This window comes from Carlito syrichta, unplaced genomic scaffold, assembly GCF_000164805.1.
Source record: "Carlito syrichta isolate Samal-C Ts95f unplaced genomic scaffold, Tarsius_syrichta-2.0.1 Scaffold304432, whole genome shotgun sequence".
Lineage (NCBI taxonomy): Eukaryota > Metazoa > Chordata > Mammalia > Primates > Tarsiidae > Carlito > Carlito syrichta.
Window position 1 is genome coordinate 491,018 of NW_007248528.1, and position 51,398 is coordinate 542,415.

Consider the following 51,398-nt stretch of genomic DNA (forward strand, 5'->3'; position numbering starts at 1 on the left):
GGCCTCCTGCCCCGCCCCTCCCCTCACCAAGAGCCAAGGCCTCGTGGCCACCCTGGCTAAGATTCGGACCCAGCTGCGCCCCCCGAGCTGAGGGGCATCTGGACCCTTCCCTCGGAGCCTTGGTCTCCTCAGTCTGCTTGAGTATTCAGTGAGTACTACGAGTATTAAGTGGGAGGTTCCCACATCACATTTAGGACACAGCCTAGCAGGCCATCAGCAATCACTGCCACGACGGCTCACTGCCACACGATCAACTCTGTGGGTCTCTGTCCTAGGTTTTTCCTTCCTGTTGTGCTCACCGTCGGTTCCCAACCTCCAACTGAAAGCTAGTGAAGCCCAAACAGAAGTACCAACACTAGGCCATGCATGGGATGTCCACGGAGGCCATGGTGAGGCTGGCCAGGTGGTGGGAAGAGACTGAGCTACAGCCGAGGCTGAGATGGCAGCAGAGGCTAATGTCGCACTGGGCTCCGTTCCCAACAGTTTCATCAGTGGAGAGCAGAGGCGAGAGGCCCTTTCTAGCCCTTCTCAAGCCCCACCTGGAAAACGGCACGAAATTCCGGGCACTTCAATGCCATAAAGACGAGGAGGGCTGACAGGAGTTCAGAGAAGAGTCATAAAAGTGACGAGGAGGCTGGGAGACGTGATTTACTAGCAAAGATTAAAATAACTAGCTATGCGCAGCACGCCTGGGTGGTGATGCGGAGGAGCGGCCGGGAAAGCTCACAGCCTATAAATAACGGGCGCGTAAACACCCGGGAAGAGCCACAGGATGCACGGAGGCCAGCCTCGCCAGGGAAGCCGAGGGAGGACAATTCATGAAGGACACTGGGAAAGTTGTGTCATTGGGTTCTGGTTGGTTTTGTTGTTGTTATTGCTGTTATCTTGTTTGTTTTTTCAGCCAGTGAGAGAGACAGAAATTAAAGATACCGAGGAGTTTGGATCCAACTCAGCAGGAGGAAATCCTGCTTTTCTAAGTCACAGGGGTTCCCAGTGGCAGCCACCCCAGCTAATGGAGTGCTCGGTAGCCCCCAGATCCTCCCAGACAGTAGACCCAGGAAGATCACCTGCCTGGCTGGCCGCTGACCCCTCAAACCTTAGCGGGGCTGGGCCCTCAGCCATCATTCCATCAATGTAGGCCAAGAGAAAAACAGAATGAATGACTGCCTTTCAAAGAAACAGAATGAAATAATTGATTACTAAACATGGTATGCCAGGCCATTGCGGCCATTGCCTTGCTAAGCTATGGTGTGGCCATGTGCTCTTTGAGCTATGGCTGGGCCATATTTCCCGGCTTTGGTCCCCTCCCCTACCTTGGGGAGGCGAATCTCCTCTTTCTCTCTCTCTCTCTCTCTAATTTACTTCCTAAATAAACTATATTTTTTAATCTAAAAATAAATAAATAAATAAGGAAGTTCTGCCATTTTGGACACCATGGATGTTATGTGAAACAAAGCAGACACAGAAAGACCAGCAGAGCATGACATCGCTCGTACATGGAATCTAACAGAGTCAAACTCATGGAAGCAGAGAGTAGAATGGTGACTGCCAGGGGTTGGGGGAGGGAAATCAAGAGATGCTGGTCAAAGGGTGCAAAATTTCCATTTTGCAAGATGAATGAGCTCTGGAGATTTCCGAGAGCACGGTGACCCCAGCTAGCAATCAGGTAGGGTAGCATGGTGACTGCAGCTAGCAACACTGTATCATCGCATGGTGACTGCGGTTAGTAGTACTGTATGATCGTGCGGTGACTAGTCGTCGCCTGGTGAGCAAGACAGAGGAGGCTGGCCCTCCAGGCGCTGGGTACAAAAGCCATACATTTCAACACAGCAGGCTGCAGGCCAGTAAGGGAGGTTGGTCTTGTAGGAAACCAGCAGGAGCAAGGGGGAGCAAGCAGCTTTGTATATGGCCAGGCTGCCATGGGACAGGCAGAAGGGTCAAAGAACCGACAAGTCTGGGACCTTCTCCCTGCCTTCGGCACCTGTCCACAGCAGACCTTCCTTAGGGCGTTGCTGGGGGCCCAACTGGGGCTCTCTCCCATCTCTTCCAGCTAGGTGGAAAAGATTCGGAATTGCCAGGCAGCTCCAGGCTCATGGGCAAAGGCACAAAATCAGGAAGCAGTGACATATGTTGGTGTCACCATAAGCACTTCAGGGGTGCTGGAGCAGGGAGAGGAGGAGGAACGAGTGATAGCCGTGAAGAAGTGCAAGCGGCAGGGAGAATCCTGAGAATGAGAGGGGGCCCAGGCACAGCGAGCTCTAATTCAGGGTGCACAGCATGGACCCAACAAGCTCAGAGCACCCAACTTTGATTCCTAATACACCGGGTGCAAAACCAGACCCAACCCAGACTTGGGGCACGCAAAACCCCACCCTCCCTGGTCTGAAGCTGTGGATGGACTTTCTTTACCCACTTAACCTGATGGTTTTTCCAAGCAGAAATGTTAATGTGTTGGGTCGTGAGGTGCCCTCCCCACCCCAGGGCCCTGCTGGGTGGTACATAATATATGGCGAACACCTTGCTGGAATCTGGAACATGAGTTATGAGGTCAGGACCTTGTACCATTCTGGCAGCTCTTTGAAGGATGGACAGAGGACCAGGAGGCTAGGGCCATGAGACGATGGGGCACAGCTCAACAGTGGCCTCACCGAAGGGATGGAGAGAGGATAATGGTTTTGGAAATACCTTGGAGATAAATCAGCAAGTCCTGGCGACTATGATGCTCAGGGTTGGGTGCAGGGGACAAGGACTCCAAAGTTTCCTCCTGACTGCCCCAGGAGGACGGGAGTACATAGCTGAGATGAGACTCGCAGGACATGGAGCATGTCCAGGGAGGCACCTCAGAGGCTCCATTTTGAACATACTGAGGCAGAAGCACCAAGGAGACATCCAGACAGAGTCATCCAACAAGGAGCTGAAGAACATGCCATAAGTTAGCCCAGGGAGAGGGCTGGCAATGAATAGTGGCAAATCACAATGTCACAGAGTGTCTGAGCAAAAGAAGAGGGAAGAGACGAGAAGCCATTCAGAATTCTTTTCCACCTAGCCATGGAGCAACAGACGGAACTGGAGACCTCCAAGGGCCAAGGCTAGGATGAAATAAAGAAAGCCAAGAGAGGGCAGGGGGCCCCGGCTGAGCACCCAGCAGCACCCTGAGGAAGGTCTGCCATGGACAAGTGAGGAGGCTCTTGGAATGCCCTGACCCTCCTGCCTGCCCTGTTCTGGCCTGGTCACACACGAAGCTGCTTGCTCCCACCAGCCCTGGTCAGCACCCAGCACCTCTCCCTGGACAACCCCTGCTGTTCCCACGGGGATACCACCCATGATATCCCAAAGAGACAAGTCATGGGGGGCTGCGATCCAAGCACCATCGTATGTACATTCATACAACAAGATGATAAAAACATACTGTTGGTGTTCATCTTGGTGGTTGGTTGGCTTGAGTTATAAAGGTGTAAGGGTGTGGATTTGGGCATCTTGTAAAGTCAGTGTGACAAGGAGTTATCCGACTTCTGCACTGGCTCCTTCCTGAGACCAGTCCAACATCCGTCTCCTTCGACCTGTCCCTCCGCCACACTTGACTGTCTGCATCCAGATTGTCTTCTGCTCTTGATACCTCTGAAGGGGCTTCCTAAGTCACTGACAACACGTAGCCACGGTCCTTAGAACAAGCCCCCAGATTCCAAACAGGAGGTAATGGCAACATACCCAGCAAGGGTTCACTACTGAGGGCTGGGGCCAAAAATTTTGTTCAGTCGCAAAAACTAAACAGAGGTCTCAGAGTCGTTTTCCACGAAACAAATTGTCACTCAATGAACCCAGATGGGCAGCTCCGCTTAGGGGCTATTTTTTATTTTTGCTTTGGAATTTGTTACTCATTTAAAGTGGGCCAAACTTCGCTGTGAGAGACCCACAAAATGTTAGAATGAAATAAAGAGAAGCAACAATATAGTCTCAGAAACATGACCCTGTGGGGGGTTTTGGCTTCATTTATTTCTTTGAACTGACAAATAAAAGTTGTTTATATTTATAGTGTAAAACATGGTGTTCTGGAAAATGTATATGCTAGTGAGACTTCACCTCTACAAAAAAAATCAAAAAATTAACTGGGTGCGATGGTGCATGCCTGTAATCCCAGCTACCTGGGAGGCTGAGGTGGAAGGACTACCTGAGCCCAGGAGGTCGAGGTTGTGGTGAGCTGTGATCGTGTCACTGCACTCCAGCTTGGGTGACAGAGCGAGACTCCTACTCAAAAAAAAAAAGTGTATACTGTGAAACAGTTACATCAAGCTACCTCACATATCTTTTTGAGGTGAGAACTCAGTCTATGCTCTCAGCAATTTTTTTTTTTTTTTTTGAGTTGGAGTCTCACTCCTTCACCCAGGCTGGAGTGCAGTGGCACACACACTCATGGCCACCCCAGCGTCAACGTGCTGGGCTCCAATGATCCTTCCGCCTCAGCCTTCCAAGTAACCGGAACTACAGACGTGTGCTACCACACCCAGCTATTTTTTTATTTTATTGTAGAGACAAGGTGTCGCCAAGTTGCCTAGGCTAGTCTCGAACCCATGGGCTCAGGTAATCCACTCACCTCGGCCTCCCAAAGTGCTGGGATTACAGGCTGAGCCACCAAGCCCAGCCAGTAATTTTTAAATGTAAGATACGTTGTTGACAACGCTAGTCACCATGCTGTACAGTGGGTCTCTGGAATTTCTTCCTCCTGTCTAACTGAAATTCTGGGTCCTCCATCAGCTTCTCCCAACCCCACCCCAGCCCTATCCACCCTCTGCTGCTGTGAGTTTGAATATGTCTTGTTTATTTGTCTCTTCGTGTAACAGCTCAGCGCAGGTGGGCTGGGAGCTCTGCTCCACAAGAATACGGGGACACTCAAAAGAACTGAGTTTTCTTCCCCTCACAGCCGCAATACCCACCAGCCACTAGGCTTTTCTGTGCAGTCAAAGCTGAGTCTCAAGGCCCTACGTGTGTCATGGACCTGGCTGCCTGCCCGTTGGAAGAAAAGACTAGGCCTTCACGGCCAGCCTGGGTCTTCCCCCATCAAGCCCAGGGACAAGCTTGGCCAGGCCTGGCCTGTCCCAGGATTCACTGACCACCTGCCCGGCCAGACCTCCTCTGCAGGGGGTAAAGGGATTTAGGACACAGCAGAAGGGAGAGGCCAGGTGATCCGGACACGTGATGGGAAAACTGGACAGTTCGTGCTCCAGGGTGGACCGTCTCTCACTCCCCAGTCACCTGAGCCATATCGACCCACATCACTTTTCGGCCTCCCATTTGTTTCAATTTGGGAATAAAGGAGGGTCTTCCTGGGCTATTGTGTGTCTCCTGCCTGGAATGCACCTGTCCCCCACGTGGCCTTCCAAGAGGCATCACAGCGTGCAAATGGCATGACAGACTCCGTATTTGGCTGTCAGAGGAGGAGCACACAGAAGTCATTGGTGATTTAAGAAAAAGACAAGGTTGGATTGTCCCTGAGGTGGACACCTTGGTGGGCATCTTTGTCTCTAACACAGGATAGAGACAAAAGCTAAGACCAAGTCCGAGGGCCTGGTCCCAGCACAGATACAGCATGAACTGGCAGCTTGTTTATCTATAAAACAGTGACCATCACAGCTTCTCTTACGTTGTTTCAAGGACGCAAGCGGCAGGTATGGAAGGATGGCCAAGATCTGACGAGCACCGGGCACTGCTCGAAATGCTTCCCCAAGCTTCACTTGCTTAATCCTAACAACGACTCCTACAGAAGCAGGGAGAGAGGACCACACCAAGGTACAGAGGGGCGAGTGATCTTGTCCCAGGCCTCAAAGTCAGAAGATACGGTGAGAGCAGGATTCAAACCCAGGCGACCTGATGATAACGTCCATGCTTTTGAACACTGCGCCGAACCACCTGGTGGTGAATGGCTGCTTCATAAATGGTGGAGAAGGGCCCCAGCATGCAGCCTCCACTCTTCTGAAAACATGGACGCCCCGTTGATATCCATCCATCCGCATCCCATGAGAAAACACCAGGAGATGTTCCTTATAAACCAATCCCAGAATGCAGAGTAGACCCAGTACAGATGATTCGCATTTTAATGGGCCCAATTATGCTTTTTAGATAGGAACGAAGATGTGATTTTTAAGCAGACCCCCATTTAGTGTCGGGCACGACACCACATACTGCAAGGCACAACATGGCCCCATTTCTAGTGATTTCAAAGTTGATTTGCATACTTCCCCCCCAAAGAAAAAGTCTTCATGTCCAGTTGTAAAAAGCTAAAATGAGGCTTTGGCTGGACCTCCCTTTCGCACACATAACTTGCCTTCAGACCATTAAACCCATAATCCTGCAGCCATGTCCTTTCTTTGTGTCCCATCTAAATATAAGGTCCCACAGTCCATGTCCCTTCTTTGTGTCCCATCTAAATATAAGGCCCTGCAGTCCTCAGGACGGGTGTCGCCATCCATGCGCCATGTGTTGTGTTAATTCTCTCCTCTCAGCTCTCACAAACCCCTTGGTCTGTGCTGAATTCTGGCACGTGTTGCTTCAAATGCCCTAATAGAGGAGAAACTGATCCGATGGGTTTGCCATTGGCTCCTGCATCTGTCACGTGGTCCTTAATATAGTTCTTACAGTGTGCACAGAGCCAGTGGGTGTGGTTCCCAGCTCAGCCTCCTGACAGTCCCGTGTTTCTGAGATAAAAACAGCTAAAGAGGAATTTTGCAACTTAACTGCCATTCTGAACTAAAAATACAGGGCTAACAATGATCATCCACACCAGAAAGGCATCCTACGTGACACTGCATCCGGGAGTTGATGTCCTCATCATCTCGTTTGCCGCCACGTCTCCCTTACTGTGTACCAGAAGTCAAGCACTCTCTCCCAGAAAGTTGAGGTTTCTCACATGCAAGATTGTTCAGAATCTGGTAAAGGACTCTCCTAACCTTCAGCGTTAAGGAACAGTCACCCTCAGCGCCCCAGTCATTCTCTGGAAGATCACGCCTGTCCTTGGCACGGAATTTTAGAAAATGGCAGTCAACGAACATCCTAACACTCTGTCCCTCCCTCTGAACTCTCCCTCTCTCTGCCATTCAGCAAATTTGAGGAACACGTCCTTGATGAAAAAGCATGAGGCTATAGATGTTTAAAAACTAAATAAACAGGAGAAGGGACAGATTTCTATTCGGACTCCCTGACATGCCAGGATCACCTCAGCATATGTTATCTCATTTTACTTGCAAGACAGTTCTGGAATGTCATGCCTGTTTGTAATCATTTTGCATTGTATTTTTTAATTTTTCTTGTGGTACAATTGACACACAATAAACTATACACAAGTATATAACTGGATATGTTTGACATATGTTTATACAGCCAATAAATCGAGATCTTCAAAATGCTCATGGTCCCCAAAAGTCTCCTGACAACGTGGATGGTCCCTCCTCCTCTCGCCCCTGCCTGTCCCAGGCCACCAGGGAGCTTTCTAAAACTTGACATTGACTTTAATGTTTTATTTAAATGGAAACATACAGTGTGTACTCTTTTTTTTTTTTGGTCTGGCTTCATTCAATACAGTTATTTGAGATTCACCACTGCAGTGGTGTGACTCAGCCATTCACGCCTCATTATTGCTGGGTAGTATTCCGTGGTCTAGAAAAACCACACTTTATTGACACATTCACCTATAGAGTTTTTTTTCTTTGGGTTTTGGTGAGTACAAATAAAGTTGCATGTTTTCGTATGAGCGTATGTTTCTATTTCTATCAGATACATACATAGGAGTGGAATGGCTGGATCATGTGGTTGGCTTAACTTTTAAAGAAAGTGGCAACATCTTTTTCAGAAAGTGGCAAAATCTTTTTCAGAAAGGTTGTGCAATTTACATTCCCACCTGTTGTATACAAGAGTTCAATTCCTCCAACTTCTCATTAGCACTTAATGTAGTCAATGTTTTTAATGTAGTCTTTTATTTAATTTTTATTTATTTATCTATTTTTGTTTGCTTTAGAGAGAGAAACAGGGTCTCACCCTGTCACCTGAGCTGGTCGAAGTGGCACGCTCACAGCTCGCTACACCATCAAACTCCTGGGCTCAAGCAATCCTCCCTCTTCGTCCTCCCAAAGTGCTAGGATTACAGGCATGAGCCATCGCACCAGGCAAAATTTTAGCCCTTTTGATTAGTGCATAATGCTGTCTGGTTGTGGTTTTATTTTGCCTTTCCCTAATGAACCATCAGAGCAAGCGTCTTCTCATGTGTTTATTTACTATTCAAAAACATAGCAAGTGAAGGAGTAACGTATGGCATATCTATACTGTGATACCAAATCAAATACAATTTTTGGTGAAATGTCTGTTCAAATCTTTGATCCCTTTTTAAAAAAAACAAACAAACAAACAAACCTGGGTGATTTTCCTGAGTTTTGAGAGTTCTTCATACATCCTGGATATAAGTTTTTATGAGATATGTAATTTACAAATACCACATTTTCCAGAGTTGTGTTGGCTATTCTAGATTCTCAGTACTTCTATATGAATTGTAAAATCAGTTTGCCAGTTTCTTTTTTTATTTTATTTTTTTATTTATTTATTTATTTATTTATTTGTTTAATTTTTTTTTTTTTTTTTGAGTTGGAGTCTCACTCGGTCACCCAGACTGGAGTGCAGTGGCCGCTCCCGGCCACCGCAGCCTCAACCTGCTGGGCTCCGGCGATCCTTCCGCCTCAGCCTTCCAAGTAGCCGGAACTACAGGCGCGCGCTACCACGCCTGGCTGATTTTTGATTTATTGTAGAGACGAGGTCTCGCCAAGTTGCCCAGGTGGGTCTCGAACCCGCGGGCTCAGGCAATCCACTCACTTCAGCCTCCCAAGGCGCGGGATTACAGGCTGAGCCACCGAGCCCGGCTTCTTTTTTTATATTTTAAAGATGTGGGATACAATTCAGGGTTAATTATACAAATGGTCACTGTACAAGTAAAGTTTGGGCCTGACCTTGGCCCCTACTCCATCTGGTTTGAGATCAGGTACCCTTATTGATCAAGTGTGCTCCTTCCTCCCCTGGCAGTTTCTCACTACAGCAAATCCCTTTCTTACAGTATTATGATAATTGTTCAGGGTCTGCTTATGAATGAGAAAATTTGGTACTCAGTTCTTTGTTTCTGTGATAGATCACTGAGTATTACAGACTCTAAGTCCATCCAAGTTACTGCGAAGTTCATAATTTTGTCCTTCTTTATGGCTGCATAATTAAATGGCTTAAAATTTTAAAAAAGCACAACTGTGAGATTTTGAATGGGATTACCATGAATCTGGAAATCAATCTGCATGACATTGACATTATAACAACCTATGAACATGGTTTATCTCTCCATTTATTTAGACCTTCTTTAATTTATCTCGGCCACGTTATACAGTTTGCAGTGCATTGGTTTTGAATATCATTTGTCATTTCTAATCCCTACACATTTCATTTTTACTGTATTAAGTACTATTTTTATTTCAATATCCAATTGTTTATTCATGATGTAGAAATAGAGTTAATTAATACGTATTGCTCTTGCAATCTCACCTTTTAATTCTGATAGCTTTTCTGTAGATTTCACCAAATTTTCTACATAGAGGATCATGTCACCTGCAAAAAACAAGACATTTTTCTTCTTACTTTCTAACCTGAAGTTCTTTTATCTCTTTCTCTCGCCTTGTCACAGCAGCGAGGATCCCAGAACAATGCTGACTAGAAGTCATAGAGTGAACATCCTTGTCTGGCTCCTGAGTTTTGGAGTAAAGCACATCACCTTTCCTAAGTATGATGTTCTCTGTAGGTTTCCCATAAACACCATTTATTCGGTTGAGGAAGTTTCTTTCTACTCCTAATTTGCTAAGGATTTTATTGGGTTTAGATTTTGTCAAATGATTTCCTGTGTTTATTGAGATAATGGTATGGGGCTTTTGTTTGTTTGTTTGTTTTAGTTTGACAGTAAGGTTAATTCTACTGATTGATTTTCAAATGTTATATTAACCTTGTATTCTTGGGATGAACCACATTGGTACATGATATATTACCCTTTTTATATATTGTTCCCTCCCTAGTCAGTTTGGCTAAAGGTTTATCACTTTTCTCTATTGTGTTGATTGTGTCAAAATTTCTTATTGCATTTTTTAATTGTTTTTGTTTTCTATTTCCTTGACTTCTGCTCAGATCTTTACATTTTCTTTACTCTGTCTACTTTGAGTTTAATGCTCTTCTTTTTCTAGTTTCTTAGGATGAAAGTTGAGATTTTGATTTGAGAACTTTCTTCTTTTCTAATATAAGAATATAATGCTATAAAATTTCCCCTAAGTATTAATTTAGCAGTGGTCTACAATTTTTGATATGTTGAATTTTTATTTTTATTTGGTTAAAACTGCTGTATAATTTCCCTTTGATTTCTTCATTGAGCCATGGGTTAAAATATGTTATTTAGTTTCTATTACTTGGGGATTATCTCCAGGCCCTTCTACCAATTGAATTTCATTGTCAGACAACATACATCTGTGACCTGAATCCTTTAAAACATACTAAGACTTAGTTTATGGCTCAGAATATCTTGGCAAATGTTTCTTTTGCACTTGAAAAGACTGTGTATTCCACTATTGTTGGGTGGAGTGCTCTATACAAGGTGGGGGACCCAAAAACACAAAAAACAGAGGGCGGGCACTTTGTAGTACAGGCTTCTCCTGCTAGGTAAGTGTTCTAGGAACCCATGGGCATCTGTGTGCCCGCTAACATTGTTGGGAGAAGATGCATTCAGCTTCAGTGGTTTTTCTTATTTTTTTTTAAGATTCTTTCAACGCATTTGCCCATATGATGGGTGATTTACAAGCGCACCTCCCCATACCACATTGAGTGTTCAGCAGTTTTTGGCCAAAAACAACATGATCTCCACACTCCACCCTCCCTATTCTCTTGATCTCACCCTTATCGACTTTTTTTTGTTTCTCTGAAAGAAAAAATGTCCTGAGAGGGAAAAGTTTTGCCAATGTGGAAGAGGTTAAACAAAAAACGGTAGAAGCACTAAAAGGCATCAAAATGAACAAGTTGAAAACTGTTTTGAACAATGAAAAAAGCATCTTGATAGGTGCATTGCATCAAATGGAGAGTACTTTGAAGGTGATTGATATTTAAACATGTAAGAATAAATACACAATTTTTTATAAATAAATTCCAGATTTTTCTGGGTCCCCCTCGCGCACATCAATTAGGTCATATTAGATAACAGCATAATATAAACATTCCATATTCTTAATAATTTGCTATTTGTTCTATCAATTATTGCAAGATGGTTATTGAAATCTTAAATTGCAACTGTGAATTTGTCTGTTTTTCTTGAGGTTTTATCACGTCTCACTCCACGGATATTGAAACTCTGTTTATTAGATACACAAATATTTCCGATTTTTATGTTTTGTTGATGAATACATCCCTTTTATCATTTTGAAATGAACTTCTTTTCCCCAATCCTTTGCTGTCAAACCAAGCTTGTCTGATATTAGATAGCCACAACTGCTTTCTTCTGATTAGTGTTAGTATGGCATATATTTTTCTGTTCTTTTACTTGTACCTTCCCTGTGTCTTCATATTTAAAGCTTATTTCTTGTAGGCAGGATATAGTTGGCTCTTGCTTTTTAAAAATCCAATCTGGTAATCTCTGCCTTGGGATATTTAGGTCATTTACATTTCATATCATTATTAGTCTGCATAGGTTTAAGTATTTAATTTGCTATAACTTTCTGATTTCATTTTTTGGTGACTGAATTAGGATTGATGCCACACATGTTTAACATACTGTGATGTTAAACTCACAACATGTTATGAGTTGTGAGTTATGAGTTAAGACCATAGTATGAGAACCTTACACGAATATGTTTCCAGTTCTCCCCTCTCAGGTTTATGCTATTGTTCTCATGCATTTTACTTTTATATAGGCAATAAATCTTACACTACATTGTTATTATTTTTGCTTAAACAGTTGATTCTCTTTTTAAAAATCTTTTTAACTGAACAAAAAGAAAAATATCTTAATGCATTTACCCATGTCTTTGTCATTTCTGGTGCTCTTCATTTCTTTGCATAGATCCGTATTTTCATGTAGTGTCTTTCTTCTTCTGCCTGAAGGATTTTAAGATTTTATATTTTTAACCTTTACAATTTTAACATTTCATACAGTATGGATTAGCTGATGAATTCATTCTGTTTTTGTATGTCAGAAAAAGTCTTCACCTTTGTTTTTGAAATATATTGTTTCTGGGGATATAATTCTGTGACAACTTTGCTCTTTCAGTGCTTTAAAGATGCTATTCCATTATCTTCTTTCTTACATCATCTCCAATAGAAATCTGCTGTCACCCTTAACTTTGTTCCTTCGTAGATAATATGTGTTTTTTTTAACTGGCTGCTTTTAATTGTTTTTAATTTTTTTATCACTGGCTGTCAGAGATTTGATTATAATGTGTATTGGTGTTGTTTTTCCTTTTTTTTTTTCATGTTTCTTATACTGAGCACCTTGGATCTTTATGTTAATCGTTTTTATTTAATTTAGGGATTTTCTGACCATTATTTATTCAAATTTTTAATCTCTTCTTCTCCCTCCTCTCTTTTGAAGACTCCAATTACAAATATGTCAAGGTGCTTGAAGTTGTCCCACAGCTTGCTGATGCTCTGTTTCATTCTTTTTGTTAGTCCCCCTTTCTCTTTTCTTTTCATTATTTCTATAATTTTGAGAGTATTCATCTTTTCTTTTGCCTAAATTTGTCTAAATAACCATAACCCCTTCTAGCATATTTTTTATCTCATACATTGTAATATTTCTCTGTAGGAGTCCACTTTGAATCTTTTCTTGTAGTTCTGGATCAGATTCATTTGATCAATTCTGTTAGTCCTCATTATGAGGTGTATCTTCCTGCCTCTTTGCATGTATTATGGCTTTTTCTTGGATGCCAGAGATTGTGTATTTTACCTGCTTGGGCGCTGACTATTTTTTATTCCTATAAATATTATTGAGCTTTATTCTGGGATGAACTACCTGAATACTTTGACCCTTTTGATGTTGATTTTTAAACATGTTAAGTGAGACTGGAATGGTGTTTCGTCTAGGCCTAACTGTTCTCCTCAATGAAAGCAAGACTCTTCTGTGCACTCTACCCAGTTCTCTGTGAATCTTGAAGTCTTCTACTCTGGCCAACAAGAACAGGCACCATTCCCAGCCCTTTGTAAGTGCCAAGTGCTATTATCGCTCATGTTTCAGGGTGGTTCTTTCTGTGTCCTCAAGCTGTTTCCTTATACTATGTGCTAATCAGTACACAGCCCCTTTCTAGAGAATAGTAACTAATCAAACATATTTATAAATGTTCATACACTTGTCACATGCTCCTTAATATAGTTCTTTGGGTGTGCTCTGAACCATTGGGTGTGGTTTCCAAATAAGATTGCCTCATGACAAGCTGTCACATGCTTCTGAGATAAAAACAGGCACAGGAATTTTGAACCTTAACTGCTGTTCTGAACTAAAAATATAGAACTAATCATTATAAAACATGCCAAAAAGTATGCTAAATTACTGCATATTGACTTCATGCATGTTTTATTTTTCAGAGACAATTTTCAATTCAAGATCAAACCAAGAAGGAATTCCTTTGGGAACAATTTCAAGCACCCAGCTGAATGAGAAACAAAAGATTTCCAAATGGTCTACGTCCATTATTTAAAGTACTTGCTTCAAATAGATGGTTTTCTACTTTAAGCCACATCCCAGTTCCCTTCCCCAGGAAGAAGTAACATTTTTCAAAAAGGAGACAAGAAAACTCATGAAAATTAGTTCACAACACTTCTACAAGAGGTAGGCATAAGCCATGTGGGTCAACATGTAGTCACACTGTATATGAAAACAAATGTTAAAATTCTGTCTCAATTTTCACAATCCTGCAGCATATTACATATCAATAATTGCTTGCTGAATAAATTAATAAGTTTCAATGAAAAATTTTATTCAATTGAATTGTGGTCAGCTTCTAAGCCATATATTGGATATTATAGACATGTTGGAAAAATAATAAGTTTAACCTAAGAATAAAACTCAATTGTTAATTTTAAAGCCCAATTCCAAATTTTTTAAAGTTTGTTGTTGCTTTTTTTAAAAAGTACCAAATGTGATTCATGACTGCAAAAAAATTGTATTATTCAAACTATATTGCTATTTATAGTTTATTTTCAATTCTTCTATCATCTGAGCTTCTGATATTTGAAAAAATGTGTAAAACCCAGTCTATTGAAATTAGTTCATTAGGACATAAAACAGCTCATTTGACACACAGTTTGGTCATTTCAAGGTACTGATACTTCTGAAACACATTTAAGATCACACAGAATACAGAATGAGGCCAAAACACTGAAATCTTCATTTGGGCTCATGAATATGAGTTATATGTGACTAGACCAAAATTCCAGGCAGTTTAATTTATGTACTTCAACAGAAAGCATTGTCAATGTCATACAACTCTTTCACTCAACAATCTATATTTGAAAAGAAGTAAGTGTTATGTATCTGGAAGAAAACAAAAGCTATGAGATGAGACATAGAATTCAGCCTCGGTGCATAGAAAATATGCCACAAGGAAGAAACAGGAAGCATAGATACAGGCACAGTGGAGTCACCACAAAACTCTAAGTTGCTTCTTTGAAGCAAATCGCCCAAGGAAATGGCCTGATTCTAATTTTGTGTCCACGTACCAAAGAGTCATTCAGAACCCTCCTCTGTCTCCAGAGGGCCCTTCAGACACAAGGGCAGTGGCAGTATCATGGAAATGTTTCCCCCTTGGGATCCACCCCACCTGCTCAGTCATGAAGTGTCTCCTGAAGGATGCCCTGGCCAGGATGCCCTGCTTTGAATAATGCTTTAATTCAATTCTCTTACTTGCCAAGCCAAACGTAAGGTCATAAAATTCTTCTGGGAAAAGTCTGAAGGCTCTACTAACTCGGTAACAGGAACATAGACATGTCTGCTCTTTAAATGTGGGGTGGGATGGGGACCCCGAGGGGTGTAGGAGTTCAAGGTACCCCTCAACTAGAAAAGGAGATCAAAGCAAGGCACAAGGCGACCAGAAACTGGCTAACCACAGTTCTGCCATTCCAGTGAAGACAGTCCAAATGAAAGGTTTCCTCCCTCTGACCCAGATGCACAAGCCCCTCCCTGGTGTTAAAGCTGTGGTCACATGATATGCCTGCTTTGCTCCTGTGAGGTGGGCTCGACGGAATGAGAGGAGGCACTTTTCAACCTCATCAGTCCTGGTAGCCCAGGAATTAGTGTCTTCACTGAATCTTCATACCCCTCAAAGCATCGCAAATCCACCACTGACAAGTTTTCCCAAGGAGGGGAGGCCAGAGAACAGGTTGGCCTTCACTCTGTTCACTTCACAAGAAATTTGTTTTCTGCCAAGAAGCCACTCACCCACCAAGCTATCTGTATGATCCAGTTAGAAGACGCCCTTTCAACGCCATCCAGCTTGCACCTAGAGAACTTGAATAGGGCTGCCTCCCACAGGCTCTCACGTGTTAATGTCACTTAAATACGTGGCTGAAGAGAAGTTCATGGAAAATGGTCAAAGTTGTCCTGACTGCCTTTAAACGTTCTATAGTTTCTTAAGCCGGTACCAGGTGTTTGAAGAACCATGGACACAAAGCCAGCTTGGTATCAGAAAATTGTCTATCTTTTTACAACTATATCCCAGCACTGTTCTGTGTCCTCTGGCAGGTGCTCAATACGTACGTATCAAAAGAATGAACCAGAAGCTTTTATGGTGATGGTATATTTTTGTGGTTTTTATTTTCCTATATTTTAATTTTTTTTATGTTACAGATTTTGCCTGTGTCATGAGGAAAATGTGAGAGGGAAATTGAATTAATGATATTAATATGAACCTTCCTTCCTCTGGAGAGACACCAAGAGTAACCACAGGGCATTCTGAAGTGGCCACACGTGACCCCGGGCAGCGGGCTTGTCTGCCTCAAAGAATGCAGTACTGGCGGTCCCCACAAGCTGACGGGGAGTCGGAAGGCTTGCAAGACCAACCAGACTGCACTTTTGACAGCCTCAGATGGGGTCACAGCTATTCCAGAAATATCAGCAAAAGAGACCAGGACCTAAGAATGATGGTCTCCAACTCCATCCACTTTGCTGAGAAGTGCATGGCTTTTGTCCTTTGTGGCTGTGTAATATTCCATCGTGTATAGGTACCGCATTTTCTTTATCCAGTCTGCTTCTGCTGGGCAGTGGGGTTGGATCCATGTTTTTGCTATTGTGATTAACATGCAGCAACAAACATGCATGTGCAAGTCTTTTTTGTAGAGCAAAATAAAGTTTAAAGAGAGAGAGAGAGAGAAAAAGAGAGAGAGAGAGAGAGAGAGAGAGAGAGAGGCACCAGGAGCCCAAATTCTCAAAGAACAAAGCACTTTCTGGACACAGTAGACACCAGGGATGCCACTACTCCTTCCCGTAACTCTTCCCCATCTGATGTTGTGGCCCGACCCCACAAGTCTTCATGGCACACCTGCCACTTCATAACCTGGTACCTTCCTCACCCCAGCACTGTCACAGCACACCATGATATCTGTCTAAGCCCTGCGTGTGCCCTCAGTGACATGCCTGTCTTCTCCATCTTGACACCAGCTCCACATCAGAGACTGGAGGAGGGAGGGAAGAAAGGAAGGAGGGGGCAGAGTTGGAGCAAACCTAGTCAGACCAAGGAGACACCTGGGGCACTGCCTCCCCAGCTCTAAGGCCTTCACAGACCATGAAGAGCCTCTCATTTTAGTAAGAAATGGAACCTCCCGAAGCCACCGTGCACACATGGACACGGGATACCATAGGCAGCAGCCAGGTGGGCTCCCAGGATTTACAGCACCCCATGAAATGGCTAAGAAGAAGCCAGATGCACTATCTCCAAGCTCAGCCGTGGGCAGGCTCGTAAGGCCCACCTCCCTGGCAGTGCCAAATGTCCTCAGGACACACCTTTTCAACTCCTTAGCTCCCAGCATCAAAGTTTCCTAAGTCTGCTACTATGGATGGGAACATAATCAAAGCAACAGACATAATTAAAAGGACCTTCAGAAGGGGGGCAGGAAAAAAAAAGCCAGAGCCAGTTCCAAGCACAGCCTCCATTCAGACACCCCCTTAAGCCTACGAGTTTTTTTTTTTTAATTAAATTTAAATTTTAAAAATGTTTTCCAGGACCTAAGCTGGAATATAGTTGGAGAATAATGAGAATTCTGGTAAGCATTTCTCTTTTACTGTGGCCCTAAACAGCAAAGAGTAAGTAGAGCTGACAGAGTGTGATGGACCTTCGAGCCCGACGTCCGTCACAAACTGGGGACGCAGCTAGTGGGGAAGACGTGTAAACGAGATTCGTTTTCACTTTCATCTTTTTTTCATTTTTTACTTTTTGTTGTTGCTGTTTTTGAGTCAGGGTCTCACTCTGGCCCCCAGGCTGGAATGCAGTGACATGACCATGACAATCATGGCTCACGGTAGCCTCAACCTCCTGGACTCAGGTGATCCTCCCTCCTCAGCCTCTCAAAGAGCTGGTGCATGCGTATCCCAGCTAATTTTACTTCTTTTAGAGAGGAGGTCTTGCTATGTTGCCCAGGCTGGTCACAAACTCCTGGGCTCAAGCAATCCTCCTGCCTTGACCTTCCACATTGCTGGGATGACAGGTGTGAGCCACCACACCCAACCTTCACTTTCTTCTCTTAAAAAAAACCACAGAAGCGCGTATTTCTTATTTCTGCATGTTCCTCTCTGATGAAGGAAAGGTTATATCAAAATTGCTTTCTAAAAACCCAAGGGCAAAGACAGGCCCAGTGCTATAACAAGCCCAAGACCAGAATCAAACATTTAGGCCACGCTTCTGACATCTGTACCCAAGCCTTCTGTGGCTGGGGTCCATGCTACAGACCTGAATCCCTGGATTTGGGGCTGTGGACTAAAGGAGGCAGACACCACTTATTGCCACAATCCTTCCCCATCCCTCTCTTAAGACTAAAATACCAATGTAAAGCTGTGACCTGCCTGTGGAAACACATAGGTGTTATGCAGCTGTGCTCACTGCACGTACACACACGTGCACCCCAGAGGGGCCTGGGGGCTAAAACCTCTTCCCGGTCCATCTGGTGCCTTCCCCCACCCCTCCCGTGTCAGTGCTCTTTCGTGCAAGTGACCACGAACAGTGGATCTAAATTTGGCACATTTCAAGGTCAAGTGATGCAGCAAACAGAATCTGACCTCCAACAATATGTCTCCGTCTACTCACCCATCCTCGCAAACACGCGCACACATCACACTTCGCCTGCTGGGAGTTCATCAGCCTTCATCCTAGAAGTCAGCTTGTGCCTTCAGGGAGTGCTCATAGGAGAGATGTGACACCCAGGGGGTGGGGGGGTTGTTCTCCCCTCCCTCCCCACTCCAGCCCCCGCTCCCCACCCCACACGGCTGTGAGAGTGAGGAGGGTGTGTTTTTTAAACCCCATGGATTCACACAGGCACAGAATCCAAGGAAGCCCCGAAATGAACATCAAGTAAAAAAAAAAATTCCAGTTTTCAGAAGTCTGTAATTATGTATTTACATGAATTACATAACCCTGTGTGTATCCGCATACAACCACAAATGACCAAGCAGGTGGCACAATGCCGCCGTGTCAATGGGAGGAGATAGAGTGAAGATGCCAGGAAGCCCCTCGCTCATCTGCAGAAAGGGACCTGGCAGACAGGCTCCCCCACTCTAATCTGGCATGTCCTTCGACACTGCTTGGGGACACTCGCGTGACAGATGGGAGGGTGGTGCAGTCCATCTCTGACCGCGACCCCAATGCTGGCACCAGCAAGGCAGTGGTCTGGCTATCTGAGCATCGGCTTGTGAGGCTGGAGCCCCCTCCCCAAGTGGCTGGGGGCTGCAGGTCTCTACCACAAGACCCCAGGGACGCGGACCCCACTGCCCACAGACCACGCCCACCCCCAGTCAGCATCTCTCCCAGAACGCCTATTGACATGAATTGCATAAGCCAGTGTTTATTTATTTACAGACCATTACAGTTTATTGTATCAATTGCCAAAAGCATATAACATTTTGCTTTTCTTAAAAAAAAAAAAAAAAATAGGTACCAAAACAAAATTAACTCCAAAAGTAGACATTAAAGTAGCATTTTCTAGAAATACTCTTTCCTTTCAGGCGGATCATCTCGGGTCTGCTGCTACTTTAACATTACTTTTGGCTGTCTTCTAAAATCAATTTTTTTCAGTGCTAAAGATTATACCTATGACATCCTAGAAACTTGATTCTTCCCTGTGGTCAAATGTTCAACGTTTTTTTCAGCCAAAAAAAAAAAAAAATTAAATGCCTTTTGGAAAAACTAAAGCCTGAATATGTGCACATTTTAGCAGCAGCAAAGGGTTAAATAATAAATAAGAATACTACTTCATGGGATTAAATGCAGTTTCTGTTTAGAAAGTTTTTAAAAAGAAAGAGGACATTCTGACCTTTACCATAAATCAATTATTTTACAGCACTCTGTCCCCTCCCCAGAATATCTCTTAATTCCAAATATTAGACGTGGTTCTTCCTTTAACGCACACCAGCAGGAGGGCGTGGCCACGTGCTCCGGACTTGGACTGCAGACAGGCCATACACTGTCATGACAAGGATGCGCCTCTAGCACGGAACAGATTTAACTCACCAGTGACACACTTTTATTTGTCATAGAGAATGTGCATCGGAGCAAAACAAAGTTGGAATATTAAACTTTAAAATTAGCTCCACAAATCCTGACACATTTTTCAACTGTCACTTTCAATTTCCCAACACAGCCAACTCGAAAGTGCTCTGTGGAGATGAGAATTTGTTATCAGTTCCTTTTTCTTAAATATTGCTTTAAGAATTTGACTCTTTGCTCCTTAATATATAGTAGGAAATTGTCTCCTTCGCCCAAGGGCAAGTTCCAAAATTATTGCTACTGAAGAAATATGTATCCTTAGGCTTCTCAGTGTAAAATGTTATAAAACCCTTGAAAAAGATATTCTATAGAGTAACCTCCCTCTAAAAATACTGAGCGCTGTGAAGACTGTTTTTAAAAACAAAACACAGTCAAGTATAATGCCTTCTCCCTCACTGTCACTCTTGATCAAGGTTTATTTAGTTCCATTTTGCAAGTTTTACTTGAAGGGTGCTCTGACCACATAATTATAACAGTTCACACCGAAAGTCATTTTCCCTAAGAGATGTTACAATGACCCCTACAGTACTTGTATAATTTCATAGTTGATAGCCAAGTGCACAAATAAAAAGTTTACAAGTATGAGCCTGTTCCTCTGATTCTTGTCTCTTAAAAAAAAAAATTAGTCTGTGCTATGCAAGCTTTTTTTTTTTTTTCCTTTTCTTTTTTTGAGAATTCTAAACCAGTAAACTGTTTGATGTCAGTCCTGCTGTTCTGGAGATGACTGGGTAAAATAAATGCACAGTTATTATGTAGCTTTGGTATCTTCTATGATAGATCTAAACAAGTAAGACACAGGCCAACCCTCAGGCTTTCCAATCATGCCATTACAATAATGGTGTCACTTATGAGAGAGGAAATATTACAGACACAGAATAAAAGTTTGAGACCCAGTTTTTCTTTAATCCTCTGGGGTAAGCTATGGAACAAGCAGTCTGAAGAGTGAATACTCAGTGTCAGAAGTCATGTGCATAAGTATACAATAATACGGGCACAAAAGAGATTGTCGCCTTGAGTACATTGGGGTCATCAGTGTCCCAGATCCATGCACTGTTAGAGCTACTTGCATGAATTTACCACAGGTTCATAGCGGACTTTGCCATTTAATGCTTACAGAACCTAAAGCTTCCAAAATGCCTATCTGGCCTGTACATATTTCATTAAAAATAAACTCTATATAATAAATAAATATATAAAATAAATAAAATGTCGCCTTTGGAATTTCTATAAATAAATTTAACTTTTTTTTCTTTTTTTTTCTCTTTTTTTTTTTTTTTTTACTAAGAGGTCTTTGCTTTAAGTTCACTGGGCTGACACCAGTGAGAAGGAACCGAAATCGTCTTTGAAGTAAGACCGCACCCTCCATGCCTCTGAGAATGCAGCTAGCCCCCCGCGGGCCGCTGGCCAGCATCCTGACGCGTCGAGGGGTGGGCGGCTGGGCGGAGACGGGATGAAGGGACAACGGGCCGAAATGTAAAAGCGTGTCTATTTCCAGCATGCATGGGGCCGCGGTCCTCCGGGCTCTGGCTTCCCTCCGGCGCCCCGCCTCACACACTCACACACTCACACCCCTCTCTCTCCTCTTCGGTCATGGGAAATCGAGCAAGCGGCCCCAGGCGGCCCTCCGGGAGGACCAGCCTTTAAGTGCAGAACAAAATCAGCATGTTCCCATCCAAGCCTCCATCATACATCATGCATGCGACAAAGTTTGGCAACAGTGGAGCTGATGGATGACACAGCTAATCAGTAAGAACCCACCGCGGGAAACCTTTATAGTGGTTACTCTGTTAAGGGCTCAAGTGAAGAAACCGTCTTTGTCAACTTTGGCTTAGAATATCCTTATATAGTTCGGGGACTTTGTCAGGGTCCACGGGCCTAGGTAAAAAATGTGTGAATTTCTGGTGCCTCTTAGTCCTGGTTCCCTCTCTTGGAGTCCCGTCTTTATTTAATGCAACATAGTATCGCCTTCCAGTGTCGGCGTGCTTATATAGGTTGGATGAGTACGTGTTATACCAGTTTTCTTCGAACTGTTCTCTGAATACACACTCTTGGGTTAGTTTTTCCTGTAAAAGAAAAAAAGAAAGAAAGAAAAAAGAAGATGTAAATAAACATACCGCAAAATTAGCTACTTTTTAGATTAAAAGTAATATGCCACGGCTACGCAATATAACCCTTGTGAGAAAACACTGATTTTCAATCATCTTAATGCATTTCACAAAAACTCTATCAACTTCACTGCATTCTCGTTTTTTATTCATAACGACCAAAGGGCCAGAGACTCTAAATCAGGCCCACAGCCCGCGGGCCGCATGCAGCCCAGGACAGCTAACAAGGTGGCCCCACAGAGTTTGTTAACATCATGTATTCTTAGCATTTATTTTCTTCATGACCCCACGCGTAGTTCCATTTCTGATGTTCAAAGCCACTCCTCATTCATGACGTCGCTTTTTGGCAGTGCGTAACATCTGTGGGCAGCTGTTTTCAATGATGAAGCCCATAAGGAGCAAAATTCAAACACACCTTTCTGACGAGCACCTTGAGAACTCACTAAGAACTGCGACCACTTCCATCGAACCAGACGTGGGAATAGATTAGTTTTACCAAAACAAGGTCAAATATCTCACTACTTTTATAGCGTTCTCATTTTTCTAAACTTGGTAATTTAAAAAAAAAAATTTAAAAAAGAAACCGTTTTATGTATATACACTAACTATACTATGGAATTTATATGTAGCCCGAGACAATTCCTCTTTACTTGATGCAGCCCAGGGAACCCAACAGGTTAGACCCCCCATGCTCTAAGTATTTTTTAGTTAAACTCCTTCACTTGCCAATTATCGGAATGAATCAAATGCCAAGACAACACACTTGACGGCCTGTCCCCATTTGTATGACGACAGCTACACGGTGACCAGTTTGGGAGGGAATGTCTTCCTGGAGCAAAGGCATAGGTGTGTTTTTCATAAAGTACGTGCTATGGAGACCGACACTGGAAACCCCACCACCACCACCTCAGTGAGGCCACTTTCTGCCCTTGTTAGCAGTGGCATTTATTTCTTACTCTGAGTGATTTACAAACCTCCGTGTGCAATTGGGTCACCTCAGATGCTTTTCCAAGATGCAGACTCCTGAGTCACCAACTCTGTAAAACTCTATCCAGAAATTCTCAAAATATACATTTTTGAACAGGCCCCCTGGACGAATTCTGATCATCCTCAGTCCACCTTTAAAACATAATGCTCCTATCATGACAAAGTGGGTCTTCCCAAATACAAAGTTTAAACAAATATTCTGGCCTTCCTGTTTTCTTCAATTTAGTTAGGAGAAGAGACCTCCAACTTTGAAGGCCAAGTTCTTGGGTACACAGATACCCAGAGGAAAACTGCTTGTTTCTATGCATCTAGACCAAAAAGGTTCCCCATCTTCCTAGATGGTTTACACTCCCCTCCACTGAACTCTATGAAAGTCAGTGTCCCCCTGGAGCCCATGACCCAGGGCTCCTGCAGCTGTAATGCTCGTGGCCAGTAACGACCAGAAATAACATACACACCACATCCCAGAGTCACAGGCTCCTTCCAGGCAGGACCTGTGTGCAGCTAAGCGCAGCCCCAGGAAGCGGGCAAAGGATTCGCTGACGTTTCTGCTCTTCTCAGCACTCAACTGACACTCAAAATCAACACCTTCCTAGACAGCGCTTTAGAAAAGTAAATACCAAAATGACTTTGCACTTATCTACCTGACACATAAATAAGAAAACAAATAAACAGACACAACTGGAGAGCGCTGGACACGCTTCCCTTTCTTTCAGACCTAGAGGATGGATAGCAAATTTACTACGTACTCAAAATACAGACATCCTTTCTCCACACACATAGTTACCTCAGGACACAATTTAATACACTGAATTCATAGATGTCATGGAGTAGAATCTGTCATGTCCAACACTCATGCGGTGAATCAGGACAGCAAGGGAGCACAGAGAGAAACGGGACAAAGCCCATCAGCAGGTCGCTGAGGAAACCTTCTCCACATCCCCTCCCAAACCCAAGGACTCAGCAGCCCCCCAGGCCTGAACCCCCGAGATGCACTCTTCCAAGTGGCCAAAAGCCCTGGGTTGGTTTCTAGCAAGGCACCATCTCACTGCACAGATTTCTGCTAAGTGAGTTGAAATGGGGGAAAACAAAAAAGAAAAAAGATATTTATTTTGCATACACAGCATGCCCTTGCATCAGGTAAGGACCAAAGTGGTGGGAAAATGCTAGACTGCTGGTGTTGGGTTTACAGGGGAAAACGAATCCCCTGCCCCACTCGAAGCCTAGAGGCATCCCCAGGGGAAGGCAAACATCCCCTGTGCTGGGGAGATAAGGCCAATGGGATCTCTCTCCCATCCTGCCCCTGTTAAAACCGATCATATTCTTAAAATGCGTTAAAGACATTTGTGGCTATTTTAGTCTCTGCTTTCATTTGCATCATAAATGGTGTCCTCACTGGCAAGACCACTCCTGGCTAAAAATAGCTGGTTTGGGTTTGCTACAATCAAGTAAAATTTCTAAACAAATTATGTGCATTTCTGTTGTTCATTAACAAAATGGGCCAAAGTGTGGGCGTGGATGCCGGGCCTTCAGTTCTACAAAGGACAGGAAAAAACTGATTCCAATAAAGCTTTTTTTCAGCAGGAAACCACATCACCTAAGCCCCATGAAACTACCTTTTGTTTTTAAAAAGCAGAAGCGTCCTCCTCTTGTGACACTCCGAGCTAGGTGTGAGTCCTTATTTCCTTTACATACACAGCAACCCACAGCACAGTGGACTTTCTTGGGTCAGAAATAGACCACACGGAAGTCTCAGCAGAAGGTAGTATGTCTACATGGTGGGGAAGACCCAGCTTGGGAGCCAGAGGGCTACTCAGATCCCAGCTTCTCCTCTCCCGGGCAGTGGAACACCTATAACTAATCATGTCACCTCTCCAGCCTCCATGGCCTCAGCTTTAAGACAGGCTAGTCATCAGAGGCTGAGGCCAGGCACTGTGGCTCTCACCTGTAATTCCATCACTTTGGGAGGCTGAGGTAGGAAGGCTGCTTGAGACCAGGGGTTTGAGACCATCCTAGGCAATATAACAAGACCTTAACTCTACAAAAAAAAAAAATCAGCAGGGTGTGGTGGTGTGCATCTGTAGACCCAAGAGGCTACTCAAGAGGCTGAGGTGGGAGGATTACCTGAACCCTGCAAGTCAAGGCTGTGGTGAGCCATGAATGTGCCACTGCACTCCAGCCTGGGAAACAGAGTGAGACTCCGACCCAAAAAAACAGTAAGTATCCTGAGACAGGGTTGTGACAAAGATGCGATCAGAGAACAGCGCTGAGCACAGAGGAAGCCCCCAACAGACAACAGTGTTGTTGATATGATGTGAACCCCACAGCCTCTTAGAACTGGAATATAAACCCTGGAAGACGGCGAACGTGACTTTTCCAGTTAAATGCATGGCACAGCACGGCCCAGAGTGAAGTGATTTTGCCCTGGTCTATGCCACAGGATCTTGTTATGACGGAACAAGGCCACGGAGCAAGAAGCTTCCAGAGCCATCCTGGAGCCGCCACACTTGAGTGGGCCCTTTCCGTCTCCCCCTTTCTCTAAGAGGTGTGATTCCTGTCACCCCATCCCAGGGTACTGGTTCCAAGGGGCAGGTGCTGGGGAGGGGAGATCGCAGGTCAACGCCAGGGTTGGCAGGCCACACTCAGGAGTGGAGGTAGTGACTCTCCTTAGAGTTGTAGGTACCTCTTTATTCATAAGGTAACTTTTTGGCTGGGCGTGGTGGCTCACACCTGTAATACCAGCACTTTGGGAAGCTGAAGTGGAAGGTGGATCGTTTGAGCCCAGCAGTTTGAGGCCACTCTGGGCAACACAGCAAGACCTCATCTCTATAAAAAAAATAAAAATAAAAAAATTAGTCAGGCAGGGTAATGCATGCCTGTAGTCCCAGCTACTCGGGAGGCTGAGGTGGAAGGAAGGATCAACCGAGCCCAGCAAGTGGAGGCTGCAGTGAGCCGTGACTGTGCTCCTGCCTGGGTGACAGAGTGAGGCCCCGACTCAAAACGCTACCGCGTTCATTTAACGTCACGTAAACATACTCTTGGAGTCTGAAGCAAAACGGAGTGGTTTTCCATGTGAAGACAAAATTTAAAAACTGTTGTTAGAGTTATTTCTTTCTTTTTTTTTTTTTTTTTTTTTGAGCTGGAGATTCACTCTGTCGCCCAGACTGGAGTGCAGTGGCCGCTCCTGGCCACCGCAGCCTTGACCCGCTGGGCTCCGGCGATCCTTCCGCCTCAGCCTTCCGAGTAGCTGGAATTGCAGGCATGTGCTACCATGCTGGCTGATTTTTTGATTTACTGTAGAGATGAGGTCTCGCTGCCCAGGCGGGTCTCGAACGCGCGGGCTCAGGCAATCCACTCACCTCAGCCTCCCAAAGGCACGGGATTACAGGCTGAGCCACCAAGCTGGCTTTTTCTAAACAGAACCTGTCTCTAATCCTAATGAGAATTACAAAAATAAATAAATAAAGGAGGAGGAGACGACGAAGAGGAAGAAGAAGAGGGAGGAAAAAGAAGGGAAGGAGGAAAATTGCCGTAGCTTATAATTCTCTCTTTTTTTAATCTCGGGGTAAACACTACAGCCGCAGGCACCCCCCTCAGGTCAAACAGGAAAGGGTTAAAGACTGCGGAAAAATTCCTTTTTAAAAGTGAACAAGCTAAGACCTGAACTGGTCTTTTCACTGCCCAGTTAACACCGCCCTTTTTCCCTGGCAGGCTATTAGAACGTCGTTCACACACACGTGATAGAACTTTCTCGGCAACCCAAAACATAAAGTGAATTATTCCATTTAAAACAGTGTAACCTACAGCCAGCACTTTTCACGATGGCCAAGGGTCCAGTCATCGAATCCACGGGAGGGCTGTACGACTTCAGTTAACGACTTAAAGGAGATTGTGCAGACGTCACGTTGCAAAACCCCCGGTACATTTCAGGCCCTGTAATTGCACCAATGACGCCCTCCTGATAAGCTTGCACACCTTAAAAATTAAAATCATCATTACAAGTTCAAGACCCTGTTCCTCTACTAAACCACACAGAGCCTTTTAAAGAGTTTCTTCCTCTTACTTGGGATGATTCAATACGTGACTTTTGTTTTGGACAGACAGAGTAGTAAGACTTACAGATTTACAGAATGTACCTTTCTAGAATTACACTTCAGTACTTAGGGATAAAATATTTAGTTGAGGTGAGTATATTTCTGTTACGTGTTTCTACTCCCAAATTATTTTTCTGTCTCGAAAATGAGAAAATGAATGCAAATTCGGACAGCGAAAACATACTAACCTGAATTCTTATATATGAGCCAGGGGGCGGGGGGCAGGTTTGGGGGAGGGAGTGTCTGCCTTCAAATAAACTATACACTCCAGGATTATAGAACTCAGATGTTTTAAAACTCACCACATGTTTCCAATGCAGACAGTTTATAGAGTATTCCACTATAAAGTGATCAATTCTTGTTTTATTGTATTTCCATGTTTTAATTTTTTTTTAGATTATTTAATTACAGCTGTTTATGGCATACCTATCTTTGAACTGTTGGATTATATCACTAGGCTTGGGTGGAGAATGTGGATTTAATTCAAAAGTCTACTAAAGCCCATACTTTGGAACAAAATCTGGTGAATGTTAGCAACTATGGAAACCTCTTTTCATTTTATATCATCAAATTCCGAGCAGTGGGAAAAACTGAAATTAAAACTTCAAAACTTTTACCAATCCTATTAAAACCAAAGTATGAGATAATAATGTGAAAATTATAGTACAGCCCAGAGAATGCTTAGGAATGTTATAAGACATAAACTTATATAGACACTATTTTAAAATATTAGACAATTTGAAAACGTGTAACCCACATGGGCAACATTATGTTCAATTCGTATCTGCGCCCACTTAGAAAATGAAATCAGAGTTGTTTCAACAGTCAAGACCCAGTAATAGTTCTCAGTGAAGACGTAGCGACTTATGTCATGCTGCCATTTTGAAACATCATTTCCATATGAATAAACATGTGGCATGGCTTTTACCACACTATCCAAAATGGTTGCATTTATTCAACTCCATGGGTTGCATGAACTTCTTGCTACTGCACTATAAACTACCACAATGCACACATGCGCAGTCTGCAACTCTACAGACACTGACGTGACTGTAGAGTTCCCGCACATTTCATGAGTTAATGACTTCGGCACAGTCACTCATTCTCATGCTTATGGTTTCTTACAGTCATGGAATCTAAACCGCCCTTAATCACAGTTACCTGCACAGACACTCTTCCTCATTCATAACCCAGCAGCCAGGCCTTAACGGGAGTCAGGGTGATTAAACACAGTGACCATAGGACCATTGGTGAGAAGCCAGGTCTTGTGGCCCACCTGTCCTGGAGGACATCCCCAACTAGACAGACAGCAGCAGACATGGGAGGAGGCAGGAGGACCCCACTTCCTATGATGTGAGATGCCTCAACCAGATCCAATCCCTCATGCTCACAATACGCCTCACCTTCCAACCCATTTCTCAAAACCTCCTTAGAGCTCCCGCTGTTCCAGTTGGGCCTGCTGGTCACCAAAATCACCACCGGGATCGTGACAGTAATTGAATCTGTCGTGCCTGGTCAGTGTTGGCAAAGTAAAGCACACAGGCATCTCCTCATCCCATCAAAATGTACAGGAAATTAGAATTGTTCAATGAACTCCAGTCCCCCCATACCCAGGAAAAAAGTAGAAGAAAACTGCACCTTCTCCCCAAAAGTTGCTCACTTCAAAGACCGGGGTCCCACTCTGAATGCGGACACACACACACTCACGCACACACACTCACGCACACACTCGCACGCACACTCACGCACACACTCACACACACTCACGCGCACACATGCACTCCCATGCACACATTTACATGCACACACTCCCATGTGCACACTAGTGTGCATGCACATACACTCGCATACACAGGAAACTCTCGTGGACACACTCACATACACACAATCACATGTACACTCACACACATGTACACACACACACACACACACACACACGTCTTCCATGCTGCACACTCACTGCCATCTGCCATGTGGCACCCAACATGCTCCCAAGGACAGAACCTGCCACGTGTCTGACAAGACAAGCTTGACCATTGAGAGGCTTCCTCGGAGGCTGCCAGTGACAATGAACCTGTTCATCAACACATCTCAGCTCGTGAACCCCAGCCTGTTTTCAGAGATGCATTGCCACAGGGGAAAGAGAGTCGTGCTCAAGGAATGCTAGAATTCAAATCTGAAAAGTGAAGTATTCACTTTGAGAAATATTTTTGCTTGTGTTCATGTGTAGCCAAAGAACATTTAATTCTTCCATAAACAAACCTCTAGGAAAAATTCATCAAATTTCTTTGAGGATCTTAGAACCCCAAGTGGAAAAAAAAATAACATGTAACATTTTTCCCTAGATTATGATCTGATTAGAGCAGCCACGCCATTCAGTGACCACTTAAAATGCACACCAGAGATATGCAAAAGCAGAAAATATTTCAGATTACATATCACCCAGTAAAAACCAAGAGTCGGTGCCCTTGAAGGATCAGTGGAGGAGAAGCAGAGAGCTGAGGGGTCAAATCAAGGAAATTTGGATTCGAGGAGGACATTATCCAGACAACTGAATCCATTGACTTGGTTACCCCAACATCATCAGGGTATTAGAGGGCCAGAATCAAAAAAGAAAAATGCACCAAAGACTTTCCATAATAGACAAAGCAGGATTTATCTGGCAGATCGTCTTCATACATAAAATGAGGGACATTAGAAGATTAACAATAAAATGACAGAAGCCCAAAGACAAATTGTCACGGACTAGAAGATTCCAGAATCACCTTGGTAAAGACATGTGCATCTTCCAGCAACTTGCATACTCTGGTAACTGTAGGTGGGGGGAACTGGCATTCCTGGGCCAAAATTTCCCTCTCTGTAAAGTGAAGGAATTAGGCTAAGAGAGTTCTTTCTTTTTTTTTTTTTTTTTTTTTTTGAGCCGGAGTCTCACCCTGTTGTCCAGGCTGGGGTGCAGTGGCATACTCACGGCCGCCCCAGCGTCGACCTGCTGGGCTCTGGCGGTCATTCCACCTCAGCCTTCCAAGTAGCCAGAACTACAGGCACGCACCACCATGCCCGGCTAATTTTTTGATTTATTGTGGAGACAAGGTCTCACCAAGTTGCCCCGGCTGGTCTCGAACTCCTGGGCTCAGGCAATCCTCTCACCTCAGCCTCCCAAAGTGCTGGGATGACAGGCTTGAGTCACCGCTCCCGGCCGGACTAAGAGAGTTCCAAGGTCACATTGCGTCTAAGACTCCAGCAGCTCCTTCTCGGAAACATCAAGATGTGGAAAGCAAAGTCACCCTCAGGGACTCTGGAAGGATGCACCACGCAGGAACTGGAGTTGGCAAGAGGGAGAGACCAGCGAGACAAGCCACATCACCTGCCCACTGCCAGGGAGGGCAGGCCGATCGGGTGCAGAGTCCAGAGACTGAGGCTGCTGCTTCGAGGAGGAGGGAGGGGCAGGGAAGAAGAGACACACCCCAAGGGCCTCGCAGCATCCTCGCTCTGGGGCCGGCCTCCTCCGCCTCCAACCTCAGTCTCCACAAGCATGGTGCGCTCATGCATGGACTGCCTGAGCCATAAGCCCCACAGCATGGGCTGCCAAAGAGAACTCGCTGGGAAGAGAAACCATATCCCGTGGGGAAACAAAGTCAGCCACAGTGCAGACCACCCAGGCTGAGGGGGAACTGGACACGAGCACCAGGCAGAGAAGACACAGCAGCAACAGGGAACCATGCCAGGACCCCCTCACCGTCCTCAGACATTCCCACAAGGACTTCTCAGACCCCCCTTGGATGCACGGGTCCCCTCAGTACCCTCATCTCCACCCACACCCCAGGGGAACTCGATGCAGGACTGCAGGGTAGATGGTGCTGACCCTGGCACTGGTACCCACCCCTTGGGGCCCCCATCCTGGCCACCACTGAACTCAGGTCAGCCAGACGTCTCAGGCCCAACCCCTTGCTGCCTCAGGCCCAATCCCTCTCCTGGGATCGAGATGACCCCTCTCTGCCTCCACACCTACAGGACAATGTCCAGTTGTCTTAAGGACACTGTCTCTGCCAGTGTCAGGGCTAAGACAGCTATTGGGCTATTCTATTCCTCCTGAATACCAAGTCCACACACCAACAACAAGGGCCTTTTTAAAAATGGTGGCTTCACCCTGAAATGCTGACTCTGACAGCAGCATTTGAGATGTTTGATAGTCCATGGGCTCACCTTACGAACTATGACTATAGAAATATTACTCAATATATATAATGTTTTTTATTGTTAAAAAATAGCAATAACCCAAAAGTAAATGAAATCTCTACTAAAAGAAATAGTAGCTCATGCCTGCAATCCTAGCACTTTGGGAGGCTGAGGTGGGAGGACCTCTTGAGCCTAGGAGTTTGAGATCAATCTGGGTAACGTAGCAAGACCTAGTCTCTATTAAAAAATTAAATTAAATTAAAAATGAGCCAGGTGCAGTGGTGTGTGTCTGCAGTCCCAGCTACTCAGAAGGCTGAAGTGGAAGGATTGCCTGAGCCCAGGAGGTCGAGGCTATGGTGAGCCATGATTGTGCCACTGCGCTCCAGTCTGGATGACAGAGGGAGACCTCAAATTTAAAAAAAACAAAAGAAAAGAAAGAAATTTCTTTAACTAAGTAGATGAAATAACAATGGATAGCATATGAGAAAAAAGCATGCAAAATTAATCTTGATAAGGTTTTATGGCAGACATTTTAACGTAGAATTTGAGGGACATCATATTTGGATCTGAAGAAACATCTTTATTTACCTTTGAGACTGTCATGAGTCTTAATTTCTGAATTCAGATTTGCAAGCAGCATGGTGCCAGTATGCCCCTGGCACAAGCACAGCGATCCCACCCACGCCACACGCACCTGCGGCTAACACATGGGCGCCCAGCAGTCACGTAAGCTGTTCACGGGTGGGTACCTTCAGAGGGAGTCACCCCAGTCTTCACAGCCCAGCTGGGAAGTGGCCACAGGCAGCCCCACGCCACAATCACCACTCAGAAACAGCAAGAAGACAGACAGCCCACAGCAGCAGGGCTAGGGAGCCCAGGGCAGGGCTCTGCGTCCACCACCTCCCCCCCCCCACGCCATGCTTCCTTTCCACACTCCAGCCGCTCAGAATACAGACTAGAATCTTCCATCAAAACAGCCAGTGAAGCCGGGCGTGGTGGCTCACACCTGTCATCCCAGCACTTTGGGAGGCCCAAGCAAGAGAAGTACCTGAGCGCAGGGATTCAAGGCAAGCCCAGGCAATTTGGCGAGACCTCATCTCTACAATAAATCAAAAAGTTAGCCAGGCATGGTGGCGTGTGCCTGTAGTTCCAGTTACTTGGATGGTTGAGGCAGAAGGATTGCCTGAGCCCAGCAGATGGAGAGTGTGGTGGCCATGAGCGTGCCCTCCAGCCTGGGTGACAGAGAGACACTGACTCAAAAAAAAAAACCCACCCAGCACACTGAAAATCAGCTCGAAGGAGAAGGTGCAAGCCAAGCCAACACCACCAGGAGAAATGTGTCTGAAACACAGGCATTCACGTGGAAAATGAGAGAGAAAAGGAAGAAAGGGAAGGAGAAGGTGGGAGAGGAACAGAAAGAAGCCCCGGCCTGAGTGTGGACCGCAGACTGTGAGAACACACAATGAGGACCTCAGCAGGGCCAGCACTGTGCGCCGTGAGAGGGGGTGTCTCTGGAGTGACCTTGGGGACCCGTTCCTAGAAGACCGCATTGAGCATCGGGTGCTTCATGACAAAGGAGACACAAACCACAATGGAGAGACCCAAGAAGACTCACAAAAGGAAAAAGAGGAAGTGGGCGTGACAATGTCAGGACTTGGAGCATTTACAGAGAGCACGGGGAGCTGGCTCCCAGCATGTCCCTTAATGCCACAACCTTCTGTCCTCGGGGGACAACCTCTGCAGCAGGGGCATCGGGAACATGGCCGTTTTTCTCAGCCAGCTGTCGAGGTACCACGGAGGCGCTGCAGGCCAGCAGGCTGACAAGTGGTCTCTGTGCACCAAGTTCAAGATGGTCCCCGGGTGGGAGGGGCAGGAGGGAGGAGGTGGCCGGGCCACTTAGGAAGGCGCCCCGGGCAGCAGCTCACACCTCACCCCGGCAGGGCCAGCCTTTCTGGGGCACCTCCCAGGACACAGAACCATGTAGGGGCAACTACCCTGAGGGGCTGAGGATGCTGGCAGAGGAGGAGCCTCCTCGTGTCAGCAAAGCCGTCCTTGACAGACAAGACGAGGCAGGGATGGGGGAAGGACAGCAGGATCCGCATATGTCCAGCCACCACTGTGCTCTTGAGCTCTGCAGCAGAGTGGCCTTCTCGGCTGGGAATCTGTTCTTGCTGCTCATTTTCTCCACCCCCTCTGTGAATAGCCCCAACATCCTCTCCTGCCCCGAGACCTGAGCTCCCTCCTGCAGGCCCCGCAGGCCCTGCTTGTACATAATTCCGTTATAACACTGATTGCACCAAGTCCCAGTTCTAGGCTCACACATCTGGCTCCCTCAACAGAGCTGCGAGTCCTCCTTGAACCAGTCCTAGAGTGGCCCACGCAAGGAGGTGCAACTGCATCTGTGGGTACAGTTGGGTGTCGTCATTCAAGGTGGCTGCATCCTACAAAGGCTCTTGGAACAGTGCTCTCAGGAAACACAGGTGAGCTTCCCAGGAGCCTCTGGTCTCAACATGTTAGTCAATCGATCGACATATCACCTTGTTTTATGTGTGCTTCTGTTTAAAGACTCTCAAGTTAGTATCTATTGCTGGCTCAATACGGAATCTGTACCCAGCAGCACCATAATTCCCCTGAGGGAAATGTCCTGGACACACGTGTGCTCTGTAAGTCATGTCACAGCCTTCCATGATCGGCCACACCAGACCATGTGTCAGTACTTTATACAGCAAGGCCGCCAACACAAAGCACACCCTGGACAACATGTGGCACCAGGGAGACCCTGACACTTGCAGCAAGAGCACTGGGATGGAGAGCACGGCCCTCCCTGACCCCACTGGGAGCACATGCACAGAGGCCACGCACGGTGCTGCATCACTGCACATGTCCCCAAACAGCCACAGAGGCCAGGAGCATACTGACAGGGATCACAGACCAACTGCAGTAAGCAGGTAAACTTGAGAAGACGAGGTCTGCCCACCCAAGGGGTCACTGTGCTCCCAGAACCCGCGAGGTCCCCGGCCTGTGTGAGTAGTGGGCGACCAACAACCCAGAGACGTGTAAAAGCAAGAGAGTGGGTGAGTGAGGGGGCATGTGGGAGGGTGCAGGGGAGTGTGCAAGTGAGGTGTGGTCAGACGAGTGTGTGTGAGACTGAGTGAGGGTAGACGAACAGTGTGTGTGCGTGTGAACATGAGAGCGTGCGGGGTGTGTAAGTGCTTGTGTAATCATGGAAGTGGGAACGTGTGTGTGATTGTGTGAGCGCGTGAGTGCAAACAGAACAGTGCATGTGAGGTGGACACGTGAGCCTGCGTGTGTGCATGATGAAGAGAGAGCATGTGCGCAGTGACAGACGCCAAGGCGACCCGTCACTTCCAGCCCGGTGTCCCACGCCATTAGCTCAGGGCCTGGGGATGCTCTACTCCAGGGGGACACAGGGCGCTCTGCCTTCCAGAGTCTGCCTGGCCGGGCTCTGGCCAAGGGTGGTTTGGGGTCCTCAGAGCTGACGGTCTGTCCCAAAAGGGGGTGACGCAAGAGGGGTGAGATGGGGGGGTGAGAAAAAAATAGGAGGCAGTCGAATGGAGGAAGCAGGAGCAGCTTGGTGACGGCAGCTCTGGCCTCCGCCATCCCTGGCATCACTGCCACCAGGCTGCTCTCACAGTCCCCCACCTGCAAGCCGATGAGACTCGCGTGCATCCAGGATGAAGGCGCAGGAGTCGCCAGCCACAGGCCAGACATGCCCCCGGCACAGCCTGGTCTTCTCAATGAGGATGCACCTTGCTTGGCCAGGACTCATCTGCAAGCGCTGCTGAGCTCACAGGAGTTGCCACCGTGGGGACCCTTCTGTTTAGGGGCACTGGCAGGTACAGCTATGACCGTGTGGGCTCCCCACACCCTTACGCCACAGGAACCCTCAAATGTCCAGGAGACACGGGTCTCAATGCCCACTCTTCCGGATCTCAAACGCTGGCTCGCAAGTGAGATACTTGCAAGCCCGGGTCAGCCTCACCTTCTTTTTGTAGAAAAAGAGAAAGAGTGACTGAGGGGGCACGTGGGAGTGTGCAGGGGAGTGGGCAAGTGAGGTGTGGTCAGAGGAATGTGTGTGAGACCGAGTGAGGGTGGACGGAACAGTGTGTGTGCGTGTGAACATGAGAGCGTGTGGGGCGTGTGTGCATGTGTAGTCATGGAAGCATGAACGCGTGTGTGATCGTGTGAGCACGTGAGTGCAAACAGAACAGTGCATGCGTGGTGGACATGTGAGCCGGTATGTGTGCGTGATGAAGAGTGAGCATGTGCACAGTGACAGACGCCAAGACGACCGTCACTTCCAACCTGGTGTCCCACGGCATTAGCTCAGGGCTTGGAGACGCCCTACTCCGGGGGGACGCAGGGCGCTCTGCCTTTCAGAGTCTGCCTGGCCGGGCTCTGGCCAAGGGTGGTTTGGGGTCCTCACTGACAATCTGCCCAAAAGGGGGTGATGCTAGAGGGGCGATTGGGATCCCGCTGAAACACATTCACTCATTCAACACTTATGAAGTACCAACTGCATGCAAGACTGTTTTCCATGCTGGCAGGATCACAGACACAACAGTAGCCAGATGCCTGCTGGCCCAGAGCTTCTGCTCATGACTGGAGCAGCTTTGGTAGGCGCATGGCCTGGGGCTCCCAAAGGAACTCTCCCCAGCCTCCCTCTGGGCCTCTCCAGCAGGGACAGAGGCAGGAGGACTTCTGAAACGCAGTGCGAATCGGGGAACAAGAGTAAAACTGAGGGTGAACGGAAGGGGAACCGGGACCGTGTGTAGAAGCTGCGGCTGTCGCAGGAACATTCTGCTCTGGGTGAGACTAAGGACGACCCTTCCTGGGCACGTTCCCTGGGACCCAGAACCTTCTCCTCCAACTTCCCATCCCAGATGGGGGCCGTGTCTGCTGAGCAACTAGGGGCTGAGGCCAAATCCTTCCCCAAACCTGGATGGTCTCCAGACCTGTACTCTACGGCGTCAGTCACACCAACGCAGGACACTGCAGGTGTACCAGGAAGCAGAGCTGCCCCTCCACCCCCCAATAACACAAGTTTCACTGAGATGAAACAAACACATGGTTAAGGAGAAGACTGCTCACACACTGATGGCAAGCCAGACAGACGCTAAGGAGACAGATGACCCATTACATTAAAACGAGGCTACTAGAAAAGGAAAAAAAGTCCTCCAAAATCATACCTGTGAAAGAAATACTAAAATCTTGCTCTACTATGTAGCTAATTCTGGTAAAAATATTGTTTACGGCTGGGCGTGGTGGCTCACACCTGTAATCCCAGCACTTTGGGAGGCTGAGAAGTAGGATTGCTCGAGGCCAAGGGCTCGAGACCAACCTGGGCAACAGAGCAAGACCCTGTCTCTACCCAAAACTTTAAAAGTAGCTAGGTGTGGTAGCACCAACAGTCCCAGCTACTCAGGAGGCTGAGGAGGGAGGATCACTTGAACCCAGAGGGTAGAGGCTGTAGTAAGCTATGATTGTGCCACTGCACTCCAGCCTGGGTGATAGAGGAAGACACTTCCAGACTTCAAACTTTACTACAGGCTACAGTAACCAAAGCACCATGGCACTGGGGCCAAAATAGACACATAGACTAATATAACAGGACAGAGATCCTGGAAACAAAACCACAGACCTCCAACCGACTCATCTTCAGCAAAGCCGACAAAAACAAACACACTGGGGAAAGGGGACCCTATTCAGCAAGTGGTACTGGGAAAACTGGCTGACCACCTATGGAAGAATGAAACTGGACGCCTCCCTATCACCACATACAGAAATCAACTTGAAATGCTAAAGGACTTAGATGTGAAACCTCAAACTATAATACTCTTAGAAGAAAATTTATGAAACACCCTCCTGGACATTGGCCAAATCCTTCAAAGCAAATGCAGAAAAAGCTAAGATTGACAGGTGAGACCTCATCAAACTGAAAACTTTTTTGCACAGCCAAAGAAACCATCAAGAGAGTAAAGAGACAACCCACAGAATGGGAAAAAATAATTGCAAGCTATGCATTCAAAAAGGGCCTGACATCCAGGATCTACAAGGAACTCAAACAAATTGACAGAAAAAAAAAAAAACGTTAAAAACTGGGCAAAGGACGTGAATAGACACTTCTCAAAGGAAGGCAGACAAGCAGCCAACAGACACATGCAAAATGCCCAGCCTCCCTCATCATCAGAGAAATGCAAATCAAAACTACAATGAGATACCACCTAACTCCGGTCAGGATGGTTCTCATTAGTAAATCAAAAAGCAACAGGTGCTGGCACGGCTGCAGAGAAAAGGGAATGCATCTACACTGTTGGTGGGAAAGTAAGCTAGTTCAGCCTTTGTGGAAAGCAGTGTGGTGTTTTCTCAAAGAACACAAATTGAGCTACCATATGACCCAGGAATCCTCTTCTGGTAATATACCCAGAAGAACATAAATCGCTCTACCAAAAAGACACCTACATGCATATGTTTACTGCAGCACTAATCACAATAGCAAACACATGGAACCAAGTCAGGTGCCCATCAAAGACAATGTGGTACATTCACATAGTGGAATACTATGCAGCCATAAAGAGGACAAAAATCATGTCCTTTGGGGCAAAATGGATGCAGATGGACACCATCAGTCTAAGTGAACTATCATCAAATCAAAAGACTGAACACCACATGTTCTCACTCGTAAGCAGGCCCTAAACATTGGGCAAGTGAGCACAAGGGTGGGAACAGCTGCCCCTGGGCACTGCTGAAGGGGGTAGGTAAGGGGCACACAGTCACCCATGGGGCACCATGTCCACTCCTGGGGGAACAGAGCTTGCTGGAAGCCAGAACATCACCTGCACACAATATACTTACGTAGTAAATCCCACATGTACCCCATGATTCTAAAATAAAATAAAACTGAATATACAAAGAGTGCCAAAAAATGTATACACAGTTTAAGAAAGGAATAAACTGTATTAAGATTGTGATACTCAATCTATACCAACAACAAAAGATGAATACAAGTCACGTTTGACCTCACAAGAGGTACTCAAAGTGGTTCCCATCTGCTGACACTTCTGATGACAGGGAACTAACAGTAATACAGAGATGACATCTTTTAAAATGTGTATACATTTTCTGGCACTCCCAGTATATATTGTTTTTTATTCACAAAAGTAGATGGTCACTCTTGACATGTACTTGTAACAGACAAGATTTACTAACTCACCTACATTCAAATCCTGATCTGTCACTATCTCTGTGACCTAAAGTAAGTCACCATGCCATCAAGGTCTCACTCTACTCCTCCCTTAAGCCAGGGTATAATGTGACCTAAGTCACACAGCAGAAGATGCCGCCCTCTTTGGGGTGTAAGAACTGCTCCTCAGGCCTTTGAAAACCAGCCATGCATGTATGAAACAATCTGAGGCAATTACCCAGAGCACCTGCTAGAAGCCACTGTTCCCCAGAGTAAGCCAACATCAGGCCAGTCACTCAACAGACCAGCCTGTGCATCTCCCTCAGGTGAGTCGCATTCTTTGTGTGGGACATGTCTGAATGCCTCCCATCCAGGCAATCGGATGGGGCCACCACAGTGACAGGTTCCTGACTTGGTGCCATGTGGTGTGACATCCTGTTCCATGAACACACAGGTCATCCTGTTTGTTCGAGGGCGGCTCTAAGCCAACCTGCTGGATACCTGCTAGAAACAAGATGGCCTGGACGGACCGCTGGCTGGAGGGTGGGACTCCTCCCTCGCCCCATCTGGCCCTGACCAAGGCTCCTCATCTCAGGCAATGTCCCTCAATGCCAGCATCTGCAGATCCGTCATGGTGGGGGGAGGCACGCCTCCTCTGCAATCGTGTGTTTTCACTTTCTTTTCTCACGTCAATGAAAAAGTAAGGGAATCGTTGTAAGGATATTGAAGATGCCCCAGTGCCTGCCCCTAACCTCACCCCATCACCCAAAACAGCACCAGGGCTGTGCCATGCTGCTTTCTCCATCAGGTCTTACGAGAAAGGAAGGCGGCATACTCGGTGCCTCAGTGGCACGTCTGGGACAAGTAGGGGCCAGACGGCAGCACTGGGCTTCACAGAAACCCAAACGGGAAGAAGATGGAGGAGTCAAGTCACCACAGGGGGCTCTGAAGACGGGCTCCCTGAGCTCAGACAAGGCTGCAACCTGCTCCCAGGGCTGTACTCACAGGGAACAGCATCCTAGCATCCGTCAGGAAGCATCACTCTTCACGTGACATCCATAGGGTCAGTGTGGAGTTTACTGGCCTTACAGTTTTGTTTTAATTTTTATATAGGTTGGGCACAGTGGCTCACGCCTATAATCCCAGCACTTTGGGAGGCTGAGGCTGGAAGATCACTTAAGCCCAGGAATTCGAGACCAGCCTGGACAACACAGAAAGACCTCGTCTCTACCAAAAAAAATCAAAAAATTAGCCAGGCATGGTGATGCACGCCTGTAGTCCCAGCTACTTGGGAGGCTGAGGCAAGAGGATCACCTGAACTCAGAAGGTTGAAGCTGTGGTGAACCATGACAGTGTCACTGCATTCTAGCCTGGGTGATAGAGTGATACCCACCTCACCTCTCAAGGAAAAAGTCAATTTTAATATAAGCATGTTTGAATCACAGTTGTCAGAGAGGTATAAGATATTTGTATCTAGTTGGTGCATATTCAAATAACTTAGTGAAAGTAATTTAAGTCAAGATGGGGTTCTAAGGATCTGAGTCGCTTCATTTCTTCCTTTCAAAGAGGTGGATCTGTTCCCAGTTCTGGGACAGGCAGGGCTGCAGGGCTCCTCAACCCCATAATAGTCCAGAAACATCAGGCAGGAAGCCTCACTGACTCACAGCAGAGGAGACTTCTCACTAACGTATTCACAGAAAGAAAGTTTCTGTGTGTTGGAAAAGCGGTTGGAACACATCACACCTGGGCTCCTGATGACACAGGTTCGCATAAACAAGTAAACCAGGGCCCTGTCACTTCCCTGGAAACAGCTGCATTCACCTGGCAGCCCCTGTGTCAGCAAGCACCAGCCAGGACGAGGACGGGACAGGTTCCATGGTAGGGCCTCGGGACAGTTCATCCTCCTGCTGCCTCTGTGTGGGCGGAGCCTTCGGGGAAGCCATTCACCCTCTCTGATTTCCAGGTTGGGTGGGAGAAGGTGGGAACTGCTGTGGAGTCACCTGGATGCCACAAGGTGACGCTACCCATGGGGTAGTGCCATCAACCACGCAACACGCAGACAGCAGATGCGGCATATGGCGAGTTGAATAACTGGGTCAGCAGCACTTAGCGTGTGCCACCTACACACCACGTGCCCTGCCAGCCCTGGGGACACAGTGAGGTTGTGAAGCCAGAGACTCAGACTCTCAAAAGCCACCCAACAAGAGACCCCCCCTAGGAGTTAAAACTCTGGGCAGAATAAAGTGCATGCGGTGAAGGGACACGGCAGGGATGCCAGTGCGGCCTCCTCCGTGCCAGGCCCCGGCCCACGTCTACAGCCTCCACACTCCACATTCCAACATCAGGACCACGCAGGGACTGGGCGACCTTTTCTAGTGAGAGGTCAAATGCCTTCATTAAATCAAGCATTTCTTCCGAAAAACACACAGGATTTCGATATCCTACAGGAATGTGGAATACGAGCCTCGCTATGGCCAATGTGCATCACGATTTGATTGGAAGGGGAATTCTGACTCGGGGCGTTGATTATTATGTTCATTTATCCACGCATTCATTCACCAAGCTTCCTGAAAGGAAGAAAATTCTTGATGGCTTTCTTGTGAATATTTGTTACAGTCAATTATTCTTCATGTTTTAAGGTATCTTGAGTATACATAATTTAGCTCAAGACCTTAAAACTATTGGGCCGGACTTCTCATCTCTTTTTGCTTTGGGGTTTTTTGTTTTCGTTGGAGTCTCACCCTGTCACCCAGGACGGAGTGCAGTGGCACGCTCATGGCCACAGCAGCCTCTACCTGCTGGGATCAGGAGATTCTTCTACGTCAGCCTTCCAAGTAGCTGGGACTACAGGTATGCAGCACCACGCCCAGCTAATTTTTTTATCTATTGTAGAGGCAAAGTTTCACCAGTTGTCCAAGCTGGTCTTGAACCCCTGGGCTCAGGCAATCCTCTCGCCACCGCCTCCCAAAGTGCTGGGTAAGCCAACGCACCCAGTGCCTCTAGTCTCTTGGATAAGAACAGAAGTGACCAATGTACACTCATACTCTAGCACCCTGGCCAAGAGTGCGATGTGTTGTGAAGGAGATCTAACAGCCTCTCTGAATTCAAAGCAGGACACTCTAATCTTTACACCTGAAGGGTAGGATGTCCTAACCTGCCTCTCCTTCTTCTTCTAAGACTCCTCCTTATCACTCCAGACCCAGTTTAAACGCTGCCACCCAACTTCCCTAAGCAGGCATTCAAACACTCCGTGGGTCCCCAAGACATTCCTCTACTATGGTAATTTCACCTTGTACTGCATTATTTATAAGTGTGCATGTCACCACTGAATTTTGAGATATCTGTTTCACTGTTCTCCGCTTATCACAGTGCTAGATGCATTGCAGAAGGTGACTTGTGACATAAATATAAATGAGCAAATAAAGGAATGAATGGCCAGGCACCATGGCTCAAGCCTGTAAACCCAGAGCTTTGGGAAGCCAAGGGGAAGGACTGCTTGAGGCCAGGGGATTGAGACCAGCCTGGGCAAGACCCTATCTCTACCAAAAAGAGAAAAAAAAAAACTAGCTGGCCGTGGTAACATGTCCCTGTAGTCTCAGTTACTTGGGAGGCTGAGGCAGGAGGATCACTGGAGCCCAAGAGTTTGAGGCTGCAGTGAGTGATGACCATGTCACTGCACCCCAGCCTGTCTCTAAGAAACAAAAAAATAAATGGATGGATGCACGGATAAACTAACACATGAACACAATAATCAAACTCCCCCGGAGTCAGAATTCCTCCTTCTAATCAAGTCGTGATACACATTAGCAATACCAATTCTCCTGTTCCACATTCACAACAGATAGGGGACTCTACAAATCTTTCTAAAGTATTACCCTGCTCTCCTCTGACATGCAAGGTAAACTTGGAGGTTTAAAAAAGTTCTACACATTAGCTGGCCTCAGTGGCTCAGCCTATAATCCCATATGCCTTGGGAGGCTGAGGTGAGTGGATTGTCTGCGCCGCCTGGGCAACTTGGTGCAGCCTCATCTCTACAATAAATCAAAAAGATCAGCCGGGCGTGGTAGCGTGCGCCTGTAGTTCCGGCTCCTTGGGAGGCTGAGGCAGGTCGAGGCTGCGGCGGCCGGGAGCGGCCACTGCACTCCAGTCTGGGCGACGGAGTGAGACTCGACGCAAAAAAAAAAAAAAAAAAAAGTTAAAACACTCCAGCCTGGGTGACAAGAGTGAGACTCCAACTCAAAAAAAAAAATTTAAAAAAAGTTCTACACAGGTGAAGAGAGAAAATGAATCCCCAAACAGGAAAATGCGTTTTGACGAACTTTTGCTCCATGTACACATCCACGTGCCCTCCAAAGGGCTCTTATTTCCCCAAATCTCCTGTCCTCACCTCATCCTGAGCTCAGCCTCAGTGAGGTTTCCTAACATTCAGAGCAAACTCCCCCATGTCCATCCACTGAGCTCACGCGACTCACTCAGACGAGATCCTGCAAGCTCCAGACGCCGGCAGCTTCAGTGACAGAATCACCACTTGTGTCTTTCCCTCTGCCCTCCGAGTCGCATGGCCACGAAAGAGACGTGTGGTCATTCCCCATGTCCACGACACCTGAGGCACAGCACCACAGAGCCACGAGCAGTGAATGGCCCTCATCCTCCGCCCTGCAGCCTGGGTGCCTCCCTCCCACTCCACGCAGCAGCCACAGCTCTCCTGCACAGACATGTCGTGTGCACAGAGCACATCCCGGGCCAGGCAGAGGAGACCTCCAAGGACAGCCTGAGAGGCCACACTGGAGGGGTCCCAAGGCCCACCAGGTGGGGAGAGACTCCAGCTGTCCCATCAGGCACTTTCTCCTGGAGCTGAGGACAAGAGCCAGTGCCTTGGTCACGGCAGAGACACACACGAGAGCTCAGTCACACTCTGGCCACGACATCGTCTTTCCTGCAGCCTCTATCCCATCTCCCTCAGGCCACGCACCCCAGAGACAACACAGAGCAGCCCCGTGACAGGTGGCCATGGGATGGCCGTTCAGTCCAGTGAACATTTATTGAGCTCCTACTGCACACCAGAGTCATTACTATGTGTCAAGCGACATTAGGAAGAAAACTGAGTTCCATGCCCTTTCAAACCATCGGGGAATACAGAAATACAGCTGGCCACCCTGTAAACTGTGCTGTTAGCTTGTGCAATGAATGAAACAGAAACGTGTTCCTGGAACCCAGAGGAAAACACAAGAAACGCTAATGAGTAGGGTTAGGGTTAGAGGTGTCACGAAGGGTTAGGGTTAGAGTTAGAATGTGGGTGTGGGTTAGGGTTAGGGTTGTGGTGTGGGTTAGGGTTGGAGGTGTCACAAAGGCTGCGCAGAAGAAGCAGTGTTTCAAATTTTTTTTTTTTTTTGAGTCAGGGTGTCATCCTGTCACCCAGGCTAGGGTATGCGGTGGCACAATCACAGCTCGCTGTAGCCTCAGACTCCTGGACTCAGGTGATTCTCCTGCCTCAGCCTCTAAAGTAGGGTTCTCCAGGTTTACCACCATGCAATTCCAGGCTTTTTTTTTTTAAGAAATAATGTCTTGCTATGTTGCACAGGCTGGTCCCAGACAATCCTCAAACAATCCTCCTGCCTCGGCCTCCCAAAGTGCTGAGTTCACAGACATGAGCCACTGCCTCTGGCCAGCATTAAATCTTGAACACAGAGTGTTGCTTCACTGGGGGAGAAAGGAGGCGGAGGGGCCCCAGGAGAGAGAGGGACTTGCTTGACCCCTGTGCACATGAGAATGCAGGACGTGTCTGGAGAACAGGAAGTCGATAGACCCAAATGGTGTGGCAAAGAGGCCCAGGAGATGATCCTAGCCAAGACAGCCAACGCAGTGGTATGTCCAATGTGCTGAACGCCACGCTGAAGGCCACAGGCGCTGCCCTTCCACAGTAAGTGTCCACAGGGGTCTCAGGAGATGTTCAAGGCAACCCATGCGGCGAAGGGACTGGAGATGGGCATGCCAGACGCAGGGATGCAGCTGAAGACACGTGTCCACGGAACATCACAACCGTGTCTCAGTGCAGCCTCCACACCCGGGACCCTCCTCACGCGAGAAGGTGACTCCCAAGCACCCGAGGAGGAAGGGCCCTCCTGCCCCATCTTGGACTCCCCGCCTTGCCCACTGGGCTCCGCGGCCAGACTGTCAGTGACCTATGAGCTGCGGGGCTGGACAGGTGCCAGGACCCCTCCAAGCCACCCTGGCTGTGCTCCGAAACTCGAGTGAGGCCACCGCAATCAGAAAACGCGTGAGGTGGTTCCCTCTGACTCCCTACCTGCCAGTCGCCACGCCCATGGGACAATCACTGCCTTCTCTGGGTCCTCATTCGCTCACTCCACTCCCGGCACTATAGGTGAACTGGGCACGCGAGGGCAGGAGGGCCCAAGTAGGAAACCCATTAACTAATCCAGACGGGAGGAGAGGCTACGTCCAGGTAGCAACCCTCCAGGCAAAGGGACCACCACGAAACCACAGGCTCCTGAATCATGCCGGGGATGTCACCTGACAAACTGGTCATCTCTCAGCACGGTGAACTCAGAGGGGTGGGTTTTGGTCGCTGGAACCGGAAATGAATAACTCGATCTGGACTGGGGTTTCCTCGTCCACTCCATTCTTTAAAAATGTGTACTTTGGCCAGGCATGGTGGCTCACACCCATAAGCCCAGCACTTTGAGAGGCCGAAGTGAAAGGACTTCCTGAGCCTAGGAGTTCAAGACCAGCCTGGGCAACATAGTGAGATCTTATCTCTTAAAAAAAATTTGTTTTAATGAACCACGTGTGGTGGCGTGTGCCTGTAGTCCCAGTTACTCAGGAGGCTGAGGCAGAAGGATACCCTGAACCCAGAGGGCAGAGGCTGCGGTGGTTGTGAGCATGCCACTGCACACCAGCCTGGGCGACAGAGTAAGACCGTGACTCAAAAAAAAAGTATACTCTGATACATCTCTTATAAATTAATGCAACATATACAAGCAATACTTTTATGTACATGTATTTAAAATAATTTAAAATGCACAGGCAAAGATGCATTCTCAAGATACATTTCTTGGTGGGAGTATGCGATCAGAAGTGACTAGGGACCACGGCGATGCACTACAGTCCCTTCTAACCCTGAAGGTCAAACTTCTTTCCCCCACGCAAGCTACATTTTACGGAGTTCCACTGTGAGGGACTTAAGTAATGCCAGGCGAGACACCTAAAGGTGAAAAAAACTGAGGGCGTGACAGAAAGAGACCATCACTTTGTGTTTTTTAAATATAAAAGCTTCCTTCATCTCATGTCTTGCATACCTTTCTTTGCACTTAAAGGCATTGATGTCCGTTGTTTAGGAAGTAAATACACTGGCCAGGACCGAGAACTGGGTTTAAAAAGCTAAACTCAATCCTGCACTCACAAACATATTTTTAAATAATGTCTTCTCTCAAGGAGACATTATTTTAAAAGATTTAAATATTTAATTAGACCAACCAACCTATAGTTTAAAATACCATCAAGGCAGAAATACCGCACCTCATGTCCTTAACAATGGTGTGTGTCATATTCAAATTATACAGGCCATAATTTATTGTCATCTGGAGTTTTTAAAAAAACTTTAAGACGATACATAGTATCTTCACATTACATACATATTTGTACTTTTTTTTACTATTATATAGATAGAAAAGGAGTATGTCTAGAAAAAACATTGCCTTTCATTTCTATCTCCTGAGGACTCCAAAACTTTTCCCATTGGAAGTTTCTTTAAATTTTCAACTTTTTGCAGACTCTAATCAAAGTTCTCATATTGCACGTTACATGGGCTAAATTCTCACTGGACCACCAATAACTGTAGTGAAAAACTAATGGTTAATTTCATGACAAGTCATAATGTTGAAAGCCCAAGTGAACATATGGTCACTCATAATGTATTATTCATACTCACACAGTAAGCAAAAATAATGTTAAGCCACTACTGTGTACCTCACACTGTGTTCTAGACATTGAAATAGCCAGAGTAAAGAGATTCCACGAAGCAGTGTTAGTCCCTACCCACAAAGCAAAGGGAACGGGGACTGTGTCCACTCACAGGTGGACCCCGGCACCTAGAACAGTGCCTGGCACCTGCCGGGACACAATGAAAATGTCTTCACTGCTTCCCCCTAGTGGGGATGGGGAGTGAGAAGGGGGAAAAGAACTCATAATATTTGCAAATAAGTACAATACTGTTATATTCCTATTCACACACAAAAATATCCAACAACAATTTCCATCTCCCTCCTGGACGCAGTTCACAGAAAGAGTTTAGGCTCACTGCATGGCCTATTTCTAGTTTTAATTCCAATGCTTGGCAAAGCTGGAGAGAAGATCATTGCAATTCATTTCAAAAATAACTCTCATTCAATACAAGAAGATGGGATTTTTCACACTTGTGAATTTTTTTTATTTACTTGATAACGAAGATGGTTTGGCATATAAATAAAGCCGTTTTGTAGCAGCCTTGGTCCCTGCGAAGATGCAGAGCTGATTACTAATAAAAACAAAATGGCTTTCCTCAAAAAGTCAAAACCTCCACTCACCCTCCAGTCAGGTTCGGTTTTATCTCCAGCTCTTTTTAATCCAGAGAAAAGGCAGTTCAACTCAAACATGGGACACAGAGTGTAAGGAGGGCCCCCCAGTACTCACCGATCCATAGAGCTCCCCCTTCTCGTTCATCCCGAGGTAGAGTCCACTGTCCACGCCTCGAATGCTGACCAGGCCCACGGCTATACTGATGAATTCCAGAATGCCTACGAGACACAGGGCAAAAGGCAGAGGGCAGGTTAGAGCCCTGAGTGAGTCCTCAGAGTCAGCATCCCCAGGATGCTGGCAAGGTCACGGAGCCCAGCTTCCAACTGTGACCGCTTAAAACCCCGGCCTAAAAGAACTGATTTTCCCACTACATTCTTATCAGGATGATACAAAAACACTTATCAACATGACTTACATAATAAGCAAGACATTTTAAAAATAAGGAAGCTGGTGGCGATACAGATATGCTAAGAACTGACAAGAGTCACAAGCCACGGTGCATAATCTAATTAACAGAAAACAGGAGAATTTAACAGAAACACAACCCACTTCTACTTTAGAAATGGCAAGTTCAGTATTTGTGGATGGGTATCTTGATCTTGGACTTCCCAGCCTATAGAATTGTGGGAAATAAGTATCTACCATATAAGCCAAAAAAAAAATAGCTATATATTCTATTCAGAGAATAATCTTAAGCCTCTGAAAATAAGAGCCTTGACTGGTTTTTACAGAAAAAAGTAACCAGCTCTCTGTTGTATAACTTTTCTAAGCTCTATCCGGAAGACTAAAATAGCCTATATACATCCCAAATATTTCTGCTTAAATGAAGTAGTGATTTTTGCTGGGCTTATCTAAATCTCAAAGAGATGGTTAAGCAATTAAGAAAAGAATGTTCTGGAGAGAAAAATACTGGTTCCAAAAATGCTCTTGATGTAAAAGAGGCCTGGAATACTCCATCTCCAAATCAAATCAACATAATGATCTTCTTTCATTTCCGTCCTTCCCCCTGCCAACTTCACCAAGAATAACAACACCTAAGCCGGGCATAAATCCAGAATTTTATGGTCACACAACAGCAGCTTCAAGTCCCTAACAACACTGCTGTTTTAAGATGAGTATCCTACAATATATGTGGGACGCTGTTAACATTACTTGTGCTTGGCTATTTTCTCACTTTTGTTATAAATTAAAGTGCTACATTCTGTATAGGTCTTGTATTAATTCATACTAAATATTGAGTTCTTGTTCTAAAAAAACTTCAGATATTGAAAAATTGACTTACATTTAAGAGTTTAAAAAAAAACGAAGGCTGACACTGCTAGAGTCAGTCCCATGTGACCAATAAAAAAGCACTTACACGGATTTTTAAACAATTAATTTTGCAACTCGCACAAAATCCACTGGGCTGCCATCATCAGAAGACATGCACTGCATAAATCTAATAAAGAAGAGGATTAACTCAAGAGGAAACTCTGTGCCAAGGTGATGGAAAAAAGAGGGGCTACTTCTTCCACAGGGGTGTCCCTAGTTCTCTCATAAGGAGGAAATGTAACAAAGTTACCCTGTTTGCTTTGGATGTACAGAATATTCATCTGGACATGCAAACTTACTTTAGTAGAATGAGAAATTAGTACACGGGAAATATATAATAAGAAAGTACAAATTGAGTTTTGAATCCAGTCGTCTCTGACACTGTGGTACATCTATGTTGCATCTAAGATACGTCTAGAACAAGCCAGTGTCCATGCGCCTTCCCCGCTTCACAAGGCAAATGGCAAGATGAAGAAGGCGGTACTTCCACAAGATTCGTGAGCCAGGAGAGGCATGTGCCTTTTGGTGCGATCATTTCATTTCATTGTATCGCCTCTAACTCTTACAGCTCAAAATCATCAAAACTAGGGTGTTCTTCTACTATTAGGAATCACATATATGTGTGAATCTCTGCTTAGCTACCTGGAGAGATGCAACAATACAGGTCATACGTGTCCTGAAATTAGCATAAGGAGTTCACTGATGTCCAATTTTCATTACAAAATGAAACATACAGCCAGGCACGGTGGCTCACACCTGTCATCCCAGCACTTTGGGAGACAAAGGCGAGAGGACTGCCTGACCCCAGGGGTTCGAGGCCAGCCTGAGCAGCAATAAATCAAAAAATTGTCTCTACAATAAATCAAAAAATTAGCCAGGCATGGTGGTACGCGCCTGTGGTCCCAGTTGCCTGGAAGGTTGAGGCGGAAGGAGCACCTGAGCCCAGCAGGTTGAGGCTGCGGTGACTATTAGTGTGCCACGGCACTTTAGCCTGGATGACAGAGTGATAATCTGACTCAAAAAATAAATAGCCGGGCTCGGTGGCTCAGCCTGTAATCCCGCGCCTTGGGAGGCTGAGGTGAGTGGACTGCCCGGGCCTGCGGGTTCGAGACCCGCCTGGGCAACTTGGCGAGACCTCATCTCTACAATAAATCAAAAAATCAGCCAGGCGTGGTAGCGCGCACCTGTAGTTCCAGCCACTTGGAAGGCTGAGGCCGAAGGATCGCCGGAGTCCAGCAGGTCGAGGCTGCGGTGGCCGGAAGCGGCCACTGCACTCCAGTCTGGGCAACGGAGTGAGACTCCAACTCAAAATAAATAAATGAATGAAACACAGGGAACGTTTTGCCCTCTGTGTAGTCTGAACCGTTTAACAGACCAGGTCAGTGAGAAAAGGTTTAATCATATAACTAAAAGATACTCGCACCTTCCAAGAAGGTGTGGAACTTCCCTGAACGTGTGGAATCTCTGAGAATGGTCATGAACATCAGGCAATATCATCTATCGGGTCCAGCAGAGAGCAGGTGTATGTGACTTCACAAAACCACCTCACCAGCTGATGTACAGTAACCAAGAACAGTAACAACAGCGGCAGCAATAATGATCATCGCAATAGCTAGAATTCCTTAGCCTTTGGTCCATGCCAGATGAGAGGTCTTCACCCATTCCAGCCTCAGAACAACCCCCGGCAATACAGTATCTTAATTGCCATTGTTCAAATAGGGAAAATGAGGCTTAAGGAGGTTAAATAACTTGCCCCCCAAGCCATCGGACCCCAAAGTCTATTTCCTTAACTGCTATCCACACCCTACATTTGGTTTTGCCCTGTTTTAATATATCTGTGAGTTCTACACCATCTTCATACAGCTAAGTTCTGAGATGACAATTCATAGATAACTCAGAAATGAAAGCACTAAGATCTCCATATTGTGTCTTTTTCTGGCAATGGCTGGATAGCTGTGATCCAGAGGCATTCACTTATTCATTCAACAAACCATGATTGAGGGACCAGCATAAGCTGAGCACCACGCCATTTCCTGAGTATATAAAGGTCAAGAAGACACAGCCTACTCAGACAAACGGCTTCCCACCTGATGAGAAGGACAAACGAATATAGCAACGGTGCGGTGAGTGCCTTGGAAGCGCCCTGGAAGAAGCGGTCGGGGTGCAGCCGGCCAGGGCCAGGTGGCTCATGCAGGCTCAGGGAGGCAACTCAGAGGCAGCTTCCCGAGAAAAGCATCACCTGAGAGAAGTCTCCAAGGAACCACCTGCGCGAGAAGGAGCTACCTAGTGACCCCGGGTGGAAAAGATTTCATCACCTCAAAACACCATCCACATCCGCAGCTCCCTGAAAACAGAGACCTCAAAAGAACGGCCCAGCCTGCGCCAAGGCCACCTCGGCCGTCCAAGGGCAAGGAGAACATCTGAAGGCCTGAGTCACGGTCCTCCTCCCACGCGTGAGCATGCCAGCGATGGAGGTCAGACAGACCTGGCACCCAGCAGCAGGGTCCCGCCCATCTACGCTGGAATCCTCTCCTCATTCCTGGTACCATCTTGCCCACAAGAAACTGCTTAACCTCAACTGGGTCAAGGAACCTCTCTCGGGGCCAGCTGGGGCCAAGCGCGTGCTTCCGCCACACTCCCTTGAGTACGACCCACTCCCCACTTGTGTTTTCTCCTCAGAGAGTGGTGGATCAAGGGCAGCAGGTGAAGCCTTCTGGGTAGAGATGTCTGAGTGTTTAATGATGAGGGGCAGAGGAAGGGAAGGAAGGGGAGAGGAGGGAGGGAGGGAGAGGAAGAGGGAGAAGAAGAAAAGGAGGAGGAAGGGGGAGGGAGGGAGGAATGGGGGAGGGAGGGAGCCATGGGCCTCGCCTGTATACCCTGGTGGCCGTCCCTCCCCCAGGCACCCTCAGCTCACAAGACCCACCATAAGGCATAGCCATGGGGTGCCCAGGGCCAGTGACTAGCACCATTTCTTTATTCTCTTCCACAGCAACCAACAGTTCCAAGTGAGGACACACTCCCTGGGCACCCCATGGGTCTGAGACTGTTCCTGGTCCTTGGGAGACCAAGCCAGTGCCTGGACCACTTCAGCAAAAAGGACACTCCCCGCCTGGGCAACTTGGCGAGATCAAAAAAAAAAAAAAAAAATTAGCCGGGCGTG

The 51,398-nt window shown here is 46.4% G+C and overlaps 1 protein-coding gene across 1 annotated transcript; it reads right to left on the reverse strand.

Moving 5' to 3' along the window:
* Window positions 1–19,085: 19,085 nt before the first annotated feature.
* Window positions 19,086–49,842, reverse strand: LOC103262295 (fibroblast growth factor 9-like). The gene is made up of 4 exons (XM_021713298.1): window positions 49,788–49,842; window positions 49,662–49,702; window positions 47,042–47,221; window positions 19,086–21,850 (listed from the first exon to the last, which is right to left on the reverse strand). The coding sequence occupies exons 1-4, from the start codon at window positions 49,840–49,842 to the stop codon at window positions 21,605–21,607; spliced, it is 522 nt and encodes a 173-aa protein (XP_021568973.1). The 3' UTR covers window positions 19,086–21,604.
* Between the last annotated feature and the right edge of the window lie 1,556 nt (window positions 49,843–51,398).

Coding starts and splice junctions, on each gene's coding strand:
- LOC103262295 (XM_021713298.1), bottom strand. CDS start 49,842: ATGATCATTATTGCTGCCGCTGTTGTTACTGTTCTTGGTTACTGTACA. Junction 47,222..49,661: donor GTTCCACACCTTCTTGGAAG/GTGCGAGTATCT, acceptor TGACCTTGCCAG/CATCCTGGGGATGCTGACTC. Junction 21,851..47,041: donor AGGGGGAGCTCTATGGATCG/GTGAGTACTGGG, acceptor TTTCTTTTACAG/GAAAAACTAACCCAAGAGTG.